The sequence below is a fragment of the Coenobita brevimanus genome, chromosome 37 (assembly GCF_032717465.1).
Source record: "Coenobita brevimanus isolate Jiangsu-jjx chromosome 37, ASM3271746v2, whole genome shotgun sequence".
In the NCBI taxonomy this organism is placed as follows: Eukaryota; Metazoa; Arthropoda; class Malacostraca; order Decapoda; family Coenobitidae; genus Coenobita; species Coenobita brevimanus.
In genome coordinates, this window is record NC_136990.1 from 1,374,967 (window position 1) to 1,439,774 (window position 64,808).

General features: G+C 43.3%; 2 protein-coding genes across 3 annotated transcripts; one reads left to right on the plus strand and one right to left on the minus strand.

The window, feature by feature from the left end:
- Positions 1 to 18,879: 18,879 nt before the first annotated feature.
- On the plus strand, positions 18,880 to 28,671 carry ND-30 (NADH:ubiquinone oxidoreductase core subunit S3). 2 transcript variants are annotated; one of them, XM_080269751.1, is made up of 8 exons: positions 18,880 to 18,972; positions 21,746 to 21,793; positions 22,324 to 22,415; positions 23,187 to 23,342; positions 24,942 to 25,034; positions 26,544 to 26,696; positions 27,791 to 27,981; positions 28,027 to 28,671. In XM_080269751.1, the coding sequence occupies exons 1-7, from the start codon at positions 18,915 to 18,917 to the stop codon at positions 27,944 to 27,946; spliced, it is 756 nt and encodes a 251-aa protein (XP_080125877.1). In that variant the 5' UTR covers positions 18,880 to 18,914; the 3' UTR covers positions 27,947 to 27,981; positions 28,027 to 28,671. The 2 variants fall into 2 exon arrangements, with proteins under 2 accessions (XP_080125877.1, XP_080125876.1); XM_080269750.1 differs by having other exon boundaries at positions 27,791 to 28,671.
- Positions 28,672 to 46,982: 18,311 nt separating this feature from the next.
- Positions 46,983 to 60,612, minus strand: Tsp74F (Tetraspanin 74F). Its single transcript, XM_080269799.1, has 7 exons — positions 60,556 to 60,612; positions 56,905 to 57,011; positions 55,375 to 55,566; positions 53,707 to 53,880; positions 52,208 to 52,324; positions 47,975 to 48,106; positions 46,983 to 47,043 (listed from the first exon to the last, which is right to left on the minus strand). Exons 2-7 carry the CDS (start codon positions 56,980 to 56,982, stop codon positions 46,996 to 46,998), a joined length of 741 nt encoding a protein of 246 aa, XP_080125925.1. The 5' UTR covers positions 56,983 to 57,011; positions 60,556 to 60,612; the 3' UTR covers positions 46,983 to 46,995.
- Positions 60,613 to 64,808: the final 4,196 nt, after the last annotated feature.

A 64,808-nucleotide genomic window follows, 5' to 3' on the forward strand; every position in this document is an offset into this window, starting at 1 on the left:
GTCCAGTCGAGTCCACATACCTAGTCCAGTCGAGTCCACATACCTAGTCCAGTCCAGTCCAATCCACACTGTCCAGCTCAATCCAGTCCACACTGTCCAGCCCAATCCAGTCCACACACCCAATCCCAATCCAATCCAAACAGCCCAGCCTAATCCAGTCCACACCAGTCCAGTCCACACCAGTCCAGTCCACACCAGTCCAGTCCACACCAGTCCAGTCCACACCAGTCCAGTCCACACCAGTCCAGTCCACACCAGTCCAGTCCACACCAGTCCAGTCCACACCAGTCCAGTCCACACCAGTCCAGTCCACACCAGTCCAGTCCACATTTAGTCCAGTCCACATTTAGTCCAGTCCACATTTAGTCCAGTCTAGTCCACACTCAGTCCAGTCTTGTCCAGTCCAGTCTAGTCTAGTCTAGTGCACACTGTCCAGTCCTGTCCAGTTCACACTCAGTCCAGTCAACATTTAGTCAAGTTCAGCCCACACTTAGTCTAATTCAGTCTACACCCACAATCCAGCCCGCTTCAGTTAATCCACACCCTGTCAGTCCACACCATCAGTCAGTCAGTCCACACCTACCATCAGTCAGTCAGTCCACACCTACCATCAGTCAGTCAGTCCACACCTACCATCAGTCAGTCAGTCCACACCTACCATCAGTCAGTCAGTCCACACCTACCATCAGTCAGTCAGTCCACACCTACCATCAGTCAGTCAGTCCACACCTACCATCAGTCAGTCAGTCCACACCTACCATCAGTCAGTCAGTCCACACCTACCATCAGTCAGTCAGTCCACACCTACCATCAGTCAGTCAGTCCACACCTACCATCAGTCAGTCAGTCCACACCTACCATCAGTCAGTCAGTCCACACCTACCATCAGTCAGTCAGTCCACACCTACCATCAGTCAGTCAGTCCACACCTACCATCAGTCAGTCAGTCCACACCTACCATCAGTCAGTCAGTCCACACCTACCATCAGTCAGTCAGTCAGTCAGTCCACACCTACCATCAGTCAGTCAGTCCACACCTACCATCAGTCAGTCCACACCTACCATCAGTCAGTCAGTCAGTCAGTCCACACCTACCATCAGTCAGTCAGTCAGTCAGTCCACACCTACCATCAGTCAGTCAGTCAGTCAGTCCACACCTACCATCAGTCCACACCTACCATCAGTCAGTCAGTCAGTCCACACCTACCGTCAGTCAGTCAGTCAGTCCACACCTACCATCAGTCAGTCAGTCAGTCAGTCCACACCTACCGTCAGTCAGTCAGTCAGTCCACACCTACCGTCAGTCAGTCAGTCCACACCTACCGTCAGTCAGTCAGTCAGTCAGTCCACACCTACCGTCAGTCAGTCAGTCAGTCAGTCCACACCTACCGTCAGTCAGTCAGTCAGTCAGTCCACACCTACCGTCAGTCAGTCAGTCAGTCAGTCCACACCTACCGTCAGTCAGTCAGTCAGTCAGTCCACACCTACCGTCAGTCAGTCAGTCAGTCAGTCAGTCCACACCTACCGTCAGTCAGTCAGTCCACACCTACCGTCAGTCAGTCAGTCAGTCCACACCTACCGTCAGTCAGTCAGTCAGTCCACACCTACCGTCAGTCAGTCAGTCAGTCCACACCTACCATCAGTCAGTCAGTCCACACCTACCATCAGTCAGTCAGTCAGTCCACACCTACCGTCAGTCAGTCAGTCAGTCCACACCTACCATCAGTCAGTCAGTCAGTCCACACCTACCGTCAGTCAGTCAGTCAGTCCACACCTACCGTCAGTCAGCCAGTCAGTCAGTCCACACCTACCGTCAGTCAGCCAGTCAGTCAGTCCACACCTACGGTCAGTCAGTCCACACCTACGGTCAGTCAGCCAGTCCACACCTACGGTCAGTCAGCCAGTCCACACCTACCATCAGTCAGTCAGTCAGTCCACACCTACCGTCGGTCAGCCAGTCAGTCCACACCTACCGTCGGTCAGCCAGTCAGTCCACACCTACCATCAGTCAGCCAGTCAGTCAGTCCACACCTACCGTCAGTCAGCCAGTCAGTCCACACCTACCGTCAGTCAGCCAGTCAGTCAGTCCACACCTACCATCAGTCAGTCAGTCAATCCACACCTACCGTCGGTCAGCCAGTCAGTCCACACCTACCGTCGGTCAGCCAGTCAGTCCACACCTACCATCAGTCAGCCAGTCAATCAGTCCACACTTACCGTCAGCCAGCCAGTCAGCCAGTCCACACCTACGGTCAGTCAGCCAGTCCACACCTACGGTCAGTCAGCCAGTCCACACCTACGGTCAGTCAGCCAGTCCACACCTACGGTCAGTCAGTCAGTCCACACCTACGGTCAGTCAGTCAGTCCACACCTACGGTCAGTCAGTCAGTCCACACCTACGGTCAGTCAGCCAGTCCGGTCAGTCAGCCAGTCCGGTCAGTCAGCCAGTCCGGTCAGTCAGCCAGTCCGGTCAGTCAGCCAGTCCGGTCAGTCAGCCAGTCCGGTCAGTCAGCCAGTCCGGTCAGTCAGCCAGTCCACACCTACGGTCAGTCAGTCAGTCCACACCTACGGTCAGTCAGTCAGTCCACACCTACGGTCAGTCAGTCAGTCCACACCTACGGTCAGTCAGCCAGTCCACACCTACGGTCAGTCAGCCAGTCCACACCTACGGTCAGTCAGTCAGTCCACACCTACGGTCAGTCAGTCAGTCCACACCTACGGTCAGTCAGTCAGTCCACACCTACGGTCAGTCAGTCAGTCCACACCTACGGTCAGTCAGTCCACACCTGGATTCAGTAGTACACCTCCTCAGTCTTCACCTCATCAGTATTCGGTTTTTCCTGTTAGTTATTACCTTTGATGTTTGTCAGTATATACCTTGTTAGTCGAGAAGGTACGTTAAATGAATAGGTCATCATATTTACTGATTCAGTCTGCTCAGTTAAGCTTTATGCCCACGAAGATCAACTCTGGAAAATGTTTAATCCATTTACTGAATTGTCTTGATTATAAATATGATTTCTACCTGCCTTTAGCCTCCCACCCTGCCTAGCTACCTGCCACCAACCACCCACTCTCCCTGCCTCTCCTGCTACCCACCCACATCACTACCTTTCCTCAGCCACCTACCCACGTACTAACCTACCCTACCTGCCCATCCACCCACCTATCCACCCACCTATCCACCCATCTTACCTACCCATCCACCCATCTTACCTACCCATCCACCCATCTTACCTACCCATCCACCCACCTTACCTACCCATCCACCCACCTTACCTACCCATCCACCCACCTTACCTACCCATCCACCCACCTTACCTACCCATCCACCCACCTTACCTACCCATCCACCCACCTCACCTACCCATCCACCCATCCACCCATCCACCCACCTACCCATCCACCCACCTACCCATCCACCCACCTACCCATCCACCCACCTACCCACCTACCCATCCACCCATCCACCCATCCACCCACCTATCCATCCACCCACCTACCCATCCACCCATCCACCCACCCACCCATCCACCCATCCACCCACCCACCCATCCACCCATCCACCCACCCACCCATCCACCCACCTGTCCACCCACCTATCCACCCACCTATCCACCCACCTATCCACCCACCTATCCACCTATCCACCCACCTATCCACCCACCTATCCACCCACCTATCCACCCACCTATCCACCCACCTATCCACCCACCTATCCACCCACCTATCCACCCACCCATCCACCCACCCATCCACCCACCCATCCACCCACCCATCCACCCACCTATCCACCCACCTATCCACCCACCTCCCCACGCACCTCCCCACGCACCTCCCCACGCACCTCCCCACCCACCAGAGCCTTCCTGATCGCCAACAACTCTACTGATGAAGCCAACTCAAAACATAAACCTACTTTTGTTTATAAAAACTGGAAATCTTTTATTATGCCTTAGTTACCCCGATGTTTTTTGTTTACCATACTTCAAAATTATATCGAGATGTGGGGTTGGGATGGACATTGTGTGGGGTTGGGATGGGATGGAAGTTATTTTGAAGGAACTGAATCTTGTGGAGGGTTGGGTTGAGTTGGATTGGATTGGGTTTGGTTGGGTTGGGATGGGATGGGATGGGATGGATGTCGTGGTGTTGGGTTGGGTTAGGTTGGGTTGGGTATCATGGAATTTGGGTTGGGTTGGGATGGATGTTGGGTTAGGTTGGGTTGGGTTGGGTTGGATGTCGTGGGGTTGGGTTGGGATGGATGTCGTGGGGTTGGGTTGGGTTGGGATGGATGTCGTGGGGTTGGGTTGGGTTGGGATGGATGTCGTGGGGTTGGGTTGGGTTGGGATGGATGTCGTGGGGTTGGGTTGGGTTGGGATGGATGTCGTGGGGTTGGGATGGGTTGGGTTGGGATGGGTTGGGTTGGGATGGGTTGGGTTGGGCTGGATGTCGTGGGGTTGGGCTGGATGTCGTGGGGTTGGGCTGGATGTCGTGGGGTTAGGATGGGTTGGATGTCGTGGGGTTGGGTTGGGTTGGGCTGGATGTCGTTGGGTTGGGTTGGACTGGATATCGTAAGGTTGAGATGGACTTGATACAGTGGATGCCTTAGGCTGGGTATTATGAAGACTGGACTGGATATGCTCTTCCCTATTCCACTACTTTCATTTTCCTCCAACTTCTGGCCTCCCATGCCTCCCCTTCCCTTCCTCCCTCCCCCTCCCTCCCTCCCTCACCCCTCCCCCTCCCCCTCCCTCCCTCCCTCACCCCTCCCCCTCACCCTTACCCTTCTCTCCCCCCTCCCCCTCCCTTTCCCCCCTCCCCCCCCTTTCCCCCCTCCCCCTCCCTTTCCCCCCTCCCTCGCCCCTCCCTCCCCCCTCGCCCCTCCCCCTCCCCCACTCTCACCTCACCCCCTCACTCCCCCACCTCCCCCTACCTCCCTCCTCCCCCTCCCTCCCTCCTCCCCCTCCCTCACCCCTCCCCTGACATTTTGATCCTAGGGCTCCCTCTACGATCGTTCTTACAATTCTGATTCTTTCCATTCACTCTTATAAAACTTATAATCTAAAATCCTTTCTCCTTGAATATTAAACCCCAACTGACTTCTCCATTGCAGGCGAAGGAAGTAGACGCTGATGTAAACAGAATAACAACTTGGTCTGCCTATAAATATAATAATAATAATTTGGTGTGTACCTGTGCAGTGTGATCTCCTCAGACTTTCTCCCGCAGGTGTGGTCACGTGGGAAGACAGCAGCCAGACTGACACTCCAGAGGCCACACTTCTCGCCACTCCATCCACATCTCCACTCCTCGCCTCTTCGCCATTCAGCCGATCAGAATTCGCCACCCTGACCAGAGAGATGCCCATTTAAGAACAACTTTGGCCAGATTATATGTAACTGACATGGGTACAATAAAACTGGACCTCCACACACTGCCTCTCTTCGCCTTTCACCTGATGAGAAACCTATCCTGGCCAGAAAGTACATCAGATAAGACACTTGGACATGGCACCTGGACATGGCACCTGGACATGGCACCTGGACATGGCACCTGGACATGACACCTGGACATGACACCTGGACATGACACCTGGACATGACACCTGGACATGACACCTGGACATGACACTTGGACATGACACTTGGACATGGACATGGCACTTGGACATGGACATGGCACTTGGACCTGACACTTGGACCTGACACTTGGACCTGACACTTGGACATGGACATGACACTTGGACATGGACATGACACTTGGACATGGACATGACACTTGGACATGGACATGACACTTGGACATGGACATGACACTTGGACATGGACATGGCAGTTGGACATGGCACTTGGACCTGACACTTGGACCTGACACTTGGACCTGACACTTGGACATGGACATGGCACTTTGACGTCAATACACCATCTAGTAAGGCCTACTGTTGGTGCTGCTTCATTCATCCTATAGAGGCAAACCCCTTGTAAAGATTGCTGGAATAAAGGTCTGAACTTGTTTGTACAATACCTACTGAGGCTGACAACAAACAATAATAGGAAGAGGTAGGAGCCAGATAGATTAGTTCATTCCTACTTATGGTTTGACACTGAACATTTTAGATCTGGAAAGGACACTTGCATTAATAACTGATCAGCTCAAGTACATACACATACAGTAAATGATAGTGGTTTTACTCAGGCATTAGAGGAGGTAGATACTTCAGATAGTAGGTATTATCCCTGGACCTTACCTACCACATGGTCACTAAATAGGGGTGGGTAGGACCAAAGAATAGTAAATGTCAGTACCCAGTGAGTCACACCTCCCTTGACTACCTATGGCAATCAAGCCTTCATACTTTAACTTAGCACTACCTATGGCATTCAAGCCTTCATATTAACTTTGCTGCTTTGAGAACTGATAGTCTTCAGATCTGGCTTGATAAACTCTGATAAAGGTGCAGTATACCCACTTCAATACCTCATTTGGACTTTGACGAAGGGGTAAACCTGACTGCACAATAGACTTAGAACTTTCACTGACAGGATGGCAAGAAGGCTTTGATAACAGCACTAGTGAAGGGATACATAGGAGTATCTGGATCTACTCTGAAATAGGACATGGGTAAAGAACACCATTACCTACACTGGATACAATAGCTGGTCAGACTTACATGCAGTGTGTCTGCAATACACTCATTGCAGGTTTCCTTAGCAAGATACCTTAAGTACATATGGGAACAACTTATAAACACTTAGGTAATAAGTGCTATACAACGATCCACCAGCGAGATGACCTGAAGTGCCAGTGTACAGGAGCTTCAGCACCAGAGTATATATAAAACAGTGTGGCAGTAACATGAATAAACTGCAGGCACCAGAGGAAATAACTCTGGAGGATTATAAACAGCCGAAATAAGGCTATTACTGCTAGTCAAGGCAGTGCTAATTGCACTAAGTAATGAAGCTAGTCAGTCTTGTACAAATGCTGTAGTTACCCATCAATAAACCATAGCTGACCAAAGTACTGGTTTTGCTGTACCTGGGGGAGGGGTCTGCACAGGCAAAGTCCGAAATAAGGGTTTTACATCCGTAGAGTTTATACACCCAATGGCTCTAAAATCCTAAGTTGAATTGGTTTTTTTACATCCTTAGAGTTTTTACACAGCTGTCAGAGTATAAGTTGAAGTAAGGATTTCATATCCGTAGAGTTTTTAATGTGGAAACAAGGGTTTTTACATCCGTAGACTTGAAATATGGGTTTTACATCCGTAGAGTTCTTTAAGGTAAAGCAAGAGTTGTACCCCCTCCCCCTTCTGGTCACAATTCCTAAGTTGAAGTAGGGGTTTTACATCCCTAGACTTTATACCCAGTTCTCTAGTCGGTATAAAGTCTAAGTCTGAAGTAAGGGTTTTGGTGCCCTTAAGACTTATACCAGATCCAGTCACTCGAAAAAATCCTAAGTCCAAATTGCAGGTCTTTTTGGACTTAGGATTTTTCAAGATCGTGGAACTGGTATAAAGTCAAAGTTGAATTGTGGGTTTTTATACCCAAGAGTTTATACCAGCAAGTTCACTTGTGCTGGAGTCTATTGTGTACTCTGTTCCATGTCTTTGGGAACTAGAGTATATCATTGTATGGTTTCTTTGTATCCTTTTCTTTGTAATCTCTTACTGTATTTATCATTCCTCTTTGTAATCATACCATAATGGGCAAAGTAAAGCTGATATACAACATATTCTTTTATTATCTTTAGTGTTTTACAAGAGTTTACAATTACAATACATTTACAAAGTATACAAGTAGCAATGGCAGCAGCTGTTAGGTTACTCTGGAAGATTGTTTTATATAGCAAAGGATCTCAAAGTATATCGCAAAATAATCAAGTATTGGACTATATCGCCAATGTTTCAAGTATTATCAGAGTATATCAGTTAAAGACGAGCAAGATACCTTTAGCAATTAATATTTAGTGTAGTAGGTCCTATCTCCAACTCGCTCCCTCGCTCCTACTCGCCCCTCTACCCTCTCTCCATCAAGCTCACTCTAGAACGACAGACAAAGAAAAAGCGCATAAAAAGGTAAAGGTGGGGAAGAGAAAGAAGCACTAAAGCAGACACACACACACACACACACACACACACACACACACACACAGTCCCAGCACTTTCGGCTGCGCTGAGGACAGGCAGACAGGACAGACGGAGAGGAAGGTAGAAGTGGAAGGAAGTCCCCCCTTTCCCGCCTCCCCCCACCCCACCTCCCTCCCCAAACCCACCTACCTGCCACACCCAGCCTACTCTGCTGGGAACTAAACCCCCCCCCACACACACACACACGCACGCACGCAAAAAAAAAAAAAAATCACGCACACACAATCACACCCTAAAGGAAAATACAAAGAAAAATACAACCTGTCACTTGTCCTGTCCGGCGCTCCGATCTCCCTGCAGGCTCTCCGGTCTGCCCTAGTCTCTCGGCCGTCTCGTCTCTCCCTCGCAGCAGTCTCTGCCTCGCCTGGGGAAATACAGGAACATCAAAGATGCCTAAGGAATGCAATGCCTACCAGAGTAACGCTATACAGGTGCCTCCACAGCTGCTGCTACCCTCCCTACCACTTCACCTATCAGTACAAGCTACGACACGCAGATGGCTTCACTTCCGGGCCATCTTGTCTTCTTCGGCAGCCATTTGGTCTTCGGCCTCCATTTTGTCTTCTTCGGCCGCCATTTGGTCTTCTTCGGCCGCCATTTGGTCTTCCTCGGCTGCCATTTGGTCTTCTGGAGTGGCAACCTCCTCGCCTGCAGTTGTCTTCTTGCTCTCCAGGGTTGCCATCTCTTCCTCTGAGGCTGCCATCGTTTTCTGTGGAATAGATACTCATTAGGCCAGTGGTTCCCAACTTTTTTCGGATTGTTATCCATTTTACATGGTACATCATGCCTGTTACCCCAACTCGTGTGTGTGCATATATATATATATATATATATATATATATATATATATATATATATATATATATATATATATATATATATATATCTTACACAGCAGATATTGTAAGTCACCTCAAGTTCACTATTCCACACCTCAGGTTGTAACAGTAACAGCTGCAATACTGCACAATACACACACTTACCTGCTTAGGTCCACTTTGGCTGCTGTTCACGAAGACACTGACAGTGTGAGGCAGGCTCAGGCAGGTGAGTGAGCTGACTAAACACGTACTGGACGCGTCATTGTCAGGGTTGCTGAGTGACTGGTTGTGTCCTGAAGCACACCTGTCACATACACCGCCTGCCACACATGTGGCTGGATTTTTTAGAGTTTTGTAAGTAATAATTTTGAATCGTTACGCTATTAATGTTAACTATTAATTACTAGGTTTATATTAAGTAGGTGTATGTTTCCTGAAATATATCATCGGTGATTTACATGATACATACATTATACACTATCCTGCCGCCAACCTTCACATTGTTTCTCGGTTCCCTGAATTCCTCGACTTTCTTTTTTCTGTCACCCTACCGTTACCCCCCAGAACCTGCCATAATACCCCCAGGCTGGGCCACTGCATCAGGCCAACACACCCTCTGTCTTATCACCAATCTATGTTCCGTAATCCAGGTAACACAGACGGTTTAGTTTTGCGTAAATTACACCTCAGCTTAAGCCCAGGTGACGTCTTTTTTACTCTTGCTTCTGACAGACGATTTTCAGATTAGGCAAATCCACTCACATTCTGTCTGTCTATTGCCAGACGCTTTAATCCCGTAAGAGGTGGCCACAAACAAAATCGCCTCCATGTCGCCCTGTCCCCGGCTATTTCACTGCCCTGCTCCCAGTTCACACCCCCCTCTCTCATATACCTCTCCACTCCATCCCTCCATCTCATCCTTGGCCACCCCTCCCTCTCCACCCCTCCACCTCACTCACACTCTCCTCGTCAGTCTCTCACCCTCACATTCAAGGGATTTATTAACAGTACACCTAATCCCTCCCCTTCCCTATCTCAGAATTAAATCGTCAGGAGAGAGAAGGAGAGTGATAATGAGGTCCGTGTAGGAAAATCCCCTCGTGTTCAAGGGATTTATTAACAGTACACCTTATCCCTCCGACCCTCCGCTTCCCTATCTCTGAATAAAATCGTCAGGAGAGAGGAGGAGAGTGAATATGAGGTACGTGGGCTCAGAGGGTTAAATTCCTCTTGCATATCCTGTTACTATCGACATACTGAATAAAATCGTCAGGAGAGAAGAGGAGAGTGAATATGAGGTCCGTGGGCTCAGAAGGTCACTAACGATATACTATACTCCTTTCACCTTAACTTGGCCCAGATTTTTCGTCGTTCTGAGGCTTATTTCGCGTAGCTCAAGTTCAGAATAAGATTATGTTACGATTCCGCATCTTTTCCATCGCATTTCTTCGTGATTAGCATAGTTCTAGTGATCTATTGCTACAGCAGCATTCAAGATGGAAAGATGGCAGTTCTAGACCAAGTTAGAGTGAAAAGAGTATAGTATTTCTGTGTGTGTGTGTGTGTGTGTGTGTGTGTGTGTGTGTGTGTGTGTCTCTCTCTCTCTCTCTCTCTCAAAATGAAACAGACAAATGATAAAACCTCCAACCTCACATACACCCCCATAACCTCCCACAACTCCCACGAACCCCCTCAACACCATACCTATCTCCACAGCCTCCCTAAAGCACTTAATTCTCCCTTCCTCCTTAACTGCGTCTACTTAAGGCTTAATGTATTTCACCCCAGTCCACTCCACGGCCACGAACATCATATACGCAAAATTTTCTGTATTCCTTTTCAAAAACTGACATCTGCTCTTCCTCAAAAACTGGGCTCGCTTACCAAACACTAATCAGGATAGACGCACAAGCACACACACACACACACGCGCATGGACACACACGGATACACGCACACGAACATGCACACGAATACACGCACACGGACGCACTCAAATCTTTCCATAATCCACCTCAGAAACACACATCCACCCTCCCCCAGAACCCCATTGCTCAAAACACCCCATAATTCATCCTTATTTTCCCTATAATAAACATCTAGAAGCCTCGATATATTTAGGGTCAATAGACGAAAGAAAAACTCCATTGAAAGGCGCTGAAAGACTTCGATATTAGATTACAAGAAAATATTACGGTGTTTTGTGCCACATACGGAGGCGTTGCGACAAAGTTATGGTGAGATTTGAAAACTGGTCGATCTCGCTCAAGATACAACAATTTGTTTTCGCCTCTAACGTAGGAAAAATTCATGGGAAAGTCTCGAAATTAGCTATAAATAACACACACGTAAATATCAAGGCGGAATATGCGAGAAAATTATATAATGTAGCTGAATTTTGTCATGTAGAGATTTTGAAGTCGGCGTGGTGGTCTCTGCGTCACCAGCATACCGTCATATGTCGCCTGCCAAATTTTTCCTCACATTGATTTCTCTCCATAAATACGATATCCACAATTGCTCATTATCTAAACAGATTACCGACCATACACACTTTGAAGTTCTATATGATTTAAATGCCACAGAAATGATTTAGTTCGTTCGATATAAATGCCTGATATGTCACGTCTCCCGCGCCAAAATTACGATCTGTCAACTTATGTGTGGACGTGGGGTAACAAGTAGGGAGGTCGACAGAGTTATGTATTCCTGTCTAGTGAGAGTACGTCTTTCTGCGTTCTTGATTTTTGTCGCCTATTTTACGGTCCTGCGGCTACTATTTGCGTCAGTCTGCGTCTGTGTGCGTCGCTGGAGGTGCCGAGATGATGGAGGGACAGCGAGGCATCTTATGCAGTCTACGCTGGGATGTAAGTATGAGATTTTGTTAAAGCAGGTCCGTGTCGAGTGGAAGGCGAAAGTTACCCCCTCGTCTCTCTCTCTCAACCTATCTATCTATCTATCTATCTGTCTGTCTTATATGGCTTAAAACACCTATCTATTCATGCATACGTAAGGATTTGTGATCACGTGACAGATTCCAGACGCCATCCCTCTCTCTCTCTCTCTCTCTCCCAAGCCTCTAACACTGATTACGCTATTGTTGTCCATTCAGCCCGATTACGCACTACTTCCCTCTTCACTTTTATTACCTTACTCTTTACCTACCGGTAAGTCTTTCTCACCTTTTTTTCTTCCTTATCTCTACTTCTTCCTTTTCTCCTCCTTTACTTTTCTCTACTTCCTCCCTTTCTCCTCTACTTTTCTCTCCTTCCTCCCTCTCTCCTTTACTTTTCTCTCCTTCCTCCCTTTCTCCTTTACTTTTCTCTCCTTCCTCCCTTTCTCCTTTACTTTTCTCTACTTCCTCCCTTTCTCCTTTACTTTTCTCTCCTTCCTCCCTTTCTCCTTTACTTTTCTCTACTTCCTCCCTTTCTCCTTTACTTTTCTCTACTTCCTCCCTTTCTCCTTTACTTTTCTCTACTTCCTCCCTTTCTCCTTTACTTTTCTCTACTTCTTCCTTTTCTCCTCCTTTACTTCATCCTTTTCTCCTCCTATTTTTCTCTACTCCTTTCCTCCTTTACTTTTCTCTACGTCTTCCTTTCCTCCTCCTTTCTCCTTTATTATTTACACACAATAGAAAGGCCCCGAAGAACAAAAAAAATCTTTATTACTATTCCCAGACGATTTCCTTAAGCATCAGGGAGGCTTTTGAACCTTCATGGATTAGATCTGACATTCACTAACCCCTTCAACTAGTGGAAATGTCCTTTTTGTCATTTTCTTTATTTATTTTTATTTTTCTCTCTTTTCAAGGACAGGTGTATTTAAATTTACTCTTATTAATTAACCTGTAACCTCCTTGTGACCCTCCACGCATCAACAGGCTCGTTTCTTCCCGACAGGTTATAGATAGGGAGGGCGAGGGTGGGGGAGAATGTGGTTTCGAGAGGGTAAAGGGGGTGAATGAGGGAAGTAGGGGGTTGAGATGGGATGTGTGTGTGTGTGTGTGTGTGTGTGTGTGTGTGTGTGTGTGTGTGTGTGTTTTAGCTTTGTGTACGTATTTTCTGTAGCTTTGTGTACGTATTTTCTGTAGCTTTGTGTACGTATTTTCTGTAGCTTTGTGTACGTATTTTCTGTAGCTTTGTGTACGTATTTTCTGTAGCTTTGTGTACGTATTTTCTGTAGCTTTGTGTACGTATTTTCTGTAGCTTTGTGTACGTAGTTTCTGTAGCTTGGTGTACGTATTTAACTCCATATATATTTTTAAATGAGGAAACAGTCATAGATTTGAAGATTCCTTGTGTATTTCTCTTCCCCAGTGTGTATATTGGTATTCACAGATTTGCTAATTTTTTTCCCCGAGTATGTATGTTGTTAACCTCTTCTTAATTTCGTTTTTATGTATAGGTATTTACAGATTTATTTAATATTTTGCCACTGTTCTCTTGAGTATATTGATCTTGGTCGTTTTGTGTTTATCGTGTCTGTTCATTGATTCGTTCCTGGTTTTTGAGTGCATTTCTATTGATGGTTGTGTTTATGTGTGTAACTATATGTTTTGTCAAGGATGAGATGGAGGGATGGCGTGGAGAGGTATTTGAGAGAGGGTGTGTGTGAGCTGGGAGCAGGGCAAGGATGAGATGGAGGGATGGAGTGGAGAGGTATTTGAGAGGGTGTGTGTGAGCTGGGAGCAGGGCAAGGATGAGATGGAGGGATGGAGTGGAGAGGTATTTGAGAGAGGGGGGTGTGAGCTGGGAGCAAGGCAAGATCATGGAGGGATGGAGTGGAGAGGTATTTGAGAGAGGGTGTGTGTGAGCTGGGAGCAGGACAAGATCATGGAGGGATGGAGTGGAGAGGTATTTGAGAGAGGGTGTGTGTGAGCTGGGAACAGGGCAAGGATGAGATGGAGGGATGGAGTGGAGAGGTATTTGAGAGAGGGTGTGTGTGAGCTGAGAGCAAGGCAAGATCATGGAGGGATGGAGTGGAGAGGTATATGAGAGAGGGTGTGTGTGAGCTGGGAGCAAGGCAAGATCATGGAGGGATGGAGTGGAGAGGTATTTGAGAGAGGGTGTGTGTGAGCTGGGAGCAAGGCAAGATCATGGAGGGATGGAGTGGAGGGGTATAGGAGAGAGGGGGGTGTGAGCTGGGAGCAGGGCAGTGATGTGGCGGGGGACAGGGCGACATGGAGGCGATTTGTTTGTGGCCACCCCTTACGGGATTAAGGCGTCTGGCAATGGATAGATAGTTTTGTCAAAGCAGTTTCGAAAGGGATCTGTGAGCTTTTCCAAATAGATCTGGGTTTACGTGGCATTCTAACACTGCCTGGGACTCGATCTAAGGTTTGTCTCCTTCCCAGCCCCAAATTCTAACCACCGTAGACCTAGGCAATGTGTTAGGGATCGTGTGTGTGTGTGTGTGTGTGTGTGTGTGTGTGTGTGTGTGTGTGTGTGTTTTACTGAGCACCTAGTTCGTGTTTCATTGTTAATTTCGTGACGCTGTGATATCTGTCGCGTGTGTGTGTGTGTGTGTGTGTGTGTGTGTGTGTGTGTGTGTGTGTGTGTGTGTGTGTGTGTGTGTGTGTCAGTCAACAAAAAACACGAAAATAAACCAACACATAGCCGCTCAAAACCATAAAACTTTCGCCTATTAACCTCATATTTTAGAACTTTTTTGGCCTATGGAACTTCCTGGAGGGGGGGAGAGGGAGGGGAAGGCCAAGGATGAGATGGAGGGATGGAGTGGAGAGGTATATGAAGGGGGTGTGAGCTGGGAGCAGGGCAGTGGAAAGGAAAGGGGACAGGGCGACATGGAGGCGATTTGTTTGTGGCCACCCCTTGTATCCTAGTCTCCCCAAAATAGCATAATCCAGTATTTAGAGCAAGGAAATTAACCTACATGTCATCAGCACTACCCCTCATTCATTAGCGAGAGAGAGAGAGAGAGAGAGAGAGAGAGAGAGAGAGAGGAAGCAGTGAGAGTAGAGGTGGGGGAGGAGAGGAAGCAGTGAGAGGAGAGGTGGGAGAGGGAAGGAAGCAGTGAGAGGAGAGGTGGAAGAGGAGAGGAAGCAGTGAGAGGAGAGGTGGAAGAGGAGAGGAAGCAGTGAGAGGAGAGGTGGGAGAGGAGAGGAGAGGAAGGGGCAAGGAATGCGAAGGGGGAGGGGAGGGAGAGAGGGAGGGGGAAGGATAGTATCAAAGCGACTTGTTACTCTCATATATAGAATCATTTTGGCCTATGACACATTCTGGCAATCAGTAACATATCCTTACGTCCTAATTCAACACCTTCATTGCCCCCAAACAGTAAAATCAGACACGAACAGCAAGAGAATTAGAACACAGACCATCACCGCCCTTGATCGTCATTTCTAGTATCTGTCTCTAGAATCTCTTTAGCCTATGACACTTTCTAGCAGTCTAAGAACAGCAAAAATCCCTCAAAAAACAGCAAACTCCCGCAAAAAACAGCAAAATCTAGTACTCACAGCAAGAGAAGGAGCCGACACAGCCTCCCCCTTCCATCGTCCGGCGGGCACTGACTGAAAAAAAAAGCAGAGAATCCACACTTACCCAGGCCAGAAACTTTGAAATTCCTCCCAACTACTTTTACAACCGCTAGATGGCAGGAAAGCACTCTCATGCTAGGGGGAACTCTAGTATTTTATTCTTACTTCTTTCACAACCGATAGATGGCATGGAGAGTCTCATGGTAGGGATAACTCTAGGGCAGGCACTCTCGTCGGTCATGGAAGCTCCCTAACACCTTTCCCCAAGCGATTTGTTTTACTACACCTTACTGTCCTATTCTCTGTTACATAAATCCTTCCAATATCGCCATACTCTACGTACAAAACATACAGAAGGATATTAGCCAGTCATGTCCAGAGTAAATCGCTAAGGAAAATGTGCTAGGAACCTAATCTTCTTCCTCATATGTTGATAGATGCAAAGGACAGCTCTTCTAGAAATTCCCCATCCATTCCTTACAGTATCTATCTATCTATTGCCAGACGCCTTAATCCCATACGGGGTGGCCACAAACAAATCGCCTCCACGTCGCCCTGTCCCCCACCATTTCACTGCCCTGCTCCCAATTCACACACACCCTCTCTCATATCTCTCTCCACTCCATCCCTCCATCTCATTCTTGGCCTTCCCCTCCCTCTCTCCCCCTCCACCTCACTCACATACACTCCTCGTCAGTCTCTCACTCTCCTGTTTGACTTATATGAAACTTACTGGCATGTCTAGTTTATATGCCTCCTTGTCTCTTATATTATTTTCTTTATTTCGGTCCAGATCAGCCTTTGTTTCTTTTTTATTTCGGTCCAGATCCCCCCTTGTCTCAAACAGTATTTTTTTTTTCGGTCCAGATCCCCCCTTGTCTTTTATTTTTGGTCCAGATCAGCCTTTGTTTCTTTTTTCATTTCGGTCCAGATCCCCCCTTGTCTCAGTATTTTTTTTTTTTTTTTTGGGGGGGTCCAGATACGCCCCCACACAAGGCCCTACGCATCAAGACGCTACGCATATGGAGATGAGAAGGCGTATGTGTTTAAGGGATGTGTGGACGGCGACTAATTGCGTTACCCTTTGGTGTGTGTGTGTGTGTGTGTGTGTGAGAGAGAGAGAGAGAGAGAGAGAGAGAGAGTTACATAATCACCACGGATCTATGCATGAGAAATCGCTTGTTTATGCCTCTCATTCCTTCCTTCAATGGCCACTCGGGATGCAAAACAGAATTAGTGCTGTACAAGGCTGTAGAGATAGACCAAAATGACAAGCATCTTCCCCTGTTCGGCTCTCACCTTCATTACGTAACAATAGTCAATGGTTTTCCTCGCTTTTCCTCCTCCCCTCCAAATTGGTGCGAGGTAAACAGGTCTTTTGTTTTGAAAATGCCGAGGTGAATGGTAAACACGCACCCTCTACTGAGCTGAGAACGTGTACTTAACTTCTTTTCGTCTGCGACTTTTGGGGGAGAGAAAGAGAGAGAGAGAGAGAGAGAGAGATTAGAGTCTTTACCCCTGTTCTCTCTAAAGAACTCTGAACAAGGAAGAAAGCTAGATATAAAATTCGTTCTGTTCTAAATACGTGGACATCATGAGAAAGACTAGGACCTAGAGAGTTTGAAAGACGACTGAAGAGGAGAGTTCTTGAGTGATATTGCCATCTAGTTTTTTCGTTTGCTATTACAGTAGTTCATCCATCTATCCACTCACCCGTTCATTCATCCACCCATTCATCCGTCCTTTCATTCATTCATCCATCCATCCATTCATACATTCATTCATCCATCCATCCGTCCATCCACTCACCCGTTCATCCATCCATTCATCCACCCATTCATTCATCCATCCATCCACCCATTCATCCATCCATTCATCCATCCATCCATCCATCCACCCATTCATCTATCCATCCATCCATCCACTCACCCGTTCATTCATCCATCCATCCATCCACTCACCCGTTCATTCATCCATCCATCCATCCACTCACCCGTTCATTCATCCATCCATCCATCCACTCACCCGTTCATTCATCCATCCATCCATCCACTCACCCGTTCATCCATCCATCCATTCATCAATTGAGTCATCCATCCGTCCATTCACCCCCCCACACACACGCACTTATATTTTGCGCGGCAGTTTCCTTGTTTCAGTCTTTGTTTGTCACTTAGCTTTTGTCCAGCGATGATGATGATGATTTCTCCTCCTCCTCCTCCTCCTCCTCCTCCTCCTTCTTCTTCTTCTCCTCCTCCTCTTTCAGTCAGACTATCAATAAGAAGACGTTTTAATCCCTGAAGGGGTGGCCACAAATAAATCGCCTCCATGTCACCTTGTTCTCTGCCATCAGGGTGCCCTATCTCCAACTTACACCACCCTCTCTAACATACCACTTCACACCATCACTCTACCTCATCCTCGGTCTCCCCTTCCCACCACCACCTCACTCACATCCACTCTCCTAGTCAATCTCTCGTTCTCTATTCTCGCCAACCACATTCCTTCTAAGATGATTTCCCAGTAAATTTTTTCCTACTTTCATTTGTCGCTAGATAAGCTAAACTTGCTATACATTTTTTTTTTACTTTATTTGGCTCTGATTTTCGTCCCTTTTCATATTATTTCGCGTAGTTCACAGACAAAGACAATACCGTGGCTCTACATCCTTTCCATAGCACTTCTTCGTGACTTGCTTCACATTCTAGTGTTAATCTTTTGCCACAACTTAGTATTTAAGATTAAGAGAAGTAGATTTAAGCCAAGTTAGAGAAATAATAGTAGTAATAACAGTATAGTTTTTGTGTATTCTATTATTCTCGATTTTTCTTTGTAATAATTTTTTTTGCCATCTACAGCAGCCTGTTTTGGATTCTAGTTAATTCATGTTGCTTTTTATTGTTTATCTCTACTATCTCTGCTCACTTGCCTTTTATATCAAGCATCATAATATCGTTTTTGACACTATTTCTAATCCACATTCCTTTCAGCACCCTCCGCTGCTGTATTATCGATTTCAATTTGGCGGCATCATTGGGTTATGGAAAGACTTCATTATTGACTACTGTTACTACAAGGGTGTTCTTTAAAATTGCTGGTGGAGGTGAGAATAAAATATAAATTACGTCCAGGACATTAGCTAAGGTAATATAATAATAATAAAAAAAAATTGGCGAGTTTTATCAGCTGTAGTCAGTATCAGTATTGCCAATTTAGCGCTTGTGCTAGATTTTTGGGAGATCTATAAACGCCTCTACATGTCTAGCAGCAAGAAATTTAACATAATAATTGGTGTTTCTACAAAGCTATAGAGATATTCTTGAGATTTTAGCATTTGTTTCTTCCAATTTCTATTTACCTAAGAAGCAGTCTAGCAAAGTCTGCTATATTAGCGAAATGGAGCTTGGCAAATGGCAACTCTGAGTCAGCTGTGGAGGTAAACATGGCGGCTTCAACCTACCGGGGACTATTTTCTCTTGCCAAACAGGCCTCCAAATCATGTAAGTTTCGAACTGGGTGAAACGTCAGTCGAACCTTCATTATCTAGGGTGTTTCAGGGCTTCGAACCCTTGCCAGGACTGGGAAGGAACACAAGTAAAGCAGAGTTGTATGTTGCGTCGACTGCTAGCTTGCCTGGCCTAGTCGCTGGCTTGGCATTTTCGTAATAAAATATTCATTGGGATTAATTATTAAAATTAAGCAAACCCCTTCAACCCGAGTACATCTATTACTTTAATATTCTAGGGATTTATTCAGTTTAACCTGGATATGGAGGGGTGGAATAAAGCCTTCATTGCCCACTTCACTGCTAGGTCTGTCGGGCCCCGAAGTTGATTGTAAATGGACATGAATGTACTTAAAAAATAATAATATAATAAAGAGACTATGTACTTAAAAGATAATAATATAATAAAGAGACTAAAGTTAATAAAGAATGGTTATCAACAAAAGGTGTAACATTACTGTCAAACACCAACAGAATCTTTTTTCCATGTTGAAATACCCTGCATATATTTTTATCCCATTACAGTATTTCTCCAGGTATATAATTTAGCGTTGTACTTAATTATCAAGAAACTGTAGCCTGTTGCTCAAAGTGAATAGATAATAAGTGGGTAGTAATGTGTATATTTTGGAATTATTGCAGTTTCAGCCAGTCACACCCTTCACTTAGGCAAGTTAGGATAGTTTAGTTGGGTTATCTGTTAGGGTAGTTAGGTTTAATTGGTTAGGTTTGTTTAATTAGATTGACTTAGTAGGATAAGGTTAGATTAGGTTAGAAATAAAATCAGAATAACCTTTACTGTCTCAAAATGCAAATTTACCAAAATTTTGATAATAATAAAGGATGTGGGGGAGCGTTGTGATGTGGGTGTGGTGGGGGCGCACTGGGGTGGTTTGGCCGTGGGTGGAGGGTGGAAGACTGGCGAGGAGAGTGTATGTGAGTGACGTGGAGGGGGCGAGAGGGAGAGGGAGGCTGAGGATGAGATGGAGGGATGGAGTGGAGAGGTATATGAGAGAGGGGGATGTGAGTTGGGAGCAGGGCAGTGAAATGACGGGGACGTGGAGGCGATTTGTTTGTGGCCACCCTGTACGGAATTAAGGTGTCTGGCAAGAGATAGGTAGATAGATAAACCCATATTAATTTCACATGCAAACAACAGCTGATAACCACTCACCATATTGGATTTTCAGGTACGGTGCATTTATCCCCAAGGTCAAGCAGTCACCAGTCATTTCCATCCCAACTAAACATAACCTTACCTGACATAAACAAATTTAATCAATCAGTCTATCTATCTATCTATTCCCAGATGCCTCAGTCTCTTATATGGGGTGGCCACAAACAAATTGCCTCCACGTCACCCTGGCCCTCGCCATTTCACTGTCCTGCTCCAAATTCACACCCCCCTCTCTCATATAGGCTACCTCTCCACTCCATCCCTTCATCTCATTCTTGGCCTTCCCCTCCCTCTCCCCCCACTCCACCTTATTCCATACACTCTCATTGTCAGTCTTTCACTCTCCATCATCTCCACATGGCCAAACCACCTCAGTGCATTTCTCCTAATGCTTCCTGTCACATCCACATCCACACCACAACGCTCCTTCACGTCCTCATTTGTCAGCAAATTATCATAAGCAAAATTACCTAACATTTCCTAAGCAAATCACTAAGGAAGAGGTGCTAGGGGTTCTCTTTACCATTGGGGAATACAGACCAAAGCTTTCAGTGTTTCCTTCACAGCAAAAGATCTCCAGTAAAATGAATGATATGGCCAGTAGGTAGCAAGAATAAGGAGGAAAAAGTACTGTATGTGTTAGGAGTGAAGACATTGATATACCAAAATTTTCTTTAATTAGCAGGAATAAGGTGGAAAAAGGGAGGGGGAGGCCAAGGATGAGATGGAGGGATGGAGAGGTACCGGTATATGAGAGGGGGGTGTGAGCTGGGGGGAGGGCAATAAAATGGCAGGGAACAGGGTGACATGGGGGCGATGTGTTTGTGGCCAGCCCTTACTGGATTAAGGCGTCTGGCAATAGATAGGGTGGAAAATGCATTATGCTCTGGTCTCACTATACGATAGAGCTGGGTCAAGTGAAAGCCTATTGCATCGCGATTTATCACATGACAAGGTCGATGTAACAAGTGTTCATCGGGGTTTGAGAGAGTGGTCTTGACTGTGATACCTAAAGTCTAAGAAACCCTACCCTTTTAGGCTTGCCTCAGCACCCCTCACTTGCACCACACTTCCATCTGGAGTAGTATGCTTGCCAGACACTCTTTCCATGTCACAAGTTTCAGAACATCACACAGAAAAGTCAAATAATTTCACCTAATATTGCACACAGCACTATTTATTAAGTACTTGCACTGTTGTTTGGTGATAGCATTGGTGTTTGAGTGGCCTTTCATGCACAAACTGGAACAAAAAGCAGACTGTATTGGATGCAGTCGTCGAAACATCATTCAAGCAAAATTGCATCCAAGTTCTTTACATATTCCAAAAAATGGCAGGGGACAGGGCGACTTGGAGGCGATTTGTTTGTGGCCACCCCAAACGGGATTGAGGTGTCTGGCAATAGATAGATAGATAGATAGACTTTTGAATCATCATTCTAGCAATTTATCACATACTAAACAGTCGTATAGTGAGATAAGACAGTATTGGATTGAAAGTGTTAATATCCTGTGCTTTATGATGATATTTTACTGTATATTCAGTTGGCAATTGATAGATAGACAATTGGATATTTCTCTACTCCCTACAGTTGTGCCAAGAGTTGTGGGTGCCAGGCTGTGCAGCACCGACCTTCACCGTGAGTTATTTTTTTGTACCAGTCTGTAGTTAGGTTGTTCTTAACATTTTTTTCATTGGTGATTTACTTTTTTCCTATTAAATTCTCGTGTTATTTTTCTGTATTAAATATCAGTAGAATTTGGTGCTAGTCATGAAGAAGTGCAGTGGAAAGGATGTAGAACCTAATATTGTCTATTTTACCACTGAGATACCCGGTATGTGAAACAAGCTGCAAAAGGACAAAAATCTGGGCCAAGTTAAGGTGAAAGGACTGTACTCTCTCTCTCTCAGAAGATAATTATGTACAGTATTTTTGTTTATAGTAATGTTCGTATCCATTTATAAAGAGAGAGATTCCTTTCTAAATATTATGGGAGACAGAGAGAGAGAGAGAGAGAGAGAGATACATAACCTCCATCTAGTTTCATTGAGAGGTAAAAAAGATATAATTTTGAAGGGCTTTTATTTATTATCCTTCTGTCTCATCCTCAGTCTCCTGCTCCACTGACTCTCCTAGTTAGTCTCTCACTTGATGTTTACTATTTTCAGCCACCATTCGACCCGTGGATACCGTACAGAGGCAGACGTTGAGTGAGTTTGGCCAGTATGTAGCGGAGTGTTTGCCAAGATATGTACAGAAGGTGAGTGATGTGTGGAGAGAGAGAGAGAGAGAGACTTTCTTTCTATGTGCACCCCAAAAGCAAATCTATCCTAACCTACACCCCCTGTGATTGTGTGTGTGTGTGTGTGTGTGTGTGTGTGTGTGTGTGTGTGTGTTTGAACTTTTTTATGCATGTGCACCCCCAAATCACACACACCCTAACCTACACACCCTCTTGATTCTAATATTTTAATTTATAAGCATTTTATTTTGAAGCTCTGTATACTGTAATTAATATTTGCAAACCAGTGAATAGGTTGCATTCTGTACTATGGAAATTAGTTTACAATATACTCCTTTAAAGCAGACATTATAAAAAAAAGTAAAAAATTGGATACAGAGTTATTGATGATATTGATGATGATGGTGGTGGTGGTGGTGGTGGTGGTGACAGTGATGATGATAATGACAGTGATGTTGATGATGATGATGATAGTGATAATGACGATGGTGAAGTTGGTGATGAAGATAAAGATGATGATGATGACTGAAAATGATGATGGTGACAGTGATGATGATGAAAATAATACCAGTAATGATGATGGCAGTGATGATGATGATGAAGATGGTGAAGAGGTTAAGGATGATGATGATGATGATAATTACAATGACAGTGATGATGATGATGGTGAAACGAGAAGGATGATGTTAAGAGTGATGACAGCGATGATGATGATGACAGTGACAAGGATGATGCTAATAATAATAATGATGATGATGATATACCTACCTCTCTACCTCATATTCCCAGGTTCAGATCACGGCCGGGAATGAGTTAGAGGTTCTCATCGCCCCGGAGGGTGTGACTCCCATAATCACCTTCCTCAAAGACCACACCAATGCCCAGTTCACCTGCCTCTGTGACCTTTGTGGAGTTGACATGCCTTCCAGGACCTACCGATTTGAGGTAAGGGGGGACGGAAAGAGAAGAGGTGATGCTGTGGGTCAGGTTTGGGTCATATTCCTCTAGTCTGTTCACCTTAATTTATTTGGTCCAGAGATTTGTCCAGTTCGCCAGCCTGTCCGACCTTTGTGGGGTTGACATGCCTACCAGGAGCTACCGATTTGAGGTACTGGGGGGGGGGGAAGCCTGTTTAGGTCAGGTTGGGGGTGTATTTCTATTGGTAGGTGGGGGCACCTCCCATCCACTCACTCGATGTAGTGCTGCACACGAGTGTCTGCCCTTTCCTTTCCTCCCTCCATTCCATCCTTCCTCTTCTGTCTTTCTGTACCTTACTTAATTCTTTCCACTTCTTTCTGCCTATGGGTGACTTTACACTCCCCCTTTTGTCTTTCTGTCCTTCATTCTTTCCTCTTCGTCTGCCTGTTCGTGACTCTACACTGAGTGACAAGTCAAATTGTTTCCTGTACACCAGGAAACCATTTACTACGCTGGGTGGTAACCATATAACCAAGTTATGGCGCCTGGTGGTTTAGTGGGTAATTAAGGCGCTCCAATCGGATTGAGCCGGTGAAGGTTTATATCCAAGGGATGGTTGGGGTTTATTGCTCATGTAATGCCACTTAGGGATGAGTGAGGCTGGTCACTCTCATCTTAAATGTCAGGACCAACTTGCCTAGCCCTGGGCTCCTACACTCCTCATGGGGCAACGTAGGAGTGGATGATGGATGGATGGATGTTCACCTTAACTTGGCCCAGATTATTTGTCCAGTTCACTAGCCTCTCCGACCTTTGTTAGATTGATGTGCCTGCTAGGACCTACCAATTTGAGGTCGGGGGGGGGGGAGGGTACAAGGCTCTTTAGCATAGGTTTGGCTTGCATATCTTTATTCTGTTCACATAAATTTGGTTTGGATCTTTTATCAGTTCACCTGATTGTCCGACCTTTGTGGTGTTGATATGCTTGCTAAGAGCTGCTGATGTGAGGTATGGTGGGAAGAGAGAAGACACTAGGTCAGGTTTGAGTCATGTTTCTCTAGTTCGTTCACCCTAACTTGATCCAGATTTTATTTTCCCCTTTTCACCAGCCTGTCCAACGATTGTGGTGTTGATGTGCCTAACAAGACATACTGATTTTGTGTATGAGGGGATGGAGAAGGCTTTAGGTCATTCCCTATGCCAACAAGTCTCATAGCATTTGATTTTGTGTTCTGGCTGACTATTGCTGTGTTGTGAATGTTACAGTGTATATAGTGAAGTGAATACTGTTGTGAATTAGTATTATTGAGGGAAGGGGAGGCCAAGGATGAGATGGATGGAGTGGAGAGGTATATAAGGGAGGTGTGAGCTAGGAGCAGGGCAGTGAAATGACGGGGGACAGGGCGACATGGAGGCGATATGTTTGTGGCCACCCCTTATGGGATTAAGGCGTCTGGCAATGGATAGATAGATAGAGCCTTGTATGTGGTTTATTTTGTCTATCATTTAATTGTGTGTGTGTGTGTGTGTGTGTGTGTGTGTGTGTGTGTGTGTGTGTGTGTGTGTACAAGAGATCAGGAAATAAAAAGAATTGGGAAATATATACAGTGTATGCGTATTTTTCAGGTTGTCTACAATTTGCTGTCTGTGCGTTTCAACTCGAGAATTCGTGTGAAGACGTACACGGATGAATTGACTCCAGTAGATAGTATAAATGATGTAAGTATTATGATTTTATGTATATATTAGTTGGTGGTATTATGTTATTATATTTAGCATTTGTGGTGAGTGTATCATCATCATCATCATCATCATCATCATCCAGACCTCCTTTCCCACCTTAGGGCAGAGTGAGAGTGAGGAGTAGCAGTGTCCAGACAGCCCAAATTTACGCACGCCAATGGGCCACGCTTCCATTCACTCATCATTCAAGCCCCCGGAATCGTGGTTCTATCAGATACGCCAAAACATTCACCACATTCTGTAGCTTCATATAAACGTATCCGATATAGTCAGTCATATCGTATTATTTATAAAGGCTTCTGCATGGTTGTTTGTGTCGGCCTTGGTCACCTAATGGCAGCTCTCCATGCTGCTCGATCTCTGGCAGCCCCTATTCAGTCCCTTATCCCTGAGATCACACTCTATGACCTCATCCCAGATTTTTGTCAGTGCAACAAAGACAGAATTTAGGATTGAAGTAGAAGAGGTACTGATAAATATACTTGTTTTACTTTAATTGTACAGGTAGGTGAGGTGGAGGGAGGGAGAGGGAGGGGTAGACCGAGGATGAGGTGGAGGGATGGAGTTGAGAGGTATATGAGGGAGGGGGGGGTGAGTTGGGGGGAGGGGAGTCAAATGGTGGGTGACAGAGTGACTTGGAGGCGTTTTGTCTGCAGCCACCCTTTGCGGGATTAGGGCGTCGGGCTATAGATAGAATAGATAGACTTTAATTGTGCCTTGATTTTTGCCTCTTTGCAGCTTATTTCACGTAGCTCAGTGGCAGAAAAAGACAATACTACGGCTCTACATCCTTCCCATAGCACTTATTCATGATTAGCACAATATTCTAATGTTAATCTATTTTCAGCATTCAAGATGGAGAATGGCAGCTTTAGGCCAGGTTAGAGTAAAATGAGTATAGTGTATCATCGTAAGGTGAATTATGGAAAGAACTTAGTAATTTTTTAAAGTTATTTCATGAAGAGGTACGAGCAGTCTAAATATGCCAATAATACCACATGAAGGTTTAAAGAATTGACCATACATTGACATTTCTCCACACAGATTTACAAGGCTGCCAACTGGTAGGAGAGGGAGGTGTGGGTAGTCTCTTTATACCGGTAATACCACAAGGGAGTGAAAATAATACCACATGAAGTCTTAAAAAATTGACCATACATTCACATTCCACTCCACAGATTCAAAAGGCTGCTAACTGGTATGAGAGGGAGGTGTGGACAGTCAAGATACATATATAGCTACACCAGTAATACCCAAAGCCTTAAAGAGGTGTGGAAGGTCTAAATACTGTATACCATCAATACCACATGAAGGCTTACGAAATTGACTCATCATTTACGTTTCTCCTCTCAGATACACAAGGCTGCTAACTGGTATGAGAGGGGGGTGTAGGGACTATTAATACCAGCAGTACCACAAGGAAGTGAAGACAATACCACACAAAGGCATACAAAATTGACTCATCATTTACGTTTCTCCCCCCAGATCCACAAGGCTGCCAACTGGTATGAGAGGGAGGTGTGGGATATGTACGGAGTGTTCTTTGCCAATCACCCCGATCTCCGTAGGATTCTCACGGACTATGGCTTCGAAGGACACCCATTCCGAAAGGACTTCCCCCTTTCTGGATATGTTGAGGTGAGGCAGTTGAGTTTGGGGGTGTTTTGTTTTTATTTTTTCTTGAAGGGGACTGTCGTGTGGGGTTCTGGCCTTTGGTTCCTTCTTCCTTGCCGAGAGAGAGTGTGTGTGTGTGTGTGTGTGTGTGTGTGTGTGTGTGTGTGTGTGTGTGTGTGTGTGTGTGTGTGTGTGTCTGTCTGTCTGTCTGTCTGTTTGTCTACCATAATATTTGGCCTTAAACTCTTCTGGATAAAATTTAATCAACTTTTTCACAGCATCTACATCACACTGAGGGCATGTCTGTCACTTTCCTCCCAGACGCATCTTATCAAATAGAATCATCTGTGGCCACAGTAACATACCAAGCCTCTTTCAGCTTAGCAGTATTAACCAGCAGATGATGTGAGATTTAGATGTGAAATACAGTAAAAGTCCTGTCATCCGAATGGCAGGGGACCGAGGGTCTTTCGGACCATTGTTTTTTTCGGACTATTGGGAGGGCCCTTTGAAAACATTAGAAATATGTACATGATCTTGAAATAAACACTTAAAATGATATGGGTTATTGTTATACTCATCAGTAATGCATGGAAGTGTAGGTGAACAGCTGCAGGCAGGCACATTGAAGTCCAAGGGCGGGTCCAAGCCAGATAAATCCTTAGATGAAGCCCAGTGAAACTCGAAAAAAGCCCAGAAAAATTGAAAAAATTCTATCTATCTATCTATTGCCAGACGCCATAATCCCGTAAGGGGTGGCCATTTGACTGCCTTGACAAATTTGGAGTGCAAGGTATTGGGATTTTCGGATTATTGTTGGCCCGATTGAAGGACTTTTACTCTGTTAGGCAAACTTTTCCCTCCAGTTATACAGAACCTATATAACTTAATCTATTTTCTGTTTAATGATCTATCAGTAATCAGACACCTTAATCTTGGAGGGGGTGGCCACAGACAAATCTCCATATCGCTGTTCTGCCATCTGTCTGCCCTCCAGCTCACACCATCCTCACTCTCAAACATCCCCACCTTTTTACCATCCCACTATCAAGCTGCCCTTTCTCCAGCCTACACCACCTTCACCTACTTCACTTATCCCTCCTACCGTCCAATTCCAGTGCCGCTACGATGATGAGGTGAAGCGTGTGGTGGTGGAGCCCATAGAGTTGGCCCAGGAGTTCCGCAAGTTTGACCTCTCCGCGCCGTGGGAACAGTTTCCGAATTTCCGAGAGCACGCAGCGGCTGAGGAAGTGCCCATCAAGGAGGAGAAATAGTGAGTCATAGGCCGGAAATCTTGGTGACTGTAGATGTGTAACGCCTCTTCCTTGGCAGTTTATTTCTGGTGACTTGGTAGATTTGTAACGCCTCTCCCTTGGCAGTTTATTTCTGGTGACGATAGATGTTACGCCTTTCCCTTGGCAGTTTATTTCTGGTGACTTAATTGATGTGTAACGCCTCTTCCTTGGCAATTTATTTCTGGTGACGATAAATTTGTAACGCCTCTTCCTTGGCAGTTTATTTCTGGTGACTTAGAAGATGTGTAACACCTTTTCATTGCCGATTTATTCCTGCTTCATGTAGTGGTACTGATATAACTAGTAGACTCCACTGAACTGTAATACAAGTGTTCCACTGTTCCCTCCCTATCCCCCAAAAGGAGAATGGTGGACTGCAGGGAGAAGAGATCCAGCCTGCAGTCCACTGGGTTCTTGTTTTGGATGAACCCAGGGCTAAAATCAGTACGATGCCTCAGTATCTTTTGTTACTAATGAGACTGTGGCAATATTAAAATGATATGCTGTACTGTTAATGCTAAATACTCTGACTGGGAGAGGCAGACCAAAAAAGACCTGGGACGAGATCAGTGAACCTCAGAGAAAAGGGACTGAATAGGGAGGCTGCCAGAGATTGAGCAGTGTGGATTATTTCTGAGACATCAAAGGCTAATCCCAGGTTCATTGTTATAAAGATTTAAGTTATATATAAATGTGTAAATAAAGAGTGATTATACTATGTTTTTTAATTGCACACATTATTATTATTATTATTATTAGTATTAGTATTATCATTATTATTATTATTATTATTACCGATATTTTTTTTTTTTTTTTTATACTATGCTTGTCAGACTTTAATTTGCAAAACTGAACATGATCTTTGCAACCTCATACACATACTCTCCTAGTTAGTCTCTTACTCTCCATCCCCACACCTTCCACCCCCCTCTCTCATATACCTCTACTCCATCCCCCCCTCTCATCCTCGTCTCCCTCTCCCCTTCCCCCTTCCACCTCACATACACTCTCCTAGTTAGTTTCTCACTCTCCATCCCTCCAACTTACACCTCCCTCTCTCATATACCTCTCTATCCCTCCATATCATCCTCAGTCTGCCTCTCCTCTCTCCCTCCACCTCATTCACATACACTCAACAAGTTAGTCTTTCACTTTCCATCCCTTCAACTTAGACTTCTCTACACTATCACTCCATCTCATCCTCAGTCTTCCCCTCCTTCTCCCCCCTCCACCTCATTTACATACACTCTCCTAGTTAGTCTCTTACTCTCCCTAACTTACACCCCCTCTCATATACCTGTACTCCATCCCTCACACTCTGTCCATACCCCCAACCTACACTCCCCTCTCTCATATACCTCTCCATCTCATCCTCAGTCTCCCTCTCTTCCCTTCACCGCACTCATGTATATTTATAAACTCGAATATGATCATCTGTCTATCTATCTGTTGCCAGACGCCTCAATCCCGTTTGGGGTGGCCACAAACGAATCGCCTCCAAGTCGCCCTGTCCCCCGCCATTTCACTGCCCTGCTCCCAACTCACACACCCTCTCTCATATACCTCTCCACCCCATCCCTCCATCTCATCCTCGGCCTCCCCCTCCCTCTCCCTTATTCCCACCCAACGATAGAGTGAGGTAGGACCCAGACACAGAGATAAAGGTACCAGCATACAAACATTGGACCTCTCAAGCCTCCTTTACCCCAGTCTAGCAGCATGTGGGGGAGAGACGGTCACTACATCATTTATTTCTGAACTACAAGGTAAGGTTGCTACGGTTCCTCCACTCCAGGGCTAGGGCTTGTAGTCTTGTCAGGTATGGAAGCTCCCTAACACCCCTTCCTTAGTGATTTAGTTTTGGATATGGCTAGTTGATATCCTTTTCCATGTTATGTGTCTAGAGTATGGCGATATTGGAATGATTTATATAACAGTGAAGGATAATAAGTCGTAATAAGCAGATTAAGTTGTTAAGGAAATGGTGTTAGGGGTTTACTTTTGGATATGGCTTGTTAATATCCTCTTGCATGTTATGTATCTAGAGTATGGCGATATTGGAATGATTTATGTAACAGGGAAGGATAATAAAGTGTAATAACCAAAATAAGTTGTTTAGGAAAAGGTGTTAGGGATTTACTTTTGGATATGGCTGGTTAATATCCCTTTACACATTATGTATTGCAGTGATATTAGAATGATTTATTTAACACTAGGAAGGACAGGAAGGTGTATCAAGTAAAATAAGTTGGTTTAGAGAAGATGTTAGGGGTTTACTTTGGGATATGGCTTGTTAATATCCTCTTGTATGTTATGCATGCAGAATATGGCGATATTAGAATGATTTATTTAACACACGGAAGGTGTATTAAGCAAAATAAGTTGGTTAGGAAAGGGTGTTAGGGTTCTTGCATAGCCAACAAGAATACAAAGAGAATACAGGATTTAGGTTACCAGAAGAAGGAAGGTATTGAGAGGAAATGGCTTTATTGGGAACATTTTTAATAAGCAATATAGTTTTGCTTTATTGCAGTGGGTGTGCAATGGGAGGGCTGTAGTACATGGGAGGACACTTGAACTATCTATCTATCTACTGCCAGACCCATAATCCCTCAAAGGGTGGCCATTTGACACTGAGTTAGTTGTTTTACAGGGAGGGGCACCAACCCTCCACCAACCCACTTGTGGACGTGTAGGGAACACGTATGGTTTGGTTATATTGTTTACCACCCAGCGTTGTAAATGGTTTCTTGGCTTACAGGAAACCATTTGGCTTGTCACTCAATGTAAAGCCACCTGTAAAGGAAAGAAAAGCAATAAGAAGTGACAGGAAAGATGGGAGAAATAGGAAGAGAGGAGGGCAGGCACAGAAAAAGAATGATTAAAGCTAAGGAAGTAGGCAGCACTACATCAAGTGAGTGGATGATGGTTGCCACAACCTACCACAAACAAGACAAAATACTGTAACGAGAGAATATTAAAGTTACAGATTTAATGTACTATGGTATTACAAAATCTATTCGTTGACCAGTTGATGAATTATAAGAACAGATATAGTTGGCTACAGGAAAAAATTTACACCCTTTCGTGGTAGATGGTGGTGACCATCATCCACTCACTTGATGTAGTGCTGCCTACTTCTTCCTTAGCCTTTATCATTATTTTTCTGTGCCTGCCCTCCTCTTTCCTATTACTCCCATCTTTCCTGTCACTTCTTATTGCTTTTCTTTCCTTTACAGGTGGCTTTACATTGAGTGACAAGCCAAATGGTTTCCTGTAAGCCAAGAAACCATTTACAACGCTGGGTGGTAACCATATAACCAAACCATACGTGCTCCCTACGTATCAACAAGTGGGTTGGTGGAGGGTTAGTGCCCCTCCCCGTAAAACAACTAACTCAAAGACAAACAGCCACCCCTTACGGGATTATGGCGTCTGGCTAGGGATAGACAGATAAATAGATAGGTAGACAGACAGACAGATGGATAGATAGATAGACAGAGATAGATAGACAAAACAACTAACTCAAGACAAACGGTCACCCCGTACGGGATTATGGCGTCTGGCAATAGATAGATAGTCTTTTTTTGGCATTTAAGACTGACCTGAACACAGAGAAATTAACTATATTCCTTTCACTTTAACTTGGCCCAGATTTTCATCCTCTTGCAGCTTATTTCACATAGTGGCAGAAAAAGACAATGCTACAGCTCTACATCCATACCATAGCACTTCTTTGTGACTAGCATCATATTCTATTGCTAATCTATTGTTACAGCTCAGCATTCAAGAGAGAGATGGCAGTTTTAGGCCAAGTTAGAGTGACAAGGGTGTAGTATCTTGAACTATTTCCCATAATTTGTCATAAAAATATTTGTTGTGAGTCTGATAGTTTTTTCTGGTTATATTTTCATCCTTGGTCACCCTCATTTTAAAATCAATCATTACCAATTCTTCACTTATGCATTCTTATTATTATAGCATCCATTTTTATATATATATATATATATATATATATATATATATATATATATAAGGTCCCCTACATAACACCACTTATTCATTAATTATTATTATTATTATTATTATTATTATTATTATTATTGTTGTTCATCCATCCATCCCTCAACCAATCCTGTGTTGCCCCATGAGGAGTGTAGAAGCCCGGGGCTAGGCAAGTTGGTCCTGACATTTAAGATGAGAGTGACCAGCCTCACTCATCCCTGAGTGGCATTACGTGAGCAATAAACCCCAACCATCCCTTGGATATAAACCTTCACCGGCTCAATCCGATTGGAGCACCTTAATTACCCACTAAAACCACCAGGTGTCATAATTTGGTTATATGGTTACCACCCAGCATAGTAAATGGTTTCCTGGTGTACAGGAAACCATTTGGCTTGTCACTCAGTGTAAAGTCACCCACAGGCAGAAGGAAGAGGAAAGAATGAAGGAAAGAAAGACAGAAGAGGAAGGAAGGAAGAGCAGAAATGGTAGACACCCAAAGCAACACTACATCGAGTGAATTTATTATTATTATTGGCCACTCAGGGATGAGTGAGGCTGGTCACTTTCATCTTAAATGTCAGGACCAACTTGCCCAGCCCCGGGCTCCTACGCTTCTCGTGGGGCAACGTAGGATTGGATGATGAATGAATGAATGATGAATGTAAGGCTGCCATGATCCCTACATCCGAGGTATTGATCATTAGCTATTTAGTTTTCCATACACACAACTTGTTCGTATAGTGAAACTGACCTGTATGGATCTTCCTGTAGATGATCTGTTACAAGCAAAGTGTTGGATGGGAGAACGACAGGTGAGAGCTAGAAGTCTTTATAACGTTTTGGGCAACACTGAACCCATCTTCACAGAGTATGAATTAGAAGTGATTGAGCTGAGACATTGATACCCCTAGGATAGAGTGTAAAGGCCATCTCATCCATGGCTTCCCGCTCCCTCTAACCCCCTGTAGGAATCACAGACATGATGAATGATTTGATGAAAATATTAACCACTCTGGGAAAAAAAACTTCCTCATTCAAGCATTGTCATAAGTGTTAATTTTGACATTGCTTAAAGTACTCTGAAAATAATCTATCTACCTATCTATCTATTGCCATATGCCTTAATCCTATACGGGTGGCCACAAACAAATCGCCTCCACGTCGCTCTGTCCCCCACCATTTCACTGCCCTGCTCCCAACTCACATCCCCCTCTCTCATATACTTCTCCACTCCATCCCTTCATCTCATCCTTGGGCTCCCCTTCCCTCTCCCCCTCTCTACCTCACTCACATACACTCTCCTCATCAGTCTCTCACCCTCCATCCTCTCCACATTGCCAAACCACCTCAGTGTGTTCCTCCTAATGCTTCCTATCCCATCCACACCACAACACTCCTTTATATCCTTACTTGTCAGTCTGTCTCTCCATGCTTCTCTTAAATAACTCATTTCCACTGCTCTCACTCTTGACTTGTGTCCTTCCAACAACGTCCAAGCTTCACTTCTGTACGTTAGAGTTGGTATCACAATACTGTCATGTAGTAACTTTTTCACTTCCATGCTCACTTCCCTGTTTCTTATCACTGCTTTCAAGGAACCAGCAACCTCTCTTCCCTGCTGTACCCTTTCAAGCACTTCACCCTCCAAACCTCCATCCTTACTCATCACACTACCCAAGTACTTAAACATACTCACATTTTCCAATTCCTCACCATCCAACCTCGCTGTACATTCACTGACTTCACCTCTCTCAAAGACCATCACTTTACTCTTCCCTACATTCACCTTTAGATTCCATTTCTGAAAAAATACTTCTTCATTAAAGCATTTTCCTAAGTTGGTGTTCATTTCTACATCATTTAGTTTCACAGTTCCCACACATCTGAGACCAACTAAGCAAACATTCCATCCATCATCCAATCCTGTGTGACCCCCCAAGGAGCATAGGAGCCCAGGGCTAGGCAGATTGGTCCTGACATTGAAGATGAGAGTGACCAGCCTCACTCATCCCTGAGTGGCAGTACGTGAGCAATAAACCCCAACCATCCCTTGGATATAAACCTTCACCGGTTCAGTCCAGTTGGAGCGCCGTAATTACTCACTGAACCACCAGGCACCAAAATTTGGTTATTTAGTTACCACCTGGTTTATAGGATGATAAAGGATATAAGGTACAATCGGTGTATAAAATAAAGATATTTATTAACAAGATTTAAAATACCAATGAATGTGGTGCTATACTAAGAATTTAAAGGCAATTTGACCTACAACCCTTGTCTTCATGATGCGAGTAATATTTTGCATTCCAGAAAAAGTTTAAAATAAATACAGGTACTTGGCTGTATTACATGTTGTAGTAAATGTGGAAAAGCTAAAATATACAAGAAAGAGTTGCTGCTTAACCCTGTAGGCTCCTCATCAGTTCCTAAAGAATAAAACCTCAATCCCTGTGGAATTTGGGGAAGAGGGTTTCACTAAGCTACTGTTTACACTGAGATGGGCCATATTTAAGGTGGCATGGGAGGGTAGCATCTCTTCCTCAGTGGTTTATTTTGCATAGTACACCTTAACACATTCTTGTATGCTATTTATACCCTTTTAAAATCAGTACAATTTCCACATTATCCACCAGTTATATGCAGAAAGATAATGGTATAATATGCATAGCTAAGGAAGGGTGTTACTGTGTCCAAAATCCACTTAAATCTGACCCTGCCATTCTTTGCAGATCATTACATCCCGGGCCATAATTTTGTTAGGGAAGGAGGCATTTTAGTATCTCTTCCTTACCACTGTATTTCTGTATCTTAATAATCTCTTGTATTTTTCTTGTATCTCTTCCTTATTAGTTTATATCTGTGTATGGACATCAGGGGTGGGGTTGCAAGAGGCAGACCATATAAGACCTGGGACAAGGCCATAGAGTGTGACCTCAGGGGTAAGGGATTGAATGGGGAGGCTGCCAGAGATCGAGCAGCGTAGAGGGCCACCATTAGGAAGCCTTTATAAATTATACGAATCTTATTTATGCAGTCTGTGTAAATACTAAAATGACATAGGCAAAGAAATATTTAGGAGTACAGTATCACATTAAATAAATCTCTCAATTCTAAAACACGAGATGTGGGATAAAAACCACTGCCTTCTACCCAGTAACGAGCTGCTTCTCTTTCAGCCTGCAATTACCGTATGAAAGAAAAAAGGTTATTAGAAAACCAGGGTGTCTGTGATGAAGGTTAATCTTTCATATACATGTAATAAGAAGGAAACAGTCACTATACTCATTTTTTTTTATGAAGGCGAAGATGTACTTGACAGGTTGGTGATGATTGGCTGAATGCAATGTTACTTCATAATCTCTTTATTTATTAATTGACAATATATATCTGAGGGGGAAATCTGGGATAGTAAATGTTATTCGGACATGTTGCATTCAGCCAATCATCACCAACCTGTCAAGTGCATCTTTGCCTTAATAAAAAAAAAATGGAGTATAGCTCGCTTGATACTTTTGTAATAATTCAAGATGAGTGAATCTTCCCAAAAAATCACATTTGGCAAGGTGCAGTGACAGACAAATACACTGTGAAAAAAATAAGTGTGTCCTGCCTTTGTGGTACATGAAGCAGAGTTAATTAGCTTGGGATAATGTGGAGGAGGGATGTAACTGAGTGCAAGAGCCAGATATCACTCCCTTACACAGAAAATCCCTCCACTAGACGTCTCACAAATGCTCGTCACCGCAATATTTGACCCGCTGAACAGCCATTTCATATCTATAACGTACATGTATTAGAATATTATGCTGTATGTACTAACTATTACAGTATAAGTTATCAGGGGCAGATCCAGCATTTGCTACAAAGGGAGGGGGCCAAAATTTTAATATATCTTCCCACTGACGAGAATCATGTATTAAAAACTGACAGGAAAAAATATATAGAGGTTTAGGAAGAGATATGGTATTACAGTACAAGTTAACAAGGGTCGATCCAGCATTTGCTAATAAGAGGGGTTTGGAATTTTTATAGACTTACCCTGAGGACAATTGTGTACTAAAATGACAAGAAAAAATAGAGAAATACAGGTGTTAAGGAAGAGTACTAAGCCTCCTACCCTCACAAATATGGTCCCTCATCACTGCTCTGAACTGGCCAAGACCTGGGCAGCCTCTATCCTCATATAACTATATAAATTGCACTGCTGAATAAAATTATGTACAGTATATATATGATCACAAGTTGAATGAGAATCAAAAAGAGCCGTCATAACACATTTGGCAATATATAGAAATTTGTGAAGATTTTAAAAGTACATAGAAAGTGGCTAAGAAGTGTTCCCTTGATCAGTAAATCCAAATAATCATATTCAATAATTTCTCTCCAAAATCAGGCGGTAATTTTCCTCCTCCATAATAGGGAGGTATACAATTTTCCTCCAAAATACGGAGATACAGTATATAATTTTCCCCCTTCAATAATAGAGGGGTATATACTTTTCCTCATTCATAATAGGGATATATATAATTTTCCACATTCAAAATAGGGATATATATAATTTTCCTCGTTCAAAATAGGGATATATATAATTTTCCTCATTCCAAAAAGGGAAATATATACTGTAATTTTCCTTCTTCAAAATCAGGTAGTATACAATTTTCCTCATTCAAAATAGGGAGATATATACAGTAATTTTCCTCCTTTAAATAAATTGGGAAGTAAACAATTTTCCTCATTCAGAATGGAGTGGCATATTCCAAGTGTGTCTGGGCTAAAACGTGGAATTACAATCTTACATAATCCCAATGCAGGAAAATAAAAAAATAAAATTACAATATTATTTCACACAACACACAGACTTACACACTAATTCATCACATATATCACAAGGACTCAACACACACTATATTAAAAGACTATATGATTTGAAGTGATCTTATTCCCTACTTCTGAGAGATTTATTTTATTCTAGATCTGAAGAGGGTGCTGTTGTGGGTGGTGTATGAGGGGGCGGGGTAGGGAGGGAGGGAGGGAGGGAGGGAGGAAGGGAGGGAGGGAGGGAGGGAGAGAGGGAGGGAGAGAGAGAGAGAGGAGGGTTAGTGCCCCTCCTTGTAAAACAACCAACTCAAAGACAATCGGCCACCCCTTACAGGATTATGGTGTGTGGCTATAGGCAGAAAGATAGGTAGATAGATAGACAGACAGACAGATAGATAGACAGGCAGACAGGCAGATAGAGAGATTGATTGGTGAGTAGGTAGAGACAGATAGATAGATAGGTAGAGATAGATAGATAGGTAGGTAGGTAGACAGATACAGATAGATAGATAGGTAGGTAGGTAGGCAGATTGATAGATAGACAGACAGACATAGGATGCTTGTATAATGGCACCCACCTGTAATGACTATTTCCCTCTGCTTTAGGACAGGATTTTCACACTTAGGGAGGGTTAGATATACAATAAATCCACCCCTTCAGTATGAGGCCCTTCAAAGCTGGATACAACTCTAGAATAAATCAACATGTCTCGGATTTAAGGGTTTGTATTCTCAGCCCCTTAACACCTCTTCCTTAGTGATTTATTTTTGGACATGGCTGGTTAATATCCTTCTGTGTGTTATTTATGCAGAGTATGGCAAGCTTGAAGGATTTATATAACAAGGAATAGAGTAAGGTTAATAAGGAAAATAAATCCCATAGGAAAAGGTGTTAGGGAGCTTCCTTTACCTGCCCTAAACTCTATACTCATCAGGTAAGGAAGCTCCCTAACACCTCTTCCTCAGTGATTTATTTTTGGATATGGGTGGTTAATTTTGTATGCTATTTATGCAGAGTATAGTGATGATAGGATGTAGGTAACAGGGAATATAGTAAGGTGTAATAAGGAAAATAAATCACTTAGGAAAAGGTGTTAGGGAATTGATGACAATACAGAAGAGTTGCTACACAGGGTGGCCCAAAAGCCTTGCTCCAATAGAAAAAATGACTATCTTATGTGATGTAAATATGGGTCAGTCTGCTGGTGTGGGTGTGGCAGTGCAAGGAGATAAAAGATACTGGACAGGGACTGGTACCACCGAGCCGTCCCCACAAAACACGAGATATCACCCAAGCCTCGATTTATGGGACTAAATGGGGAATCAACTTGACAGGGTGACGTGGAGGTGATTTGTTTGTGGCCACCCCATATAAGGGATTAAGGCATCTGGCAATAGATAGACAGATAGACAGAACTTGTCCCTTACTTGACAATGTCCCTTACTTGAAAAATGTTCCTTACTTGACAATGTTCCTTACTTGACAATGTCCCTTACTTGAAAATGTCCCTTACTTGAAAATGTCCCTTACTTGAAAATGTCCCTTACTTGACAATGTCCCTTACTTGAAAATGTCCCTTACTTGAAAATGTCCCTTACTTGACAATGTCCCTTACTTGAAAAATGTCCCTTACTTGAAAATGTTCCTTACTTGACAATGTCCCTTACTTGAAAATGTCCCTTACTTGAAAATGTCCCTTACTTGACAATGTCCCTTACTTGAATAGGTCCCTTACTTGACAATGTCCCTTACTTGACAATGTCCCTTACTTGACAATGTCCCTTACTTGAAAATGTCCCTTACTTGAAAATGTCCCTTACTTGACAATGTCCCTTACTTGAATAGGTCCCTTACTTGACAATGTCCCTTACTTGACAATGTCCCTTACTTGACAATGTCCCTTACTTGAAAATGTCCCTTACTTGACAATGTCCCTTACTAGAAAATGTCCCTTACTTGACAATGTCCCTTACTTGAAAATGTCCCTTACTTGACAATGTCCCTTACTTGACAATGTCCCTTACTTGACAATGTCCCTTACTTGACAATGTCCCTTACTTGAATAGGTCCCTTACTTGACAATGTCCCTTACTTGACAATGTCCCTTACTTGACAATGTCCCTTACTTGACAATGTCCCTTACTTGAATAGGTCCCTTACTTGAATAGGTCCCTTACTTGAAAATGTCCCTTACTTGAATAGGTCCCTTACTTGAATAGGTCCCTTACTTGAATAGGTCCCTTACTTGAAAATGTCCCTTACTTGAATAGGTCCCTTACTTGAATATGTCCCTTACTTGAATATGTCCCTTACTTGAAAATGTCCCTAACTTGACAATGTCCCTGACTTGACAATGTCCCTTACCTGAAAAATGTCCCTTACCTGAAAAATGTCCCTTACCTGAAAATGGCCCTTGTTTTACCACATATAAAGACAATCTTATGAAATGCAATGATTATTTCACTTATTTATATGATTATGAATATTATTTTACAGTACTGTATAAAGAAACATATTAATGTGTATAGACATTATGTATCATTTTTGAATGGTGTTGTCTGTTTGTTAGGAAGAATATGGAGTCCCTTAAATCCAAAATCCCTTAAATGGAGGTCCCTTAAATCCAAAATCCCTTAAATGGAGGTCCCTTAAATCCTAAATCCCTTAAATGGAGGTCCCTTAAATCAGAAATCCCTTAAATGGAGGTCCCTTAAAATCCTAAATCCCTTAAATGGAGGTCCCTTAAATCAGAAATCCTTTAAATGGAGGTCCCTTCAATCCAAAATCCCTTAAATGGAGGTCCCTTCAATCCAAAATCCCTTAAATGGAGGTCCCTTCAATCCAAAATCCCTTAAATGGAGGTCCCTTCAATCCAAAATCCCTTAAATGGAGGTCCCTTCAATCCTAAATCCCTTAAATCAGAAATCCCTTAAATGGAGTCCCTTAAATCCAAAATCCCTTAAATAGAGGTCCTTTAAATTGAGGTTTGAGTATATCTTTGGGCCAACCACTCTTCTGGCAGCTCCCATCATCCTCTCACATCAACGAGGCACATTGTAAATTTAAGTGGGCCAGGTTAAGGTGAACAGACTACAGAAATCCCGTAAGATGAGACTAAGACCTTGGCCTGTATTCTTCTCGGGTAAGGAGGCCCTCCCTAACACCTCCTCCTTGGTGATTTATTCTCCAAACTACTTTTTAATATCTTCGGGTTTGCTTATGTCTTTTCAGTATCGACACACTGCATGAATAACACACAATATAGTTACAGAGCAGAATCAGGAATAATTCAGTAAGAAAAAGGTGTTAAGTAAGTTTCCTAACCACACAAGAATATAGTAACAGAGCAGAATCAGGAATAAATCAGTAAGGAAAAGGTGTTAAGTAAGCTTCGTAACTGCACAAGAATACAGTAATGGAGCAGAAACAGGAATAAATCAATAAGGAAAAGGTGTTAAGTAAGCTTCCTAACCACACAAGAATATAGTAACAGGGCAGAATCATGAATAACTCAGTAAGAAAAAGGTGTTAGTAAGCTTCCTAACCCACAAGAATAAAATTATGGAGCAAAATCAAGAATAAATCAATAAAGAAGAGGTGTTAAGTAAGCCTCCTAACCGAAACAGAATACCATCCTATATAAACAGTAACTGAAATAAGTACAATGGAAAATAGATGCGTTTTTCAATTATGAATTTCCAAACAGCATTTTCAAATCTATAACCGATTAAAACGAATAAAATATATACACTAAAAATCACAATATATATTAACAGGGATGGATCCAGCATTTTTTAAGAGGGGGAGGGGGGACCAGAATTTCAATATATCCACTCAGGACTGACATGTATTAAAAACTGACAGGAAAAAAGTTAAAAAAGTGAATTTATATTTTTTTCACAACTATAAACCACAAAGCTTCCTCGTGTCAGTCCATATGAAAGTGTGACCTCAGGGATATGCGACTGAATAGTGAGGCTGCCAGAGACTGAGCAGCATGACCTCAGGAATAAAGGACTGAATAGGGAGGCTGCCAGAGATTGAGCAGCATGACCTCAGGAATAAAGGACTGAATAGGGAGGCTGCCAGAGATTGAGCAGCATGACCTCAGGAATAAAGGACTGAATAGGGAGGCTGCCAGAGATTGAGCAGCATGACCTCAGAGATAAGGGACTGAATAAGCATAATGGAAGAGGAAAGGAAGATGGAGAGGGAAAGAATAATGGAAGAGGGAGGAGGGACATGGAGGGGAAAGGGGAAAGGAAGAGGGAGGGGAAAGGAAGAGGGAGGGGAAAGGGGAAAGGAAGAGGGAGGGGAAAGGAAGAGGGAGGGGAAAGGAAGAGGGAGGGGAAAGGGGAAAGGAAGAGGGAGGGGAAAGGAAGAGGGAGGGGAAAGGAAGAGGGAGGGGAAAGGAAGAAGGAAAGGAAGAGGTAGGAAAGGAAGAGGGAGGGAAAGGAAGAGGTAGGGGAAAGGAAGAGGTAGGGGAAAGGAAGAGGGAGGGGAAAGGAAGAGGGAGGGGAAAGGAAGAGGGAGGGGAAAGGAAGAGGTAGGGGAAAGGAAGAGGGAGGGGAAAGGAAGAGGGAGGGGAAAGGGGAAAGGAAGAGGGAGGGGAAAGGGAAAAGGAAGAGGGAGGGGAAAAGGGAAAGGAAGAGGGAGGGGAAAGGGGAAAGGAAGAGGGAGGGGAAAGGAAGAGGGAGGGGAAAGGAAGAGGGAGGGGAAAGGGGAAAGGAAGAGGGAGGGGAAAGGGAAAAGGAAGAGGGAGGGGGAAAGTGTATTGAAGGAGAGAGGAGGAGGGGGGGGAAAAGGATATTACGACCTTCCAGGCTCCCCACTGGACCCACCCCTGGTTGAAACAATATATTTTGTCTTTCTTTATATTCAATTCCCTCAATCATATTTATCATTCAAAATTTTCCATTCCTCTGAGTCCTATAATTTTTTTCCTCAATCCTATAATGTTTTTTCAATCCTATAACTCTTTTCTTTTTTCCAGTTTCTCAAAATCCTACATATTTTACCATCTCAGTCTTTCCATTCATCCCAATCCTATAATATTATCCTCAATCTTATGTTTCTTTCAGTACTATAATTCTGTCTTTTTTTTCCATTTCTCTCAGTCATACAAGTTTCCTCAGTCCTATTATTTCCATTAGTCTCAATCCTATATATATTTTTTCTATCTTATGATTTTGTTTTTTTGTCTTTTTTCCCCATTACTCTCAATCCTACTCTTTTTTTAAATTTTTGAATCATACAACAGTTTTTTTGGTGTTTTTTCTTCCATTAAATTTTTTCACTTCTCTCAATAATCCTTTTTTTTCCTATACGTTTTTTCAATATTTTTTTCATTAAGTTTTTCCTCGTTTTTTTTTCAGTGTTTTTTTTCCCCATTATTTTCTTCAATTCTTTCAATCCTACTTTTTTTTTTTTCTTTCAGTCCTTTATGTTTTTTCCAATATTTTTTTTTTCCATTTTTCCCCGTTTTTTTTTTTTAGTGTTTTTTTTATCATTATTTTTTTCATTTCTCTCAATCCCGCATTTTTTTTTTAATGCTATAAGTTTTTTCAATATTTTTTCCATTTTCCCCCAGTTTTTTTTTAGTGCTTTCCCCCCCCCCCTTTTTTTTTTTTATTTCTCTCAGTCATCCATTTTTTAAAATCTAATATTATTTTTTAGTATTTTTTTTCCATTATTTTTTCCCCCAATTATTTTTCTGGGCAGGTCTATCTATCTATCTGTCTATTGCCAGACGCCTCAATCCCGTTTGGGGTGGCCACAAACAAATCGCCTCCAAGTCGCCCTGTTCCCCGCCATTTCACTGCCCTGCTCCCAACTCACACCCCCCTCTCTCATATACCTCTCCACCCCATCCCTCCATCTCATCCTCGGCCTCCCCCTCCCCCTCCCATCTCAAAATCCTGAAGCACGAACACCTGGCAATAAGGAACTTGACCAAAAGCACTTGATAATGTAAATAAAAATAATTATAATAAAACAGGTGCATAAAAGAAGCCCTATCAATTTACAATTTACACACACACACACACAGACACACACAGACACACACACAGACACAGACACACACACACAGAAACATACACACACACACACACACACACACACACACACACTAAAAAACGAAACATTGCCTCGTATTCTCGTATGGTTTGGAAGCTCCCTAACACCTCTTCCTTACTGGTTTATTCCTGACTCTGCTCCGTTACTCTATTCTTGTGTGTTATTCAAGCAATGGATAGTTTGGAGAATGAATCACTAAGACACAGGTGCTTGGGAACTCTAACACCTTTTCCTTACCAGTTTATTCCTGATTCTGCTCAGTTTCTATGTTCTTGTTTGTTATTTATGCAATCTGTGTCGATACTAATAAGATATGGGTAGCAAAAAATAGGACAAGGATAGTTAGGGGAATAAATCACTAAGGAAGAGGTGTTAGGAAGCTCTAATACCACTTCCTTACTAATTCCTGATTCTGCTCTGCTACTATATTCTTGTGTGTTATGCAATCTGTGTTGGTATTTAAAAGATATGGGAAGCAAGGATAAATCACTAAGAAAGAGGTGTTAGGAAACTCTAATACCTCTTCCTTATTAATCTGCTTCGCTACTAATAATCTTGTGTGTTATTCATGCAGTCTATGTTGGTATTAAAAAGATATGGGAAGCAAGGATATGGGTAGTCAGAATAAATCACTAAGGAAAAGGTGTTAGGAAGCTCTAATACCTCTTCCTTGCTAATTCCTGATTCTGCATCATCACTATATTCTTGTGTGTTATGCAATGTATGTTGGTATTAAAAAGATATGGGAAGCAAGGATACAGGTAGTCAGAATAAATCACTAAGGAAAAGGTGTTAGGGAGCCTCATTACCCAACAACAATACAAGCCCTAATTAGCCTACGATTCAGACATAGTAAGTGCTCGTCACATAAAATCAGTGTTTGATAATAAACACCTCATATTCTCGTTGGAAGCTCCCTAACACATCTTCTTAAGCAATTTATTCTTGCTTATTACACTTTAACACCCTCTTCTGTGTTTCTTAAATCTATCTATCCATCTACTGCCATATGCCTTAATCCTGTAAGGGGTGGCCACAAACAAATCACCTCCATGTTCCCCTGTCCCCCACCATTTCACTGCCCTCCTCTCAGCTCACACCCCCTCTCTCATATACCTCTCCACTCCATCACTCCATCTCATCCTTGGTCTCCCCCTCCACCTCACTCACATACACTCTCCAAGTTAGTCTCTCTACTCCATTTTGCTTATTACACCTTAACCTCCTCTTCTGCATTACTTAAATCATTCAAATATCACCATACTCTCCATAAATAGTGTACAAATAGGTATTCAGCCAGTCCTATCCAAAATAAATCAGTAAGGAGGAGGTGTTAGGGAGCGTCCTGAACCTCCGAGAATAGAACCTAATATTATAAAAGTTCAATAATAAACACTACTAATATTTCATGGTGATAGTACTGATAATTCTTCTATAGTCTGTCCAAGTTCACCTGACAAAGATCCGTAACTCCTTTCAACTCATGTGTACCCAGACTGGATTCCCAATTAGGCTAGTAACCAAGGAGACTCATTCCTATCCCATAACTACAGCTCATCAGATTTGTCAGCTTAATTGATGGCTGTGTGTAGGCAGACTGGATTCCCTATTTGGCTAGTAACCAAGGAGACTCATTCCTACCTCATTTTACACAACCATAACTTAGGAATGAGGATGTGGGAGTGGTCTAAATTTGTCTAGTAACCAAGGAGACTCATTCCTACCTCATAAAAGCTCACTGAAGATCACACAACCACAACTCAGCATTCAAATTGTGGGAGTGAAGTCCAAACTTGACTAGTAACCAAGGAGACTCATTCCTACCTCATTTCACACAACCATAACGTAGCATTCAGGATGTGGGCGTGGTCCAAATTTGACTAGTAACCAAGGAGACTCATTCCTACCTCATTTCACACAACCCTGACTTAACATTCAAATATTGTCAGATAAAAACAAACAGACTATAGTACAAATCTGTCAAATAACGGAGTGATTCCTTTACTAGTTAAAAAAAGACTATGCCAGAAATTCACTGCTGGCTAATTTACACTCATGCTCTCCCTCAACGCATTCTCACCTGTAACTCGTTTCAGTGAGTCATAGCCAAGGGTTTATATATTAAGTACACTCATGCCCTCCCTCAACACATTCTCACCTTTTACTCGTTATGGTGAGTTACAGAAGGCTTTACACATTATTAAGTACACTCATGCTCACCCTCAACACATTCTCACCTTTTACTCGTTTAGGTGAGTCATAGCCAAGGGTTTACAGATTAAGTACACTCATGCTCTCCCTCGACACATTGTCACCTTTTACTTATCTGAAGTCATAGCCAAAGTATTACACATTATTCAGTACACTCATGCTCTCCCTCAACACTTTCTCGCCTTTTACTCGTCTGAAGTCATAGCCAAGGTTGTACACATAATTAATACACTCTCTCCCTCAACGCATTCTCGCCTTTTACTCGTCTGAAGTCATAGCCAAGGTTGTACTGTACACATAATCAATACTCTCTCTCCCTCAACACATTCACACCTTTTACTCGTCTGAAATCATAGCCAAGGATTACATACTAACCCGCTTTGAATATATGCTGAAAATCTGTGCTCTGTTAAAATGAATAGAGAAGATTTTGATTGCTATGGGGCTTTTTCTATGGCAATATGGTGCTGGGGGGGCCTTCACACGGTGGCACTGATATATTGGGGAGGGGGAACAGGGAAAGGTAGGAGGGGGAGGGGGAGGAGGAGGGGAAAGGGGGAAGGGAACAGGAAAAGAGGAGAGGGAAAGGGTAGGGGAAAAGGGGAAGGAGAAAGGAAAAGGGGAGGGGGATAGGGAGAGGGGAGGGGGATAGGGAGAGGGGAGGGGGATAGGGAGAGGGGAGGGGGATAGGGAGAGGGGAAGGGGAAAGGGAGAGGGGAGGGGGATAGGGAGAGGGGAGGGGGATAGGGAGAGGGGAGGGGGACAGGGAGAGGGGAGGGGGATAGGGAGAGGGGAGGGGGATAGGGAGGGGAGGGGGATAGGGAGAGGGGAGGGGGATAGGGAGAGGGGAGGGGGATAGGGAGAGGGGAGGGGGATAGGGAGAGGGGAGGGGGATAGGGAGAGGGGAGGGGGATAGGGAGAGGGGAGGGGGATAGGGAGAGGGGAGGGGGATAAGGAAAGATAAAGGGGAGGGGGATAGGGAAAGAGAAAAAGGAGGGGGATAGGGAAAGATAAAGGGGAGGGGGATAAGGAAAGATAAAGGGGAGGGGGATAGGGAAAGAGAAAGGGGAGGGGAGGGGAAGAGGTAGGGGAAGAGGGAGGGGAAAGGGGTAGGAGTATGAACTTCCTGTCTGGTTATACGAATGTCCCCTCCTTAGCCTGGGATTGCAACTACTACTACTACTACCACTACTACTGTGCTACCACTACTACTACTACCACCACTACCACCACTGCTACTGCTACTAACTATTACTACTACCACTACTACTACTACTACTACACTACTTGTGCAGGCTAAAAGTGCTATGGCCTCTATTCTCATTAGGTAAGGCAGCTCCCTAACACCTCTTCCTTAGTGATTTATTTTTGGATATGACTGGTTAACATCCTTCTGTACGTTATTTATGCAGAGTATGGTGATGGCTGAATGATAAAACACAGACTAGAATAGTAAGGCGTAAGTAAAATAAATCACTTAGGAGAAGGTGTTAGGGGGCTTCCTTTATCGATGAAAGTAAGGCAGTTTGGTGTAAATAAAATAAATTGCTTAGGAAAAGGTGTTAGGGGGCTTCCTAATTGATGAAAATAGGGCAGTAAGATGCAAGTAAAATAAATCACTTAGGAAATGGTGTTAGGGGGCTTCCATAATCAATAAAAGTAAGGCAGTTTGGTGTAAATAAAATAAACTACTTAGGAAAAGGTGTTAGGGGGGCTTCCTTTACGACGAAAATACCAGCCTTCAAAGCACGAATAAAAGGTCTTCGTTGCACATATCCCCCTGACTATGACCTCCTCCAAACTAAGAAAGGGAGAAAGGGTGAGGAAAGTAACTCTTGGCTTCACGAGGCTCCTTGGCGGATATTTTTGATGATTCGGGTGCTGGTGATGCGTCCCTGTCCTCCGAAATAATTTAATTTATCATCGTAAAGAGGACGATGGAGCAGACAAGGCCAAGGATCTGAAAAGGAAAAAAATATACAAGTTTATTTAAATACTATCTATCTATCTATAGCCTGATGCCCTAATCCTGCAAAGGGTGGCCGCAGACAAAACGCCTCCAAGTCGTTCTGTCAGCCACCATTTGACTGCCCTCCCCCCAGCTTACTCCTCCCTCATATACACAATTTATAAAAAGGGCAAATGAAGAACGCAGACCAAGTACAGTAAACTAGCTATAACAAACCCCAATGTAGCACAGCCTAATGGACATTATGAAGGCCACTGAACTCCTTCAGCTATAACAAACATTCATTCATTCATTCATTCATTTATCATCCAATCCTATGTTGCCCCATGAGGAGCGTAGGAGCCCAGGGCTAGGCAAGTTGGTCCTAACATTTAAACAAAGTCCATTAAATGGGGCTCAGTGGGTGTCTTTCCTACCCTCTTCACTCAACCTGGCCTGAAATTGCCCTCCCCCTGCTGAATATAACTGACTAGAGTAACACTGTATTAGTCATGAAGAAGTGCTGACAAGGATGTGAAATATGCTGCATAAGAGCTAAATTATGGGCCAAGTTGATGTGAAATGGGTATAGTTTACATTTTTAGTACATGCTAACAGATAAATAGGTAGGTAGGTATGTAGATAGGTAGGTAGGTAGGTAGGTACGTAGGTAGGTAGGTAGGTCGGTAGACAGAGACAAATGAATAGACAGACAGATGGATGGATGGATACATGAATGAATGAGTGAATGAATGAGTGAATGAATGAATGGATGAATGAATGAATGAAAGAATGGGTGGATAGATGGATGAATGGATGGATGAATATTTGAATGAATGAAATGATGGATGAATGAATTTTTGAATGAATGAATGGACGGATGAACAGACGGACAGATAAATGAATGAATGAATGAATGAATTAACAGACAGACAACCCTTACCATCATCAGTGCCACAGCGATACCAACACCGCCTATGATGAGGGCGTGTTCCATTACAAACTCCAGCGCTTTTTCGTAACATCCCTCTGTGTAGGAATTGGCCTCACTTGGCGACGTCTGGCACTCCATCAGCTGCGAGAGAGAGAATTACCCACACTGACCCTACATACCCATCTACCCCTTCCTGATTACCTGTTCTATCTATCTACCTACTTATTTATCTATCTATAGCCAGATGCCTTAATCGCATAAGGGGTGGCCACAAACAAATTGCCTCCATGTCACCCTGTCCCCCCATTTCGCTGCCCTCCTCTCGACTTGCACCCCCTCTCTCATATACCTCTCTACTCCATCCCTCCATCTCATCTTTGATATCCCCCTCCCTCCATCTCACTAACATCCACTCTCCTAATTAGTCTCTCACTCTCCATCCCCTTAACTCACACCCCCCTCTCTCATATACCTCTCCACTCCACCCTTCTACCTAACTCATATACACTCTCCTCATTAGTCTCTCACCCTCTATCATCTCCACTTGCACCTCCCTCTCTCATATACCTCTCTACTCCATCCCTCCATCTCATCCTCGATTCTCCTCCTCCCTCCATCTCACTCACATACACTCTCCTAATCAGTCTCTCACTCTCTATCCTCTCCACATGGCCAAACCACCTCAATATATCTCTCCTAATCCTTACTATTACTTGCTCTTTATACAGAATTATTCATCCATGTTATCCTCACATATCCATTCTCAACCCCTTCACTCTCATGCTGTATATTTTGTGGTGTTCATCTTCACCTTTATCATTCTTTTTCTGTGTCTGTCCTCCTCTCTTCCTATTTCTCACCATCATCCACTCACTTGATGTAGTGCTGCCTACTTCTTCCTTTACCTTTGTCATCCTTTTTCTGTGTCTGTCCTCCTCTTCCTATTTCTCACCATCATCCACCCACTTTATGTAGTGCTGCCTACTTCTTCCTTCACCTTTATCATTCTTTTTCTGTGTCAGTCCTTCTCTCTTCCTATTTCTCACCATCATCCACTCACTTGATGTAGTGCTGCCTACTTCTTCCTCAGCCTTTATCATTCTTTTTCTGTGCCTGTCCTCCTCTCTTCCTATTTCTCCCATCTTTCCTGTCACTTGTTATTGCTTTTCTTTCCTTTACAGGTGGCTTTACATTGAGTGACAAGCCTAATGGTTTCCTGTAAGCCAGGACACCATTTACAACGCTGGGTGGTAACCATATAACCAACCCATACGTGTTCCCTATTTCAACAGGTGTTTTGGTGGAGGGTTAGTGCCCCTCCCCAAAGAACAACAAAGTCAAATGGCCACCCCTTACTGGATTATGTGTCTGGCTATAGATAGATAAATTATGGCGTCTGGCTATAGATAGATAGATAGAGTATGGCATCTGGCTATAGATAGACAGACCCCTCACTCAAGAAGCAAAAATAATGTCCCAGTAAAATTCAGATCACAACTTGCACCCCCTCGCATATACCTCTCTACTCCATCCCTCCATCGCATCCTCAGTCTCCCCCTCCCTCCACCTCACTCATACACACTCTCCTCATTAGTCTCTCACACTCCATTCCCTCAATTCACTCTCTATCCTCCCTCTACATATACAGTTAAAAATTTGGCCTAGCTTTACCCACACAAAAGCCACATTACTGGTCTCCTTTATTCAGTTATAATAAAGATAATGTTAACTAATGCCCTTACCAGTCCATTACTTGCCTACTACAATCCCCCTCTCATCCCAACTACACTACAGACTGCCCACTACTGTCGTTGGTTAAGGAAGCTCCCTAACACCTCTTCCTAAGTGATTTATTTTCCTTATTACACTTTCTTAGGCTTTTTTCTTATTCTCATTGGTTAAGGAAGCTCCCTAACACCTCTTCCTAAGTGATTTATTTTCCTTATTACACCTTCTTAGGCTTTTCTAATTCTCACTGGTTAAGGAAGCTCCCTAACACCTCTTCCTAAGTGATTTATTTTCCTTCTTACACCTTCTTACACCTTTCATATTCTCACTGGTTAACAGAACTCCCTAACATCTCTTCCTAAGTGATTTATTTTGCTTATTACACCTTCTTACCCTTTTCTTATTCTCATTCATTAAGGAAGCACCCTAGCACCTCTTCCTAACTGATTTATTTGGCTTATTACACATTATTACCCTTTTCTGTTAAATGCTTCCTTCCAATATGGCCATATTCTGCCTAAATAACATACAAAAGGATATAAACCAGCCATTTCCAAAAATAAATAGCTAAGGAAGAGGTGTTAGGGAGCTTCCTTAACTGACAATAATACCAGCCAACGGAGAGAGGTAAAGGACATGAAAGTGATATGAAAAGAACATAAGGAAATAAAGTGGAAACAAATCTCATAATAATAATAATAATAACAATAATAATAATAATAATAATAGTTAGTAATAATAATAATACCTCACACATGTAGTTATCTCAATGTCTTTCTTTCTCCAACCCCTCAATTTCATGCAGTGTCATTTTTGGTTTATTTTCACTGCTAACATTCATTCATTCATTCATTGCCAGACACCATGTATCCCAAACGGGGTGGCCAAGGGCTTAGAGTTAATTGTTTTACAGGGAGGGGCACTAATCCTCCACCAACCCCACTTGACACGTAAGGATGCCAACAGCATCTGGTGTTCCCAGGCGGTCACCCATCCAAGTATTAACCAGACCCAACGTTGCTTACAAATAATTTTATTTATTTGGGAATGGTGTCTAATACTGAAGGAATTTATTATGTGTGTATTTAGTAAATGTGAATGTCTGGGGTAGGGTGGTGAGGTGCAGACTGAAAAAGACTTGGGATGAGGTCATAGAGTGTGACCTGAAGGAAAGGGACTGAATAGGGGGGCTGCCAGAGACTGAGCAGTGTGGAGAGCCCCCACAGATAACCAAGGCTGATGCATGCAGATATAATGGGCCTTTATAAATGATACAATACATATATCTAGCTCATTGGGTTTTAAAAAGTCTATCCTGAGCTGTGTAAAAATCATCAGGCCAGCAAGAATATATATATATATATATATATATATATATATATATATATATATATATATATACACACCGGTATATCCCTGAGCTTTGTGTTCAACTTTTTCTGAAATTTGACACACACACACATACCTAATCACATAAAGTAATCTCTGAAACTTACCTGCAGTCTTGAATATGATTTTGTAATGATTCAGGAGTTATTATTTATCTGTCTATTGCCTGATACCTTAATCCTGTAAGGGATCGCCACAAACAGATTGCCTCCACGTCGCCCTGTCCTCCGCCATTACACTGCCTTTCCCCCAACTTATATCCCCCTCTCTCATATACCTCTCTACTTCATCCCTCCATCTCGTATTATTTCTTGATGGAACATACCCCTCACTTATCTTCACTTTACACATCACTTCTGGTAATGTATGTAGTGTTAAGTGGGGAATTACAGTACTGAATGCTCTCTTTTTACGATTCTGAAGTGCATTTTTAGAAACGGAGTACAGTATATGACAAATTTAGCTCCCTAACACTTTTTCCTCATCAATTTAGTTTAAGCGAGAACATGATTATATGAGAAATCAATCACAGTGATCATATAAGCGAAAAGCAATCTTAAAACGAAGAAGGAAGTCCTAAATTCCTATAGATCATAAAAGTGAATGATTTTATACCATTTTTAAAAACAGATAATATAAATTTAGTATTGTAGTGATGTGACAAGAAAAAAATCGCATAAGAAATCAATCATCACAGCAATAAGCAATAAACAATCCTAAAGTTTTAAAAAGAAGCTCTAAATTCTTATGGATTTTAAGAATGGATCATATAACAAAACCAGCATAGAAAATGACTGAGAAATAGGTCATCACAGCAATTATATAGGCAAAAACCAATCTTAAAACAAAAGAACGAGTCTTAAATCCACACAGCTTGCGAAATGAATTTTCGTATAGTATGCGATCACATAAACATCCATCCAACCATCATCCAATCCTACGTTGCCCCATGAGGAGCGTAGGAGCCCGGGGCTAGGCAAGTTGGTCCTGACATTTAAGATGAGGTAAACATGGGCAAAAAACAATCTTAAAACACACAAAAATCTTAAATCCTTACAGATCGTGTAAATAAATCATCGTATGCTGAGCGAACACATCAACAAGGGTAAGAACTGCGTCACTTACCTCTCCTGAAGTTGGGTCTTTCTTGCAGCATGATTTGGGGACCCTGTTGCCACGAGTGTCGAAGTCCTTGTTCAGTTTGGCCCATTCATCCTGGCTCTTGAGGGCACAGCATTTCAACTGGGGAGGGAGGCAGAGAATTAACAGATTTTAACACTAACGGAAACTTGATAAAAAGAGTGGTTTGTATATGCCAATCTTCCCTTCGTCACCCAGTCCTATGCTACCCCATGAGAACCGTAGGAACCTGGGGCCAGGCAAGTTGGTCCTGACATTTAAAATGAGAGTGACCAGCCTCACTCACCCCTGAGTGGCATTATGTGAGCAATAAACCCCAACCATCCCCTGGATATAAACCCACACAGGCTCAATCCGATTGGAGCACCTTAATTACCTACTAAAACCACCAGGCGCCATAATTTGGTTATATGGTTACCACCCAGCATGGTACTGTAAATGTTTCCTGGTGTACAGGAAACCATTTGGCTTGTCACTCAGTGTAGAGGCACCCACAGAAAGAAGGAAGAGGAAAGAGTGGAGGAAAGAGTGAAGGAAAGAAAGATAGAAGAGGGAGTGTGAAGTCACCCAAAGGATGAGGAAAGAATGAAGGAAAGAAAGACAGAAGAGGAAGGAAGGAAGAGAGGAAAGGACAGACACCCAAAGCAACACTACATCGAGTGAGTGGATGGCGAGCATCCCCACCTACCACAAACCACCAATATATAATGCTTCTCTTCCACTGTGCTGCTTGATTCCTTATGCATTGTGGAGATGGCCAAGTATTATCAATGTCTATCCTTCATTATTTATTTATTCCTACACCCACTGCCACTCCCATGCCCAAACCAGCAGACTGAGCTGTTCTTACGTCACTTAATGTCTATCCTGCATCCTCTGTTCATTTCCTACACCCACTGCCACACCCATGTCCACACCAGACTCTGTTCCCTTATTACTAAAAATGTCTATCCTGGATCACTTATTTCCTATGTCCACCACCACACCCACACCAGCAAGTTGAGCCGTCCCCACAACACTTAAAATGGACTGTGGGAGGAGAGGAACGTAAGCCTGTAGTCCACTGGGTTAATGTTTTTAGATGAACTTAGGGTTACAACCACACCCACTGCCCTACTATCACAACCACCAATATTACTACTACTACTACTACTACTACTACTTTCACCACCACTTCTTAATGACCACATAAATCCGTAGTTTCAAATTTCAACGGCAGTATTAACGATGCATCATTAAAAAAAATATATATTCCATTAATTTTCTTTCATGTTTAGTTTCTACATTACCCACAAACAACACACAAAAAAAGTATTATAACTCACAAGAATGCAGTATAAAGCTATCTATCTATTGCCAGATGCCTTAATCCCTTATACGAGGTGGCCACAAACAAATCACCTCCACGTCACCCTGTCCCCTGCCACTTCACTTCCCTGCTCCCAACTCACACACCCCTCAATACTTAAAATTTAAATACTTACGGCCTGCTGTGTCTCATCCCAGGCCTTGGTTATGAGCGGTTCCTCGGAGCTGTACTCTTTAATGCTGCTCATCATGGCATTGTGCACGGTGGTCCTGGCCTTGTTCCGAAACACTGTGCCGAGAATCCCACCAATGAGAAGAACGATGAAGAGCAGCAACACGACAATGAAATACTGGAAAAGAGAGGAATGGTGTAAATATACGAGTGTTAATACAGATGATGAAATACTGCAAAAGAGAAGAATGGTGTAAATATACGAGTGTTAATACAGACTCATTCACAAACTGAGATATGATAATGTACAGTCAACAAATGAAACACTGACTGAGAGGGTGTAAGTAGGTGAAGTGGAGGGAGGGGGAGACCAAGGATGAGGTGGAGTGATGGAGTTGAGAGGTAGATGAGGGAGGGGGGGAGTTAGTTAGGGGTAGGGCAGTCAAATGGTGGGTGACAGAGAGACTTGGAGGCGTTTTCTCTGCGGCCACCCTTTGCGGGATTAGGGCGTTGGACTATAGATAGACAGACAGACAATCAACAAAAATAGTATGGCACATGTGGGGTAGGATGGATGTAAAAATGACTGAGTTTTGTAGCACACTGTCTGTTTATCTCCAGATGCTTTAATCCTGTAAGGGGTGGCCACAAACAAACTGCCTCCATGTTGCCCTGTTCCCTGCCATTTCACTGCCCTCCCTCCAGCTCACACCCCCCTCTCTCATATACCTCTCCACTCCATCCATCCATTTGTAGGGCACACAGGACTCTATTAACCTAGTGCCTTGAAAAACACAGCGCCCAGAATGTGATCTTTTGAGTCATTTCCAGTTCTAATAATTACCAGGGGATAATGATTGCACTCATAATCACAGGCTGCTCCATACATCATAATACTTTGTCCATGTATCAGAATATTTAAGGTACGGTGTGTGATAGCTCTTTTGCTGACTGTACAGAGATCTATCTATCTATCTGTCTATCTATTGCCAGACACCTCAATCCTATAAGGGGTGGCCACAAACAAATCGCCTCCATGTCGCCCTGTCCATGTACTGAGATGATAATGATTCTGAAATGGGTGTGTATTGTAGTGCATCCTTGAATGACAGGCATGGGGTGAGTCAGAATTGCTAATGAAGAGTTGAGAGGAAGGATGGGACTTGAATGCATTAGCACTGTGATGAGAAGGGGTAGATTGAGATGGTCTGGGCATGAGGAGAGGACAGAGGATGACAATTGGCTCTGAAGGGTGAGGTGTGAATGTACAGGGTGGAGTTGAGAGGATGGATGGGACTTGAATGAATTAGTGTTGTGGTGAGAAGTGGTAAACTGAGATAGTTTGGGCATGATGAGAGGATGATTGATGACAATTGCCTGTGGGGGATGAGAGGTGTGAACACTGAAGGTAGAGTTGTGAGAGGCAGACTAAAAAAAAAAAAAGAAAGAAATGGATGAGGTAATACAGCATGACCTCAGGGATAAGGGACTGACCAGGGAGGCTGCCAGAGATCAAACAGCAAAAACAGCTACCATTTGGTAACCAAGGGCAACGCATATAAGCATGTTGGAGCCTTTATAAACAATACAAAGGTTCTATAACACCAAAAATAAGATATAAAACCAGGAAAAAGAAGAGGGGAGAAGAGAAAGAAAAATTATATATACTTACTGTGAGGAGCATACACTTGACTTCCTTGAGGGCCCCTAAGCACCCAAGGAAGGATACGAAGAACATAAAGCATCCTGTGGCAATGAGAATATACGCGGCCGTCATGTACATCTCACTGCCCAGTAGCTTCTCCAGGTAAGGCCGATCCAACACCGTCCAGATGCCCAGTACCAAGAGGGCGATACTGGCCACCTGAAAAATTATAAAGTCATTAAGAGGTGTGGCTGAGTGGTGACGGAAGTGACCTGCTGTCCAAAAAGATGAGGGTTTGGTTAAGGAAGCTCCCTAACAATTTTACCTATGTGATTTAGTTTGGGGAGGTGTGGCTGTGTGGTGAGGCAAGTGATCTGCTGTCCAAAAAGACGTGGGTTGGGTTAATGAAGCTCCGTAACATCTTTTCCTAAGTGATTTAGTTTGGGGAGGTGTGGCTGAGTGGTGAGGCATGTGATCTGCTGTCCAAAATGATGAGAGTTTAGTTAAGGAAGCTCCCTAACACTTTTTCCTAAGTGATTTAGTTTGTTTACCTAATCCAACACAATGACCTGTTTTTTCATTGGTCAAGGAAGCTCCCTAACACTTTTTCCTAAGTGATTTAGTTTGTTTACCTAATCCAACACAATGACCTGTATTTTCATTGGTCAAGGAAGCTCCCTAACACTTTTTCCTCAGTGATTTAGTTTGTTGCTAATGGGAAGGTATGGTGGTCGAGTGGTGAGAGAAGTGAACTGCTGTGTGAGAGGATGGGATGAGGTGTTTGAAGATTTGAATTTTATAATGAACTTTACTGATCGTGCACAACACCCACCAACACTGTTCTGACACCTTCACTAACACCATCAACCCATCTCTGACTCAGACAACCCTACCATGTATTCAATATAGGCAGTGGGTATGAGTGCTGAACTGGTGACATTTAACGTGGCACATAGGAGGGCTGCTGCATGTCAGGAAAGGGGACGTAAAGCCTATATCCAGTCAAGGAAACACCGTAAGCTTGGTAGCACCCTTGTCATAGTGATTTATTAAGCCTGTAACATTCTGACTGACTCTACTGTATTTGTTTATGTGAAGCTACAGAATGTGGTGAATGTTTTTGGCATATCAGTTAAAGCCAATATTCCGGGGGCTTGACTGGTGAGTGAATGGAAGCGTGGCCCATTGGATTGGGCAAATTTGGGCTGTCTGGACACTGCTACTCCTCACCCTGCCCTAGGGTGGGAAAGGAGGTCCAGATGATGATGATACATTCTGATTATTCTCTTTTATGTCTGATAAATATACCAGTACTATATATTATTAGTACACTGGGGGTGAGAGATGCCTTACATAGCAGCACAGATATAGCAGAGTTTCTCTAATGCCCTGATAAACAAATGTCCCTCAACTCACTCCCTATCCCCCAAAAGGACAATGGTTCAGGGATTTTTATACAGCCAGGTAGCTCCACCATCTCATTATATCTGCCACTGCATGAAGGCATCCCTCTCTGGCACCAGTGGACATGATGCAAGGCTGAACCGCGAAACTCACCCAGACGATGAAGTTGATGGCGAACATGAGGAAACGGACACATTTTCCGCAGCCACTCAGCTCGACGCCGCGACCCATACTGCCTGCCACACCGTCTACCTCAACACCTGAAACACAACAACACTTTAGGAATCGCAAAACAAGAAACACAACACTTAAAAGCCATCAACACAACATTTAAGTGATCCCTAAAACCTGCAACTTCATTTCTATCTATATCTATCTATTGTCAGACACCTTAATCCCGTAAGGGGTGGCCACAAACAAATCGCCTCCATGTCCCCCTGTCCCCCATCATTTCACTGCCCTGCTCCCGGCTCACACACCCCTCTCTCATATACCTCTCCACTCCATCCCTCCATCTCATCCTTGGCCTCCCCCTCCCTCTTCATTTAACTTATATAAACATCTGCAACACAAAACTTTAGCATCTCAAAGCCTCCAACAACACTATAGCTACCTCAAAACCTGCACTGCAACTCTAGTACTCAACATCTGCAACACAGCGCAACCCTAAGTGATTTAAAAAGTAATCTGTTGTTTGAAAGGACATTAAATCGAGCCCTCAGTGTAAGAGGAAGCAGTTTATTTATTTACTGGCTTTAACGATCTTTATTTACTGGCTTTAACGATCTTTATTTACTGGCTTTAATTATCTTTATTTACTGGCTTTAACGATCTTTATTTACTGGCTTTAATTATCTTTATTTACTGGCTTTAACGATCTTTATTTACTGGCTTTAATTATCTTTATTTACTGGCTTTATCTTTATTTACTGGCTTTATCTTTATTTACTGGCTTTAACGATCTTTATTTACTGGCTTTAATTATCTTTATTTACTGGCTTTATCTTTATTTACTGGCTTTAACGATCTTTATTTACTGGCTTTAATTATCTTTATTTACTGGCTTTAATTATCTTTATTTACTGGCTTTAATGATCTAAAATACCCAGTCACGTCGTAAAAATACCCCCGCTAATTCCACCACACCAGTTCGGATTTGTGTGTATCTAGTCAGTGTGGACGGTGGGTGTTTGTGCCGAAGTGGTGACATGGGAGGTTATGTGACACGTAGAACACACACACACACACACACACACACACACACACACAAACGTACTTTAGACTACTTTCATGTACAATACTTCAGTTCCCCCTCCCTCCCTCCCCCCCTCTCTCTCTTTCTCAGAACACTTCACTTACCTTCCACAACACCATCTATTTTACCTCTCTCTCCCTCTCTCTCTCTCTCTCTCTCAGAACACTTCATTTATCTTCCACAACATTTATTTTGCCTCTCTCTCTCTCTCTCTCTCTCTCTCTCTCCCTCTCTCTCTCTCTCTCTCTCAGAACACTTCATTTATCTTCCACAACATTTATTTTGCCTCTCTCTCTCTCTCTCTCTCTCTCTCTCTAACATTTCATTTACGGTACTTCCTCTAACACTTCATTTCTTTGTTTATTCTCCCCAATAATTCATTTACTTTACCAACTCTCCACATTCAACACTATCCGCCCACACCAGCAGACTGTGCCGCCCTCAACAACACACGATACCGCTACGTGGAACATTATGTGGATTTTCGTCCTTTGGCAGCTTATTTCACGTAGCTCAGTGGCAGAAAAAGACAATACTACGGCTCTACATCCTTCCCATAGCACTTCTTCGTGACTATACTCCTTTCACCTTAACTTGGCCCAGATTTTCGTCCTTTGGCAGCTTATTTCACGTAGCTCAGTGGCAGAAAAAGACAATACTACGGCTCTACATCCTTCCCATAGCACTTCTTCGTGACTATACTCCTTTCACCTTAACTTGGCCCAGATTTTCGTCCTTTGGCAGCTTATTTCACGTAGTTCAGTGGCAGAAAAAGACAATACTACGGCTCTACATCCTTCCCATAGCACTTCTTCGTGACTATACTCCTTTCACCTTAACTTGGCCCAGATTTTCGTCCTTTGGCAGCTTATTTCACGTAGCTCAGTGGCAGAAAAAGACAATACTACGGCTCTACATCCTTCCCATAGCACTTCTTCGTGACTATACTCCTTTCATCTTAACTTGGCCCAGATTTTCGTCCTTTGGCAGCTTATTTCACGTAGCTCAGTGGCAGAAAAAGACATTACTACGGCTCTACATTCTTCCCATAGCACTTCTTCGTGACTAGCAGCATACGTAGAATAAAGGTATCTGCCTACCTCACCCTCAAATACTGTCTACCTCACCCTCAAACAGTCTACCTCACCCTCAAACACTACCTACCTCACCCTCAAATACTACCTCACCCTCAAACACTAATCTACCTCACCCTCAAACACTCTCTACCTCACCTTTAAGCACTGTCTACCTCTCCCTCAAACACTACCTCACCCTCAAACACTGCCTACCTCACCCTCAAACACTACCTACCTCACCCTCAAACACTAATCTACCTCACTCTCAAACACTCTCTACCTCACCCTCAAGCACTGTCTACCTCTCCCTCAAACAATGCCTACCTCACCCTCAAACACTGCCTACCTCACCCTCAAACACTGTCTACCTCACCCTCAAACACTAATCTACCTCACCCTCAAACACTAATCTACCTCACCCTCAAACACTAATCTACCTCACCCTCAAACACTGCCTACCTCACCCTCAAACACTAATCTACCTCACCCTCAAACAGTCTACCTCACCCTCAAACACTACCTCACCCTAAAACACTGCCTACCTCACCCTCAAACACTGCCTACCTCACCCTCAAACAGTCAACATCACCTCAAACACTGCCTACCTCACCCTCCAACACTCCTACCTCACCCTCAAACACTGCCTACCTCACCCTCCAACACTGCCTACCTCACCCTCCAACACTGCCTACCTCACCCTCAAACACTCCTACCTCACCCTCCAACACTCCTACCTCACCCTCAAACACTGCCTACCTTTCTACTTGAAAATAGACCTATTCTAGTGTCACATGCTTCAGAAATTGTCTAAAAAGGGAATAATAATAATAATAATAATAATAATAATAATGTCAATAATAGTAATAATAATAATAATAATAATAACTCAATAACAATAATAATAATAATAATAATAATAATAACTCAATAATAATAAAATAATAATAATAATGTCAATAATAATAATAATAATTATAATAATAATAATATTAAAAATAAAACAATAATAATAATAATACGAATTGTTTTTACACAATTTCCCACTTTAAAAATAGTAATAATGCCTTAAAACGAAATCCTTTTTAATATCCTTCGCTATACCAAAAAATTCGACTACATATATCCATAGCTTCAAATTGTAACAGTAGTCTTAACGAATCATAAAAAAAAAAAATACTATTACTTTTTATTTTCCATGTTTAGTTACTTCGTTGCCCCAAAAAACACACCAAAAAAAGTATTATAACTCACAAGAATGCAGTGTAAATCAATACTTAAGATTTACGGCGAATAGTGAGAACTTTGCGTCCTTCCCAGAATAGCGGGGCAAAATTTCCTCTTATTTTACTTCCTTCAGGGTTACTCCATGGGCCCAAGGACAGCTGAGTCGCAAACTAAAAGGCGTCACGACAAATTACTGACGGACCATTAAACTATCAAGCTTCAGAACACGAACACTAGGAAGCAACTCACAGGACAAGGAAAACTAGTGGGGTAAGCGAGCACAAGATCCACACGTCCGCCTCTTCCTAAGACTACCTGTGAACTGGGGCCCAATGACGAGAACAGAGGTGTCAAGTCCTACGTAACAAGTATCGCTAAACGTACTCTTTAAAAACGCTAGAATATGGATTTAAACTATAACTCATAAAAATCACTAGAAAAACAGGTGAATTCTATTTATTATAATTAGAATTGGGTAAAGAGTATAAAAGATTCATGGATTTTTTGCACCTGGATGTTTAAAAAGGCTGCTAATTGGAGGTAAACATCCCTCGAGGTAGCGGAAATAGCGGTACCTTGACAACCCTGGAAGAGACCTCCTCCTTCGGCCAATCCCACAGTCCTTCGTCACAACCTACGTCACAGCTACGTCACTGTCACCCTCCACAATCTCTCTTACGTAATTTCCGTCCTTCAAATTCGCGCCTGAACGACTCCGTACCTCTTTTCCTACATAATCACCCACTGTAAATCCTGTAAGCCGCTAAACGCAAACATATGGCAAATGATTTCACTTTCACGGGATGTTTTGTCGGTTATAATTCAAAACAGCGAGATTTGAATATTTCTCTGGATCGTATCTTTAAATTCGCCCAAACTGACCTGTATTTATTATTTACCGTTTCTCTCTCTCTCTCTCTCTCTCTCTCTCTCTCTCTCTCCTCCCATCTCATCCTTGTACCCCTTTCCCTTTCCCCTACACACTCTCCTAGTCAGTCTCTCATTCCCCAGTCTAGTCATGGCCAAATTACCTCCATAACGCTCCTTCAGTTCCTCATTCTCTCTCTCTCTCTCTCTCTCTCTCTCTCTCTCTCTCACACACACACACACACACACACACACACCAAGCCTTGCAACTCTCACTCTTCATTAACAATATACAACAGGCAAATAACAGTATATGCAATTAGAGAGAGAGAGAGAGAGAGAGAGAGAGAGAGACCGTGGTTTTTATCTCGTTTGGTCTCGAAGCTGGATCGAAACCAAACGAGACCTTGCAAATGAAAATGAACCCTAACACCTTTTCCTAAGCGATTTATTTTGCTTATTACACCTTACTGTCCTCTTCTGTGTTACATAAATCCTTCCAATATCGCCATACTCTGCATAAAGCTCCCTAACACCTTTTCCTAAGCGATTTATTTTGCTTATTACACCTTACTGTCCTCTTCTGTGTTACACAAATCCTTCCAATATCGCCATACTCTGCATAAAGCTCCCTAACACCTTTTCCTAAGCGATTTATTTTGCTTATTACACCTTACTGTCCTCTTCTGTGTTACATAAATCCTTCCAATATCGCCATACTCTGCATAAAGCTCCCTAACACCTTTTCCTAAGCGATTTATTTTGCTTATTACACCTTACTGTCCTCTTCTGTGTTACATAAATCCTTCCAATATCGCCATACTCTGCATAAAGCTCTCTAACACCTTTTCCTAAGCGATTTATTTTGCTTATTACACCTTACTGTCCTCTTCTGTGTTACATAAATCCTTCCAATATCGCCATACTCTGCATAACCCTAACACCTTTTCCTAAGCGATTTATTTTGCTTATTACACCTTACTGTCCTCTTCTGTGTTACATAAATCCTTCCAATATCGCCATACTCTGCATAAAGCTCCCTAACACCTTTTCCTAGGCGATTTATTTTGCTTATTACACCTTACTGTCCTCTTCTGTGTTACATAAATCCTTCCAATATCGCCATACTCTGCATAAAGCTCCCTAACACCTTTTCCTAAGCGATTTATTTTGCTTATTACACCTTACTGTCCTCTTCTGTGTTACATAAATCCTTCCAATATCGCCATACTCTGCATAAATAACGTACAAAAGGATATTAACCAGCCATATCCAAAAATAAATCGTTAAGGAAGAGGTCTTAGGGAGCTTCCTTAACACACTTTCTTTTGTGATTCATTTTGTATTTTTCGCCTTAATATTTTCTGAAGGAGCAATGGGATATATAGTTTTATAATTGATTTCTCTCTCTCTCTCTCTCTCTCTCTCTCTCTCTCTCTCTCTCTCTCTCTCTCTCTCTCTCTCTCTAATTGCATATACTGTTATTTGCCGATTGTATATTGTTAATGATGATGAGAGAGTTGCAAGGCGTGGTGTGTGTGTGTGTGGGGGGGGGTGGAGAGTGAGGCCTTCACGTGGTGGCACTGATATAACTGGGTGGTGGAGCTGCCTGGTTATACAAACGTCCCTCAACTCCCTCCCTATCCCCCAAAAGGACGATGGTGGACTGCAGGAGGAGGGCAACTTCAGCCTGCAGTCCACTGGGTTCACGTTACAGATGAACCTGGGGCTACTACTACTACTACTACTACTACTACTACTACTACTACTATTACTGCTACTACTACTACTACCATCGCCACTACTACTATTACTACTACTAGTACCACCGCCACCATCATCACTATTACTTCTACAACAACAACGACTACTACTACTACTACTACTACTACTACTACTATCAGGGGAGAGGGAAGGGAGAGAGACAGAGGGAGGGAGGGAGGGAGGGAGGGAGGAAGGGGAGGGAAAGAGAGGGTAGGAAGGGTGAGATGGGAGGAAGAAAGAGAGGGGAGGGAAGGGAGGGGAGGGAGTAGAGCAGAAACAGTGTTGATTGGGAGGGGGAGGGAGGGAGGGAAGAGATAGAAAGAATGGAGGAGGGAAGAGACATGGAGGGAGGGAAGGAAAGAGGGAGGGAGGAAGGGAAGAGACAGATATAGGCAAGGAAAGAGGGAGGGAGGGAAGAGACATGGAGGGAAGGAAAGAGGGAGGGAGGGAAGAGAGACAGGGAGAGAGAGGGAGGGATGGAGGAGACAGATAGACGGAAGGAAAGAGGGAGGGAGAGAAGAGCTAGAGGGAAGGAGGGAGAGAGGGAGGGAAGAGACATGGAGGGAAGGAAAGAGGAAGGGAGGGAAGAGCTAGAGGGGCTGTGGGAGGGAGGGAGGGAAGAGGGAGGGAAGGACAGAGGGAGGGAAGGACAGAGGGAGGGAAGGACAGAGGGAGGGAGGGAAGAGGCAGAGAGAGAGAGAGAGAGAGAGGGAAGGAAGGAGGGAGGGATGGAAGAGGCACAGAGAGAGAGGGGGAGGGAGGGAGGGAGGGAAGAGGCACAGAGAGAGAGGGGGAGGGAGGGAGGGAGGGAAGTGGCACAGAGAGAGAGAGAGAGAGAGAGGGAGGGAGGGAGGGAGGGAGGGAAATTGCAGAACACAGACAGTCTCGTCATGTACAAGGCCACACTAAGTAATTGGGGCCTTCCTTCACCCCTGGGCCATGCGGACTTAGATGAACCCCCGGGGACATAAGTATCATCCACCCCTGAACCATAATTAAATGGACACTGAGCAAGGCCTTTTAAACCCCACTGATGCCATATACCAAAAACAACACAATCTATCTATCTATTGCCAGACGCCATAATCCCGTGGGGGGTGGCCGTTCGTCTTTGAGTTAGTTGTTTTATCTATCTATCTCTCTGTCTGTCTATCTATCCATCTGTCTGTCTGTCTACCTATCTATCTATCTGTCTATCCCTAGCCAGACGCCATAATCCCGTAAGGAGTGGCCGTTTGTCTTTGAGTTAGTTGTTTTACGGGGAGGGGCACTAACCCTCCACCAACCCACTTGTTGACACGTAGGGAACACGTATGGTTTGGTTATATGGTTACCACCCAGCGTTGTAAATGGTTTCTTGGCTTACAGGAAACCATTTGGCTTGTCACTCAATGTAAAGCCACCTGTAAAGGAAAGAAAAGCAATAAGAAGTGACAGGAAAGATGGGAGAAATAGGAAGAGAGGAGGACAGGCACAGAAAAACAATGATAAAGGCTAAGGAAGAAGTAGGCAGCACTACATCAAGTGAGTGGATGATGGTGAGAAATAGGAAGAGGGGAGGACAGGCACAGAAAAAGAATGATAAAGGTGAAGGAAGAAGTAGGCAGCACTACATCAAGTGAGTGGATGACGGTGAGAAATAGGAAGAGAGGAGGACAGGCACAGAAAAAGAATGATAAAGGTGAAGGAAGAAGTAGGCAGCACTACATCAAGTGAGTGGATGACGGTGAGAAATAGGAAGAGAGGAGGACAGTCACAGAAAAAGAATGATATAGGCTAAGGAAGAAGTAGGCAGCACTACATCAAGTGAGTGGATGATGGTCGCCACCACCTATTACTAAAAAAACAACACACTTTTCAAAATATTACTT

Coding starts and splice junctions, on each gene's coding strand:
- ND-30 (XM_080269750.1), top strand. CDS start 18,915: ATGGCGGCTTCAACCTACCGGGGACTATTTTCTCTTGCCAAACAGGCC. Junction 21,794..22,323: donor GTGCAGCACCGACCTTCACC/GTGAGTTATTTT, acceptor TACTATTTTCAG/CCACCATTCGACCCGTGGAT. Junction 23,343..24,941: donor CCAGGACCTACCGATTTGAG/GTAAGGGGGGAC, acceptor CGTATTTTTCAG/GTTGTCTACAATTTGCTGTC.
- Tsp74F (XM_080269799.1), bottom strand. CDS start 56,982: ATGGGTCGCGGCGTCGAGCTGAGTGGCTGCGGAAAATGTGTCCGTTTC. Junction 53,881..55,374: donor TCAAGTGTATGCTCCTCACA/GTAAGTATATAT, acceptor TCTCTTTTCCAG/TATTTCATTGTCGTGTTGCT. Junction 52,325..53,706: donor GGGATGAGACACAGCAGGCC/GTAAGTATTTAA, acceptor CTCCCTCCCCAG/TTGAAATGCTGTGCCCTCAA.